The sequence below is a fragment of the Triticum aestivum genome, chromosome 6A (genome assembly GCF_018294505.1).
Source record: "Triticum aestivum cultivar Chinese Spring chromosome 6A, IWGSC CS RefSeq v2.1, whole genome shotgun sequence".
NCBI lineage: Eukaryota > Viridiplantae > Streptophyta > Magnoliopsida > Poales > Poaceae > Triticum > Triticum aestivum.
In genome coordinates this window covers 243,904,576-243,976,664 of record NC_057809.1, presented here as the reverse complement: position 1 = coordinate 243,976,664, position 72,089 = coordinate 243,904,576, and positions in this window count along the sequence as shown.

Sequence of the window (72,089 nt, the reverse complement as noted above, 5' to 3'; positions counted from 1 at the left end):
ATAAACTAAGCTACTGCACTCTAACATAACAACAAAGCACATGGAAGTGATCCACTCAAGATGCTTGACAAAAGATGAACACTGAGCTATGGCTAAATCACAAAATAGCAGGTTCAAAAAAGCATGGCAAAAGTGCAAAAGATATCAGGTTCACAGACTTAGTGAAAATAACATGTCAGGATTTAACATCAGGAAGCAATGTTTAGATTAAGATAAAAACATGCTACAGGAACATAAGATGGAAAAACAAGGCATGGCATGAAACTACTCAAAGCATCTAACAAAAGTCCCTTACTGACCATAAGCCAAAAGGGCACAGAAAACATGATGACACCCATGTAAACATAGCAAGTTTCGTTAACAGATTCAGACTCGGCAAAAAAACAGGACATGGCAAAAACAGAGTTACGTAGACATGATGACACCCATGCACTCACCACAAGGCATTGCATGACAAACTAAGCATACACCCAGCAAGAAGACATGATCATGAAGCCAAGCAAAGCAAGAACAAGTTCATAGCATGCATGGATCAACTACAACAACCTTGACAAAATTGATTAACACGTAACCAATTTTCCAGGAACATTTTATAACAAAAGTAGAGCAAGATTGAGTCATGCTAGGCTACTCTCTAATTGCAAACAAAGACATGGATGGATAGAACATAACAATATATCAAAATCATCCTTACTGAACATGCTCATAAAAGGCATGGATCACTCTTTAGCAACATGAATACATTGCATAAAAATAACACCAGGGAAATGACTTAGAAGAATTCTAAGTCACTGAAATCAGCAACATCATGAGAGCTACTCTGCATGCTTGTGCTAGTCACCACATTGATCACAAAAATACATGGCATACACCCCTGTAAAGATGGCATGGCATAGCCCAAAACACATGTAGGGCTCAAGTTCATAGGAGGCACACAATAATCATGGCAAAAATGACAAAAGCTCATAATTTGTTAAGAAACAGAAACTAACATTTTATAGCACTCTTGCAACAGCATTTTAGGCATCAAGATGGACTCAAACAAGCATTATGCAATGGAATGAAATGAAGAGGGCGAACAGATGAACGAATGGAGCTACATATAAGGAGATATGGAGCGATGAACATGGCTAAAAAATATGCAGAAAAATACTTGGGAACAAAATGGGGTCAACCCTATATATTTTTGGATCCAGATCTGGCACGGTTTTCGAGGTTCGTCAGCATGGACCCGCGGTGGCCGGAGCTAGGGGAGCTCGCCGGAGTAGAGGAAGCCGAGGCGGCGCCGGCAGTGGACGACGGCGACCAGAGAGGCGTGACGCGGCCGGAGTCGCAGGGACGGCACGCGAGCACCGACGGGCAGCTGCACAAGGAGGCAGGCGGCGGGCAGTGGGGCGGCGACCGGAGAGGAGCCGGCGAAGAGGCGGCGAGCGCCGGCGTGGACGGAGGGCGGCGGCGCGGGGAAGATCCGGCGGCGGCGGAGCGACGCTAGGGCGCAGGACGGTGCGTGAAGAGGCTCGGGCCTCGCGTGCCCGCGGCGGGCTCGCAGGCCTGCGGCGGTGGGCGGCGGGGGCACAGGTGGCGAAAGAGGATTGGTCTGGGCGGCGGTGCGGACACGTCCGACCGTCTCGGATGTGTCCGGCGGCGGCGGGGGAAGAATTCTAGGGTTTGGACCCGGGATTTTTGGAGGGGCATATATTTATAGGTAGAGGAAGCTAGGAGAGTCCAAATGAGATGCGGTTTTCGGCCATGCGATTGTTATCGCACGACCGAGAGGATGGAAGGGGTTTGGATGGGTTTTGGGCCACTTTGGAGGGGTGTTGGGCTGCAACACACACGAGGCCTTTATGATTCGTCGGTTAACCGTTGGAGTATCAAACGAACTCCAAATGGCACGAAACTTGACATGCGGTCTACCGGCGGTGAACCAAGGTCGCTTGGCAAATCTCGGTCTAATCCGAGAATGTTTAACACTCGCACACGAAAAGAAGCAAAAGGGGATGCCGGAGGACGTAGGAGTGCCGGAGTGCAAAACGGACAACGGGGAAAATGCTCGGATGCATGAGACGAACACGTATGCAAATGCGATGCACATGATGACATGATATGAGATGCATGACATGGACAAAATGCAAAAGCGAAGACAAAACCCAACCACGAGGGAATATCATAACTTAGTGCCGAAATTGGCAAGAGTTGGAATACAAATATGGCAAGTTACATACGGGGCATTACACCAACTGCATCATTACAGATAACGGTTCGCAGTTTACTAGCAACCTCTTCAAAACCTACTGTGTTAACCTTGGAACGCAGATCTGCTACGCTTCGGTGGCCCACCCCAGGCGTAACGGTCAGGCCGAGCGCGCTAACGCGGAGGTCCTGAGGGGCCTCAAGACCAGGACCTTCAAGAAGAAGTTAGAGGCCTGCGGCAGGGGCTGGCACGACGAGCTCCAGTCCGTGTTGTGGTCCATCCGAACCACCGCCACCAAGCCAGCGGTCGAGACTCCATTCTTCCTCGTCTACACGAATCTGAGCGTTCGACGAAACGTAGCAGGACGCCATCGCGAAGTCGCGTTGAGGGCAGCAAGGTACCAACAAGCATTGTGGCGATACCACTGCCGCAACATCCGCTCCAGGACGCTCAAGGTGGGCGACCTCGTCCAGAGATGGGTCCTCTCCAGGGAAGGGCTGCACAAGCTTTCGCCCATGTGGGAGGGCCCGTTCAGGATCTTCCATGTCTCCAGGCCGGGTGCAGCGCGCCTGGAGACGCAGGACAGGATACCCATCCAGAACGCCTGGAACATCTAGCACCTCCAGAAGTTCTATCCATGAAGCAAGGCCCAGAGTCTGAGAATAAAGGCCTAGAGCCTGTGAAGAAGGCCCGGTGCCTGTGAAGAATCGCCGCCCGTGAAACTCTCACGTAATAATGAGTGGGGCTATACACACCCGGAAGTCAAAGGAGCGCCGGCCTCAGGCCCTGGGGCTCCCTCCCACGCCTAGTGGACAGCACTTAGCTGCACGCTGGTGAGAAGACATGAAGACTAGATTAGGTGCCTGACGTGGCTTGTCATTTGCTTTCCGTAGTTGAATCGCTTTTCCTTAATCAAAGTTTGCCTTTGGTGTTCCTTGCCGATTTGATTCCCTCGCCTCTCACTGCATTTTTTCCGGCTTGAATTTGCTCGTGTTCTCTCTCTCGCATGCCTCACGAGGGGGTTAGGCAGGTGCACTCGTGGGCATCTTTTTCTCCTTTCTGCCTTCTCGCGAGCCACCCTCATTCAAGCCCAAAAGTTGGCACACCTCTCCTAGTCCGTGCCCCTCATGTACTGCGATACAAAACACCAGGTCAGGACCAGGATGAACGACAAATCTTTTAACGCACTCCCTAATGAGTTCTTCCCAGTTCTTGAGCGAATGGAAGCCACCAAGGCAAGACGGATGCGAGGAAATAAACGCTTCGCGAGGAAGAGGATGTCCTGAGTATACCAGGTTAAGCTATCTTTGCGCAAAATAACAACACAGCACGAGAACAACGCGCATACTGATATAACCAAGGAACCATAGTTCGATACACGCCCCTTGGGCCCATGCTGGTTTCATTCTTGATGCAGGAAAAGAGCAAAACAAAAGTAGCATTGCGGTGATCTATGAAGAAAGGCACCGAACACTACCCTGAGCCTAGCCAGATCCTTCCTCACGCTTCATGGAGGTGCGGCGACGAGACGACCCACTGCCACCTTCAAAACGGGCGCGGTGGCGCGACGAATGGTCATAGCCACCACTTCTGGAGCTGTTGCCAAAGGAAGAGCTGCCGTAGCTGGACGAGACACGACCGCCGTCGAGGGCGGGCTTGCCCTCGTCCTCATCGCGACTATCCCCAAGACCGAGTACCTCCTCACCGTTGTTCGCCTCGGGGCAGCACCCGGCGCAACGACCATCTTCCCCAAACACCCTCACATAAAGGGTCGATCCACCATCGTACCTGAAGTGGAGGGTGCACCGCCTGCCAAGGCCGGGCGCGCGGGCGAATGTCTGCGAGCCGCGGGCCCGGGCTATGTTGCCCGCGGCGGAAGTGTCGACCGCAACCCAAGAGGCCTAGCTGCAGCAGCCATCCTCCTGTAGCTAGAGTCCGCCTGGACCAGAGGTCGGCAGTTCGCCGGCGAAGAAACACGGAAGTTGGAGCCAGTTGCCGGCCGGGTTCTCCGACTAGACGACGAACTCTGGTGACACCTCCGCCATGTGGAAGCGCGGACGAGGAGGCCGCACCACCATGGCGTGCCTTACCTCATCAACTGGACCGCCATGGCTGGGATGACCCACTCCGCGTGTCGTGGCGCCGTCTCGACAATGGGCCACGACGGGGGTCACGGCATGCTTGCGCGGGCGGCCGCGGCCACGCTTGGGCGCCGGGGAGCTGGGTCCCTCGCGAGGGGCCTTCCCCTTCTCGGCGGCGGAGAACTTCCTTCATGGTGCCATGGGTGTCAAGGTGATGGATCAAGGAGGAAGGAGCAAGCAAGCAAGGAAGAGATGGGCAACGGGGGCTCCGCCCCTCCCCATTTATAGCAAGAGAAGGCCAACCGACGTCTCCCACGATCGCAGGTAATGACGGTTTTCCTTGCATGTCACAGGGACTTGACAAGTCATGTAGTTGCCGAGGCAGCATGGGGAAGCGGAGGCGCCCATGTCCAATCAACCACCACACGTCAACCGAGGACGCAGGCTTTGGGGGCCTGCAGTGCTCCGAACTTGACCCTTGGCTTTGCCGCGAACCCAAGCCCGAGCTCACCTTGGGCCCGGGGGCTACTGTTGGCGTTCTGGGAATGGGGGTCCCCAGACTTGCCTGCCTACGGCCCACGGCGTGGCTAAGCTAGCAGGCCGTACGGCCCATCTTCACCAACAAAGCATCCAAGACCCTCGTGAGGGTCCAAGCCTCGCGAGGCGGATGACGCAAGACCTCCTCTGGAATAGCCTAGCCAGGCAGGCTCACGACGGGCAGAGATACCAAGGCGGGGCAAACCTCACGAGGCTCTCGTGATGTGAGCCATGACGCACGACACCAGGTGGGCGCCAGCGCGTGCAGCGTCCTTGTTTCCTCTTTGGTGCTAAGGAGGCCAGCGTACGGAAGAGTACCGAGACATCAAACAAAGGTTGCCATAATGGTGCAACAAGACCAAGACCAGGAGGACAGCAAGACGGAGGTCATCGTGGAGCCCAAGACGGCGTCACCGCCAGAGCTTCTCGCAGGCGAAGACCACTTTTGTCAGGATAGCTTGTACTAGCTGTCCACCTTCAAATTTGCCCGCCATTGTTGGCTCCCATCCTGCTCGATATTTGGGATGAGGACCAGGGCCTATATAAGTAGAGCTAGCCACCATAGTAGAGGCATCTCATCTTAGTTTGATCCAACCCGATCGAGAGCCTACTCACAAGAACACCTCAACCTCAGGAGTCAGTTCTTCCCTTGTATTGTTCATCGTCTACCCTAGAGGCAATCGACCACCACCACACTAGAGTAGGGTATTACACCACAATGGTGGCCCGAACCAGTCTAAACCTCATGTCTTTCTGTGTTGCGAGTTCGTCGAGTTCGTCCGCAAGATCTTAGCGAGCTAGGGCGTAAATCGGTAGGAAGGAAAGACTTCGCGCGCACCCTAGTGTTCAAATCTTAAGGGTTTGCCGGAACCCCACATCCGACAATGCCGCCTACGACGAGCATGGGCACGAGTGTTTCCCCCCATGGCTCCAGCGAGGTGTCGCACTATCATCCTCAGGACGCCGCGCTGGGCCGAAGAACGTGGAGTGTGTGGCACTACGGCGAGGTGTTTGGGGTGACAGCCCCGGAAGCCTATGTGCCCCGCGTGATGGACCAGGAGTACATGCCGGAGGATGACCCTGGCTTGTTTCTGGGGCCAGGTTGGGAGGAGGAGGCATCAGGAGCTGAAGCCTTCCAAGAGCCGCCGGAGAGCCCCTCCAACCGCGCCGTCGACAATAGATACAAGGTACAGTTAATCCCTCAGGGGCAAGATTATGCTAACCATGAGTCACAGATGAACCAGGTCGCGGCGTTGAACGATGGTTCCGGCACGAAAATGCCCGCCCTGACAAGAGAGACCCGCTGGGGGCTGCGCCGAAGGGACAAGGAGCAAGGCCGATCCCCGAGTTGCGCGGAGCAAGGCAACGCCTGGAGGTAGGCCATCTGCCGGGGTGGCGACTACGACCTTTCCCTCAACAGAGGACCCGTGGTCGCCGAGCGCGCCGCTGGCGTCCCCTCTACCCTCGTTGGGCCGTCCCGGTTTCCGGTCGTCCCAGCGGTGGTAGGGGTGGCGTAAGGCGGGGCCCTCGCCTGGCGATATGAAGCAAGGCCGGTACCTGTGAAGAAGGCCCAGTGCCTGTGAAGATCATCGCCCGTGACACTCTCACGTAATAATGAGTGGGGCTGTACATGCCCCGGAGTCTCCGGAGAGCCACCCTCGGGCCTCGGGGGATCCCTCACATGCCTAGTGGCAGCACTTAGCTCCGCGCTGGTGAGAAGACGTTGAAGACTAGACTAGGCGCCAAACGCGGCCATTTGCTTTGGATCTCTTTTCTGTAACCCTGCCTTCTGGATTTGGATTTAAGTTGAAGTTGAATTTTCATTTGATGCGTGCGGGGGGGGGGGGGATGCCTTTTCTCATCCGAGTTACTTCTCGCAGTCTCGTTCTTGCCATATTTCGGAGTTCGCGCCAGACGCTCCCCCCTCGCAGGCCCCTCCCGAGCCGGGCTGGGCATAAAGCACACGAGCCACGCGCATATTGAGCCGTGGTTGTCGCTCGCTTACCACATGGCCCTCTCGGGCATGGCGACGAATTCCTCAGGAGCATCTCAGAAACCCGCAATCTCTCAGGTTGGTTTAGGGCTTGTCCAAGCTAAGGTAAACCGCAACAACAACCTTGCCCCGGCATGCGTAAGCTCATGAAGGCGCGTACTCAATTTACCACGAAAGGATAAAAGTTGTGATTGTTTACATGAGGGGCTCCCCCTCTCAAAATGCTCTTACAATCTTCTTGTGACACCCCAAAATTTTGGCCTTGTTTTATTAAATTAAAATTTTTGCCAGGAATTAAAACTTTGATTTTTTTTGGACTCCCTTTTGAATTGTTTTTTTTGAAACATTTCCTTTCTTATTATCATTGAGTTGTTCCCTAACGGGAAAACGTTTCAAATATGTTATTGGGCTTGTTTAACCTCTCAAGAAAAACTTTTCTTTTATCAGTATAACTAATTACCTAATTAATTTGCTTAATCTTTATTTTCTTGAAAAATGGTTTTCCAAGGTTATATGGCCATAATTGAACTATAACCATTTGATAAATTCACTTAAAATTCCAACCAAAAATTGGAGATGTCATGTGATGTTTTTAAATCACTTTTATACAAAAATATCTTTTATTCATGTAATATTTTGAGCTCTGCATCATTTTTTCTTCTCTGGTCCAGAGTGCAAATTTGCACTACAACCCATTAAAATATTTCTTTCTGGCCTCCACCAAAATTATGGGATGTTGGTAGTAGCATATGATTCAACTTTATGCAAAAACCTAGTGCTGTTCTGTGAAAATTTTGAGTGAATCAACCTCTTTTCCATTCTGGTCCAGCCTTGTGATTTCTACTGCAACCCTATTTATTTTTGCTCCAGTAACCTTGTGCCTTCTCCTACTTGTAGACAGCCCTACCAAACCCCTAAGTCCAGGAGCATGCACCCATTGGCATATTTTTGGTTCATGAAATAATGCCATTTATCTCCTGTCCAGAATTGTAGTTTTGCAAAACTTGCACTAACAAGTTTGTGCTTTTCACAAACTAACCTCACCACCCTCTTATTCATCTAAAGAGACCCCACTCTGGAAATTTTGGCCCCTCCAAGAAATGCCTAGGTGCCTGTGGCATTTTGTCAAACACCTTAAGTGCATGAACAACTTTGACATGAATTTCGTCATTACACTGTGAACTTGCACCTCTGATCAAACTAACATGTCCACTAGACTCCCAGTTACTCCTAACCTAGGTCTGCTAAGTGCCAGCCTCACCCAAGCCCTCTAGGCTGCCCTGGCATTTCGTCGAGCATGTCCCGGGCGTGCACTGGGCGCGCCCAGAGCGTGCGTTTGGCACGCACGTGCGCCCGAGTCGCCGCGTCCCACCCTGCACCCAATCCGGTCCGTGACCAACCGCAGCCAGCAAGCAGTGTCCCCTTCTGCACCCACCAGCCCCGCAGCTCTCGCCACGTCTCCGGCAGGCCAGCCGCTAGCCGCCACCGCCGCCCGACCGCTCCTGCGCTAGCCAACGCTGCCCAAGCCGCCAGCGCTTGCCACCTGCCTCCTGGAGCAGTGCGTGCTCATCCGCAAGCGTGTCCCCTAGCGCTCGTCGCCGCCATGACGCCCTGCCACTACAGGAAGGCGGTCCGCCGTCGTTCTTATCCGGCCGCCGCAAACCGACCTCGTCGCGCTATATAAGGAGGCCCCCGAACTCATTCAAGCACGCAGGCAACCTCAGGCCACCCCCATGGCACCCCCACAGCAAGCAATTGTCGGGGGAAAGCCGTCTTCCCCAACTCCGGCCGGTTCGGCCGCCGCCGCGTCCCAGCTCCATTCACCGCAACTAGAGCCCCTCCCGTCCGTCCAACGCCACCAAATGACTCCACTTCGACTTGCGGAGCCGCCCAGCTACTCAAACCCGACCGGGAGCCACCGTAGTTCAAACGCCCAAAACTCTCGAAGCCACCGGCCGCCGCGAAGCTCGCCGCCGGCGATTCCCTCCACCCCCAACGACCCTACAACCACCGGGAGGACCGCCTAGGAGTGGTGGATCCATCCCTGCATTCAGATGCCCGCGAAGAACCGCTGTTCGCCGGTGACGATCGCCGGATGTACCGCCTCCTCTCGGGGTAGAGGAAGAGGAGGGAGGTCGACTAGTCAAACCTGACTAGTGGGCCCCCTGGACCCACTGTCAGTGACTCCCCGCGCGGTCCATGGTGGATAAGTGGAGGCGTAAAACCCGTAGTACGTTTTCTCTGCCCGAAAGCGTAATCTAGTTTGAACCGTTTTCTTTTTCTGATTTTATTCAAACCAGATTTTGACCAAATCTTTGACTGGCTATAACTTTTTAATTATAACTCCAAATGAATTGATTCTTTTTCCTACATCTCTCAAATTCTGTCTAGTTTATTTTAAGATTTATTTGAAAATTTTCCAAACAACTTTTTTGTACTGTTTTTGAAATATGTGTTATTTGCATATTTTTGAAAATAGGATTTTGGAAGAGAAGAAAACTTTCAAAAGTTTTGGAGAGCACCTCACCCCTCCACAACTTGAAGGCAAGCATTCTGAACCCCGACATAATATTTTTGGTGTGTTAGTTGACTCGTTTATAACACCATCTCATTTCGGAGAAGTCATTATTTTATGTGGCGATGTGATCATTTGCATGAAGGCATATTAGTGATTTCCTTGCTGTTGGAAATGAATATACTTGTGATGGTAATCATCCTCATGTGCCTTGCATGTATGCCGGAAAGGAATCCGGGAAAGCCTCTGCCTTGTGTAGGAGTGAGCTTGTCGCCGGTCTCCATCGGGACGGTTATGTCCGGTATGGCATAGTAAGGTATAATGGGTGGTGATTTTGTCGGTTGAAATATATTTGATATACATGTCATGCAGGGAATTTATAAACCTCCTGAGTCGACTGTACACCGAGGCTTGTTCCAGTAACCCCCATACTTGCGTCGTACTACCACTCGTCCCTGCCGCAGGTAGGGTACGGTTCAGTAAGTCGTCAACCCCTTTCAAGCACACACCGTACAGAGAGGCCATGGTGGAAGATACCGGTTGTAGCCGGTAGGCAGGCCACCTGGTCCGGGGGCATGGGTGTTTCCGGTTGGGACCGAGAGGGGAGGCCACCCCTTACAGCGCGCGATATAAATTTGATCCCATGCTACGCGAGGTTGTAGCCTCCCCACTTAGAGTTTTGCTTAACAAGTGTCGTGGGTGATTCCAGACACCGATGAGTTAAGCTGGTGTGTGCAAGTTAGGCGTGTTTTCTACTAAAAGGCCATAGACGGAATTAGTCCCGATGGACTAAAGGAATCCGTTACTCGTGGGTAAAGAGTACACCCTCTGCAGAGATTAAACCTATTCGAATAGCCGTGTCCATGGTTAAGGATTACAGTCTGGGATGGGTCAAGTGTTGGTCTTAGTGTCGGTCTTTGGAGGAGATATTGTTAAACCAAACTTGGATACCGACTAGTTACTTGTGAGGACCATGATTATTATTTTGTGATGGACTAACCCGTTGCATTATCTGTATTATCGAGTATCCCTGGGACGGTTCTACCCCCTGGATATTCATTGTGATTATTTACTTTATAAGCCCTTTATGTGGTGTCGCTGAGACGCCCGACTGTGGCATTTCTCTTATAAGCCCTTTATGTGGTGTCGCTCAGATGCCCGACTGTGGCATTTCTCTTAAAGCCCTTTATGTGGTGTCGCTCAGACACCCGACTGTGGCATTTCTTTTAAAGCCCTTTATGTGGTGTCGCTGAGACGCCCGACTGTGGCATTTCTCTTATAAGCCCTTTATGTGGTGTCTCTCAGATGCCCGACTGTGGCATTTCTTTTAAAGCCCTTTATGTGGTGTCACTCAGACGCCCGACTGCGGCATTTTATTCCCACTCTATTACTGCATATTCATGTTGCATGAAAATAACCTGCTTGCATGCATAAAGGATGTTTTATTTATGACTGACGATGTGATCATGGAAATTTTTCAGTGCATCATTATCAATTATATTATACATGTGTTCTTAATGTTTGCGAGTACATTCAAAGTACTCACTGGCTTGTCCCTCGCTATTGTCTTGGCCAGATTTCTTACTTGGAAAGGAGCGCGGCGATGACAGCCTCGGGACCTAAGCAACGGTGATAGCAGCCTCGCGAAGATAGGATTTAACCTGGTCAGCTGTTCCTGTGGGAAATGGAGTCCCATAGACACTGATGACTCACAAACCGCTTCCGCCATTGACCACTAGAAACCGAATTGTTGTACTCACAGGACAGAATGGTCTTGTACTACATATTTTGTATTTTTGCTTGGAATTTCTGTATCAAGTTGGAGCCTCATCAGCTAACAGTAATCCTGGGGCTGATGAGCACGACGGTCTTTTTCTGGAAATTTATACCCGGAAAAACCGGTCGTGTCACTTCTGGGGCCACGCCCAAGTTTTTACAGGGTAAAAACAGGGAAAAGAGGAATCAACCGGATATGTCGCTCGCCGCGGCCCCATGTCATCTTCAGACGCGCCGCTGGAGTCGCTGTCACCATCGTTGGCATTGCCTCCACCTTCGTCGTGCACCTTCAGCTGCCCTAACTCTCCTTCATCAACATAACCTGGCGACATATTTTCAAGTTCATTTAGCTAGGAGCGCCCCTCGGGCTGCATCATTCCTAGGCCGCGTAGGTTCGTCCCCGTGGCATGTATCTCCTTTTATGTCTTTAGCTTACCTTGTTGGGAGCGACCCTCGGGCTGCATCATCCCCAAGCCGCTCGGGCCTGACCCAGTGGCATGTATCTTCCGTGCATTTACTTAAGCCCGCTACTCTCATGTCTGATCTACCTATGATTACTACATGCTCAATAGTCGCCTCCCATGGGGCCTCTTCACGCCGGCACGGCGCTGGTGCATGGGTCTGCCCCTACCACGTCGATAAACCTGAGCGATTGAGCTCTGGCTCGCGGCACGCCCCGCACACGTCACCTCACCAGGCCCTCAATGCCTTCACCCCCTCTTGGAGCAACCAGCGGTAGGCTGGCAACCATAATGGCATATCGTGTTCTTCCTTGTGAGCTCGCAGGAATCTCACGAGGGTAGCACCAGGCGGCACCGTGAGCTCCCACCTCTTCCAAGTAATCCGCTTGCATGTTAAAAGGGGGGCTGCTGAGCATCGCACCTCAGGAGCTCTTACTGGCTCTCCAGCCCTCACACCCTGGCCTTGACCATGGCACGCGACCTGGCATACCAGCGGCGGCTGAGGTCGCTCGAGGGCAGGGACCTAAGGACGTAGAGCACAAAGGAGAGCATAGGAAGGGGGAAGGCTCGTATGGGCCTGACCTAGCTACATTGCGGATGTTCGTGCACCGGTCTGGCGCATCACAAAGAATCGACCCCGGACCGCCAAGATAAGTCACGAGCTCAGTTGCGGCAACGTCACCTCCCTTTCTTATCTTACCATAGCTGCTTGAGCGCTAAAGGGGACCCTTGAGCATCGTGCCTCGGGAGCTCTTACTGGACATCAGGCCGCTCACCTCCTGGCCTTGACCAGGGCACGCGACCTGGCATAACAGTGACGGCTGAAGCTTACCTGGGATCGGGACCTGTCAGCGTAGAGCAACAAGCTGTCGCGAGATTAGAAAGGGAAGACCGAGCCTAAGAAGGACTTGCGCTCACAAGGCTTCCTTAATTGGGATAACATCAACAAAATACATTGCAAACTCTTTACATGCCCCACGGGGTACTTCTTGATTCATCACAAGGAAAAAAAGACGAGAACCTAGCAGAATCCTATCTAACCCCCCCCCCCCCCGCGGCCGACGCCATCATCAACAGTGGGCCGCGAGAGGCCGGTGCCAACCCCATCCAGATCAGCGACGGTGGCGGTCAGACATTGCGGCCCTGCTCTGAGCGCGGCGAGAGCTCGGGGGCACGTAACTGTTGTCGCTCGTCTCCGGAGTCTCATAGAGCTCGGGAGAATCGCTGGACTCCCAAGAGTAGCTGCTGCTGGAGCACCCGCGAGCGGGGCGCACCTCATCCTGGCGCTCCCCTTCGGGGCAACATTCGAAGCGGCGACCCTCCGCGTCGAAGACCTTGAAGAATAGCATGGAGGCGCTGTCGTACTCGAAGTGGATCGCGAGGGCGCCCTCCGCATGGAAAACCTGCGTGACCTCGCCCCAGCCGCAGGTCATGAAGATCTTGCCGGTGGAGACTGCTTCAACCTCTGCTCCGGTCGTGGGAGCGTCACAGTCAGCATGCTGCAACCAGAGCTCAAGAGGCCCCCTCGGTGGCATCACGTCGAATAAGAAGTGCAGGAAGCGGATCCAGGAGTTTGGGGGCATTGCCGCCCACAGAACGAGCTCACGTGAGGAGTCCGCGGCGTGGACTCTGGGAGCGACGGCACTTGTCGCCACGGCGCGTCGACCTTGTCCACAGTGCGCGCCCTGATGCTCATCGCTTCTTCCATCCGAGCCCTGGGATTAAGCGTACAAGGGCAGTGGATACCCAGGAGGAGGCCGCTCGCACCAAGGCCTCGTCACCACGTGCATCCCTACGGCGTCGCGGCGGTGGACCGACCCCTTCTTCGGCGGGAGCAGCGTTGGCACGTCAAGGGATCGGCGCCATTGAAGTTGCTGTTAGCAGTGGATCAGAGGAAGAAGACGCGGGCGGAATGGGAAGAAGTGGGGGACGGGGGCTCGGCCCCCTTCCTCATTTATAGCAGGCGAAGGCCAACCAGCACCCCCCATGATCACAAGTAATGGTGACTTTCCTTGCATGTCGCAGGGACTTGTCAAGTCCGGCAGTTGTCGAGGTAGGGTGGGGAAGCGGAGACGCCCGGGTCCAATCAACCGCAAAGAATCAACCGAGGCCGCAAGCTTTTGGGGCCCGTGGCGCTCCGCGCTTAACCCTTTGGTCTCGCCTCGAAGCCAAGCCCGAGCGCGCCATGGGCCCAGCGGCTACTATCGGCATTCTGAGAACGGGGGTCCCCAGACTTGCCTGCCTCCGGCCCGCGACATGGCTGGGCTAGCAGGTCTGTACGACCCATCTTTATCCACAAGGCATTCAAGACCCTCGTGATAACCCACAAGTATAGGGGATCGCAACAGTTTTCGAGGGTAGAGTATTCAACCCAAATTTATTGATTCGACACAAGGGGAGCCAAAGAATATTCTCAGGTATTAGCAACTGAGTTGTCAATTCAACCACACCTGGAAACTTAATATCTGCAGAAGAGTATTTAGTAGCAAAGTAATATGATAGTAGTGGTGACGGTAGCAAAAGGTAATGATAACAAAAGTAATGTTTTTGGTATTTTTGTAGTGATTGTAACAATAGCAACGGAAAAGTAAATAAGCGAAGAACAATATATGGAAAGCTCGTAGGCAATGGATCGGTGATAGAGAATTATGCCGGATGCAGTTCATCATGTAACAGTCATAACCTAGGGTGACACAGAACTAGCTCCAATTCATCAATGTAATGTAGGCATGTATTCCGAATATAGTCATACGTGCTTATGGAAAAGAACTTGCATGACATCTTTTGTCCTACCGTCCTGTGGCAGCGGGGTCCTAGCAGAAACTAAGGGATATTAAGGCCTCCTTTTCATAGAGTATCGGACCAAAGCATTAACACATAGTGAATACATGAACTCCTCAAACTACGGTCATCACCAGGAGTGGTCCCGATTATTGTCACTTCGGGGTCGCCTGATCATAACACATAATAGGTGACTATAGACTTGCAAGGTAGGATCAAGAACTCACATATATTCATGAAAACATAATAGGTTCAGATCTGAAATCATGGCACTCGGGCCCTAGTGACAAGCATTAAGCATAGCAAAGTCATAGCAACATCCATCTTAGAACATAATGGATACTAGGAACAAACCCTAACAAAACTAACTCGATTACATGACAAATCTCATCCAACCCATCACTGTCCAGCAAGCCTACGATGGAATTACTCATGCACGGTGGTGAGCATCATGAAATTGGTGATGGAGGATGGTTGATGATGACGACGGCGGCGGATTCCCCTCTCTGGAGCCCCGAACGGACTCCAGATCAGCCCTCCCGAGAGGTTTTAGGGCTTGGCGGCGGCTCCATATCATAAAATGCGATGAATCCTTCTCCCTGAAAGTGAATATATAGAGTTGGAGTTGAGGTCGGAGGAACTCCAGGGGGCCCACGAGGTAGGAGGGTATGCCCAGGGGGCAGGCGCGTGCCCCACCCTCGTGGCTAGGGTGTGGCCCCCCTGGTCTTGATCTTTTGCCAGGATTTCTTATTATTTCCAAAAATAGTCTCTATAAAGTTTCAGGTCATTCCAAGAACTTCTGTTTCTGCACATAAATAACACCATGGCTATTCTGCTGAAAACAGCATCAGTCCGGGTTAGTTCCATTCAAATCATGCAAGTTAGAGTCCAAAACAAGGGCAAAAGTGTTTGGAAAAGAAGATACGACGGAGACGTATCACCTTGCGAGGGGCCAAGCCCCGCGAGGTGGACGACGCAAGACCTCCTCAAGAGCGGCCTCGCTAGGCAGGCTCACGAGGAGCGAAGAGATCAAGGCAAGGAAAATCTCATGAGGTCCTCGTGACATGAGCCGTGACGACCGAGACCAGGCTGGCGCCAGCGCGCACAGTGTCCTTGCTTCCTCTTTGGTGCCAAGGAGGCAAGCGCAGGTGCGGAGTACTGAGGCATCAAGCAAAGGTTTCCATATTGGTGCAACAAGACTAAGAATAGAAGGATGGCAAGACGGAGGTCACCATGGAGCCCAGGATGGCGTCACCACCAGAGCTTTTGGTAGGCGAAGACCGCTTTTGTCAGGATAAGCTGTTCTAGCTGTCCCCTTTCAAATTGGCCGTTGTTGGCTCCCTTCCCGCTCAATATTTGCGAAGAAGACCAGGGCCTATATAAGTTTAACTAGCCACCACGGTAGAGAGGAGGAACCTCATCACAAATCGAGAGCGGATCCAAGATCATCTCACCCACACAAGTCTACCAAGCACAAGAACACCTCAACCTTAGGAGGCTGTTCTTCCCCTTGTACTGTTCATCATTCAGCCCAAGAGGCAATCCACCACCACCACACTAGAGTAGGGTATTACACCACAACAGTGGCCCAAACCAGTATAAATCTTGTGTCTTTCTGTGTTCTGAGTTCATCGAGTTCGTCCGCGAGATCTTAGCGAGCTAGGGCATGGATCGATAGGGAGAAATCCTTCATGCACACCCCAGTGTTCGAACCTCAAGGGTTTTGCCAGAACCAGTGATCCAACAATAAGTGGCCCTCATAATAGATTCATAAGGTAATTTAATTTTCTTCTATGATGGAAATTGGAATCTAATATTTCCTTCTTTCATATCAATAATTGCAACAATCGTTCTAAGGAAAGCTCTACCAAGAAAATAATAGCACAACTAGGATTGCAATCTATATCAAGAACAATGAAATCTACAGGCACATAATTCCTATTTACAACAATAAGAACATCATTAATCCTTCCCATAGGTTTCTTAATGGTGGAATCCGCAAGATGCAAATTTAAAGAACAATCATCAAATTCACGGTAACCTAGCACATCACACAAATTTTTGGGAATCGTGGAAACACTACCACCCAAATCACATAAAGCATAGCATTCATGATCTTCATTTTAAATTTTAATAGTAGTTTCCCACTCATCATAAAGTTTTCTAGGGATAGAAACTTCTAATTCAATTTTTTCTTTATAAGATTGCATTAAAGCATCAACGATATGTTTAGTGAAAGCTTTGTTTTGATCATAAGCATGAGGAGAATTTAGCATGGATTGCAACAAGGAAATACAATCTATCAAAGAGCAACTATCATAATTAAATTCCTTGAAATCCAAAATAGTGGGTTCATTGCAATGTAAAGTTTTGACCTCTTCAATCCCACTTTTACCAATTTTTGCATCAAGATATAAAAACTCCAAATCATTGGGACGCCTTCTAACTAAAGTGGACTCATCTCCAGTCCCATCTTTATCAAGATTCACATTGGCAAAAAAAGATTTAATAGGAGACACACCAATCACTTTTTAGATCTTCATCATTATTATCATGAAAACTAGAAGAACACGGTTTCACCCTAGCGGTTCTTTCTTAGCACGCACCCTAGCGGTTCTTTCTTTGCACTCATCAATGGAAATTCTCATGTATTTGAGAGACTCATTGATATCATGCTTAGGTGGAGAAGATCTAAGTTTCAAAGAATCAACATCAAGAGAAATTCTATCCACGTTCCTAGCCAACTCATCAATCTTAAGCAATTTTTGTTCATGCAAAGCATTGAAATTCTTTTGCAAATTCATAAATTCTTTAACACTACTATCAAAATCAGAGGGCATCTAATGACCCACAAGTATAGGGGATCTATCGTAGTCCTTTCGATAAGTAAGAGTGTCAAACCCAATGAGGAGCAGAAGGAAATGATAAGTGGTTTTTAGCAAGGTATTCTCTGCAAGTACTGAAATAAGTGGTAGCAGATAGTTTTGTCATCAGATAATTTGTAACGAGTAACAAGTAACAGAAGTAAATAAAGGGCAGCAAGGTGGCCCAATCCTTTTTGTAACAAAGGACAAGCCTGGACAAACTCGTATATAAGGAAAAGCGCTCCCGAGGACACATGGGAATATCGTCAAGCTAGTTTTCATCACATTCATATGATTCGCGTTCGGTACTTTGATAATTTGACATGTGGGTGGACCGGCTCTTGGGTGCTGTTCTTGCTTGAACAAGCATCCCACTTATGATTAACGTCTATTGCAAGCATCCGCAACTACAGCAAAAGCATTAAGGTAAATGAGGGAGTCCTGGATTAGGGGGGCTCCGGACAGCCGGACTATATCCTTTGGCCGGACTGTTGAACTATGAAGATACAAGATTGAAGACTTCGTCTCGTGTCCGGATGGGACTCTACTTGGCGTGGAAGGCAAGCTAGGCAATACGAATATGGATATCTCCTCCTTTGTAACCGACCTTGTGTAACCCTAACCCTCTTCGGTGTCTATATAAACCGAAGCGTTTTAGTCCGTAGGGCAACAATCACAACATACAATCATACCATAGGCTAGCTTCTAGGGTTTAGCCTCTCTGATCTCGTGGTAGATCTACTCTTGTACTACTCATATCATCAATATTAATCAAGCAGGACGTAGGGTTTTACCTCTATCAAGAGGGCCCGAACCTGGGTAAAACATCGTGTCCCATGCCTCCTATTACCATCCGGCCTAGACGCACAGTTCGGGATCCCCTACCCGAGATCCGCCGGTTTTGACACTGACATTGGTGCTTTCATTGAGAGTTCCTCTATGTCGTCACTGTTAGGCTTGATGGCTCCTACTATCATCGATAGCGATGCTGTCCAGGGTGAGACTTTTCTCCCCGGACAGATCTTCGTATTCGGCGGCTTTGCACATTCGCTTGGCCATCTGGAGCAGATTGAAAGCTACGCCCCTGGCCGTCAGGTCAGATTTGGAAGTTTGAACTACACGGCCGACATCCGTGGAGACTCGATCTTCGACGGATTCGAGCCACAGCCAGGTGCGCCGCACTGTCGCGATGGGTATGACCTAGCTCTGCCGCCGAACAGTACCCCAGATGCCGCGCCCACATCAGCTCCGACCCTTAGCTCGGAGCCAACTGCGCCAATCGAGGACAGGTGGTTAGACACCGCCTCAGGGGCTGCAGTCTCAACGGTGATTGAGCCAAACAGCAGCATAATCCTCTGCGCAGCCCGTGACTCCAAGGTGCCGGACTCTTTTTCTGACTCCGAACCGCCTGTGCCCTGCCAATCGAATCCAATTGGGCGCCGATCATGGAATTCACCACCGCGGATATCTTTCAGCACTCGCCCTTCGGCGACATTCTGAATTCACTAAGGTCTCTCTCTTTTTCAGGAGAGCCCTGGCCGGATTATGGCCAACAGGATTGGGATGCGGACGACGAAGAAATTCGACGCCCACCCACCACCCACTTAATAGCCACTGTCGATGACTCAACCGACATGCTCGACTTCGACTCTGATGACATTGACGGTATGGACGACGATGCGGGAGGCGAAGAGGAACCACCGCCCACAGGGCGCTTGACGTCCACCTCATCATATGACGTATACATGGTGGACACACCAAAAGAAGACGACGACGTGGAATGGAAGGATGCACCGAAGGCTTGTTCCCTCGAGAAGCAGTCAAAGCGGCAGCGCAAGCGCCACCCCAAATCCCGCCTCGGCAGAAATAATGATCATACAGACCCAGCGTTGGAGTAGGGCGAACCACTGCCGGACCACGGCAATACGGAGAATCAAACCGAACAAACCAATTATGTCAAAGATAATAGTCCGGACGACATAACGCCGGACAGGCACCCGAAGTTGCAGAATGCCCGTCAAAGTCTTGTTGCCACCGCGAGGAGTCTGAAAAAGCAGAAGCAAAGGCTCAAGGCTGCACAGGACACACTCCAAATCAGATGGAGTAAAGTACTCAACACAGCAGCGAAGTACGGCGACAATCGCCCCACCAAGAGCTACCCAAAGCAGAAGTTGCTACCTGAATTCGATGAGGAGGCCTCAGACCCCCCACAACCAAAAATCAAAACAACCACCTGGCCGGATAGATGACCTCACGACCAACATAGAGTGGCAAACAACGCCACTCACAAGCCAATACGCGATCCACGCGAGGGCTCGCACCAAAAGGACGGCGCAACCAGAACCATCTATGGACCACGCAAGCGCGCCCCAGCATATGATGTAACACAACAAACATCCGAACAACGTGGTACACCCAGATACAGGGGTGCTGCACACCCCCTATGTTTCACCGATGAGGTGCTGGACCATGAATTTCCAAAGGGATTCAAACCTGTAAACATAGAGGCATACGATGGAACAACAGACTCTGGGGTCTGGATTGAGGACTATATCCTCCACATCCATATGGCTCGAGGAGATAATCTCCACGCCATCAAGTACTTACCCTCAAGCTCAAAGGGCTAGCTCGTCACTGGCTTAAAAGCCTCCCCGAAAACTCCATTGGAAGCTGGGAAGAGCTCGAAGACGCTTTTCAGGCAAATTTTCAAGGGACTTATGTCCGACCTCCGGACGCGGATGATTTGAGTCATATAACTCAACAGCCCGGAGAGTCAGCCCGAAAGCTTTGGAACAGGTTTCTTACTAAAAAGAACCAAATTGTCGACTGTCCGGACGCCGAAGCCTTGGCAGCTTTTAAGCATAGCGTCCATGACGAATGGCTTGCCAGACACCTCGGCCAAGAAAAGCCGAGAACAATGGCAGCATTAACAAGCCTCATGACCTGCTTTTGCGCGGGTGAGGGCAGCTAGCTAGCCAGATGCAGCACCAGCGACCCCAGTACATCTGAAGTTAGAGATGGAAACGGGAAATCACGGTGCAACAGTAATAACAAACGCTGGAATAAAGAAGACAGCACGAAGAGCACGACAGTAAATGCCAGATTCAAAAGCTCTCGGCCAGGTCAGCAAAAGCCGCCCTCTAAAGGCGCCAGAGACGAACTGTCCAGCCTAAACAAAATTCTGGACCAAATTTGTCAGATCCATAGCACCCCTGGTAAACCAGCTAATCATACCCACAGAGAATGTTGGGTCTTCAAGCAGTCCGGCAAGCTCAACGCTGTACACAAGGGGGAGGATACACCAAGCGAAGACGAGGATGAGCCTCTCAAGCAAGACACTAGGGAACAAAAGAAATTTCCACCAGAAGTCAAAACGGTAAATGTGTTAAACATGATCAAGGGGAGAAACAAAATGGCACTCCCAGAAAAATACGCCCAAAGGCATACCACTGCGGAGTCCTGCCACTGGTCGTCTCAACCGATCACTTTCGACCATCGTGATTACTCAGCAAGTATCTGGCATGCAGCATAGGCTGCCCTGGTATTAGACCCAATAATTGATGGATACCACTTCACACGAGTCCTGATGGACGGTGACAGCAGTCTCAACCTGATATACCAGGATACAATCCGCGAAATGGGGATAGACCCAATGAAAATTTGCCATAGCAATACCACCTTTAAAGGAGTAACCCCAGGCCCAGGGGCTCATTGCATGGGCTTCCTGCTACTAAAGGCTATATTCGGCTTCCCCGATAACTTCCGTAGCAAACATTTAACCTTCCACATCGCTCCGTTCCAAAGTGGCTATCAAGCACTACTTGTACGCGAAGCTTTTGCTCGCTTTAATGCAATACCACATTACGCTTCCCTGACACTCAAGATGCCCAGACCACATGACATCATTACAGTGAACGGAAGTATTAAGCGATCTTTGCACACCGAAGAGAATGCGATGACCTTGGCAGCCGCACACTAAAAACGGCCTCACCAACTAAAGCATTTGATAGGTCCTCAAGACCACGGACGCGGTTAGACGAGTCCGGCGCTGCTATATGTAATTTGTACCGGATTGTTGGCCACACCCCTATTACAAATACAAGGGGCTCAACACGCGCAGACAAGTGGCAATTTCTACTCATTTTTAGTTATACATGGTTTCTTTAAAAACTATCTTTTTGCACGACAACTTTTTCACCGAAGTTCCTCTCATTTACAGATGATCATCGTGCTACACCCGTCCAGGATACGGCACAACGGAGACACAGGCGCAGACGTGCAACAGGGACCTGCTCCAAGGATTCTTTTTAGATTAAGACCCTGCGTAAACCTTTTTTACTGTCTCTTGTTGATACACATCCCTCGAATTCTCAATACAATTGAGAAGGATGCTGACGTCTTGGCATGTGGCCACGTCAGAATAATGCACGTACCTGGACACAAGGGGCTTCTTACAAAGGGCACTATTTAGGCCCGATTTATACCATAAAGACCGAATACCTTAGGGAGTGTTCGGCGTCGCGAGTTTGGCCTTATATGCATCAGCTCCGAATCATTGTCTTTTGTCAAATGTTGGGTTTGCACGGCTCCTGTGTTTTGGTGCCTTACGTTCCGCTTTATCGGCTAAGGCAGCACCAGGAGAACTACTGCGATTGTGCCCTGGTTCATCCGGACGAGCACCTCAGTAGAGAAAGCCGAAAACTGACTGTCATGATATAGCGTGAGACTAGTCAACCACTCGATGACCTATCGGAATGTTAGAATTCCTCCGCCTTAACGAAGGGCCATTTTCTGGCCAGGCATATACGCACCCCGAGATCACGAGAGTGCGGAGCCACCAGGGGCAATCTAGTAGCCCCACTGTCAAACTCCTATGGCTAAGTGAAAGTGTTAAAGCATTATAGTCCGGTTGCCTCGTTCGCTGCGCTATCACCTCCTTAATAGGACCAAGACATTGGGTTAAGTGTGAACATGCGTTTTTTGCGAGCACCTCCGCATTATATGCATGGGGGTTGAAGCTGACGACTGCAATCTTTTAGGTTATATACATATATACACAAACGGCCGCACAGGAGGCATCACATTGCTTTCCGGCAAAAGTATAAATACAGCCTTACTATATTTCATAAAAACATTGTGTTTACAATGGGAATACATGTCATTCAAACATAATATTCTTTGAGCATTGGGACTCTATCAAACGAGCACCCTCAAGAACCTCTTCAAAATAGTGCTCGGCAGCTACTGGGCCTATGGCCGAACCTTGCGCCGCAATAGTGGTAGCATCCATCTCCGCCCAGTATGCCTTGACACGGGCAAAGGCCATCCGCGAGCCTTCTATGCACGCCGACCTCTTCATCGCGTTGATGCGCGACACCGCACCAAGGAACTGCTGCACTAAGCTGAAATAGTTGTTCGGCTTCGGCTTCTTCGGCCACAAATGATCTACAACAGACCTCATGGTGAGTCCGGACAACCTATTAAGTTCGGCCCATTCGGCTAGCTGATCAGTCAAGGTAAGCGGACGCTCTGGAACATTGAATTGCGACCAGAATAGCTTGTCCACTTCACGATCCGATTGATCTTGGAAGTATTCGACCACATCGACATTGCTCACCGCCAAGTCCATATATGTGTCTGCCGAACTCCACAGCCGATCCAGAGGGACATACCGCGGATCTCCGAACTTCCTCCGCAGTAGAAAGGGCTTCCCAGCCGCAATATCCCCGGCTTCGCGTAGCTCCTCCTTCTTCGCCCTCATAGCAGAGCGACTGTCTTTGGTCGCCATAGTGGCCTTCTCAAGGTCCGTTGCCTTCACTCGGTTCTCTACTTCAAGGAACTGGCAACGGTCGGCAGTGCCTTTTAATTCTACGGCCATCTTGGCCATCTTTTCTTTGCTTTCGCAATGGGTAGCCTTCTCGGCTCTTAACTCTTCGGCCACCTTCAAAGCAGCCGCATTACTAACCCTCGCTTGTTCCTTGGCTCGGGCGAGTTCCGCCCAAAGGGTCTCCACGGTGGCAGCTCCGTCTACATTCACAACATATTAAAGATACTGGCATCATGCTGCTCTTATTGCGTGACATTCACCAGAAAACATTACTTACCCTATGATTCATCAAGCCGCTTATTAACAAGCTCGATGTCGGCGTCTGCCGCATCCAGTTGCCGTTTTAATTCGGCAAACTCACTAGTCCGGCTAGCCACCGGAGCTTCCACCACCTGCACATAAAGGCAGTTTGGTTATTGCCTGGGACTATGATCCTCTGTTCGCCGCCGTTCTCGACGACAACCAGAGTCTCAGGGGCTACTATCTACACATGGCACACCTAACATGTGCGGTACTATCACATATTATTTCACGTACCTCAAAGCCTGTTAGTAGACTCATAAAGGCTTCATGTAATCCTCTTTCGGCGGACAAAATTCTCTCCATCATTGTACCCATCAGTGTATGGTGCTCTTCTGAGATGACCGCTCACCCTAACAGCTCCCTCAGAACGTCCGACCGCATACCAGACGGTGCCGGACTCTTTTGTTTTCTCTCTTCGGGAGCCGGACGCCGAGGACTTCGGGAGTCTATGGGATTATCTTCTGGCCTCACCGGATCCGAAGAGGCCCTCCGTGAAGACACTTCGGGGTCACCCGCTTCTTGAGCGGATGAGTACGGGGGAGGCGTTTCGCTCTCCATGATCTCCGGAAGAAGATCCCCTAAAGACGAGCTCAGCTGAGAAGGGCTAAGACCCGAACTGCAAGATATATGAGGCGGTTATTTTCTCAAAAGAAAGATAGTATACCTTCACTATTAAAGTATTTTTTGGATCACTTACGACTCGTTGGAGGGCTGATCCCCCCGCGGACTTTGTGCGGCAAGAGCAACCCCTGAGGCAGGACCCTCTGTTGGAGACTTCTTCTTTCGTTTGGAGGCCTCGGCTTCCGGATCCTCGGAAGCAGTCCTCTTCCTCCCCCGGTTATCCTCCTTTAAGGAGATGCTCATTCCCTCGGTTGGAACTGGCAGCGATGGGGGCCCGCTTCCGCCCGCATTATTCCCCCTGTATCTTCCTTCGAGGGCTCCGGGCAAGGTGCGAGCTCGAGCATCTTTTCCAATGCTGGATTTTCCAAACCCTCAAGGAGGGGGGCCAAACACCGAATCATCTTCGGCTTTGTTAGCTAGTCCTGGTCAAAGAGCGATCTCTCAGAAATAACTTCATGATGAATAAAGGACAGTGTGTTCGGCTAGAGGATTTCTTACTTGTTTGGCGGCATGGTTACTGCTCAGGCCCACGTCCTCAGTAGTATCCGGACACTCTATTTGAGGTCCGAAGAATGACTTGTACACCTCCTCGTGCGTCAGGCCGAGGAAACTTTGAATGGCACGCGGTCCTTCTGGCTTGAACTCCCGCAAGCGAAGGGGCTGGCGTTTGCAAGGCCGGACTTGATGAACCAGCATAACTTGTATTACCACGACCAAATTAAAATCTCCCTCGAAGAGATCTCGAATGCGGCTTTGCAGTATGGGCACGTCCTTGGCCGGACCCAGCTCAGACCTCTGCTAATCCATGACATTAGTCGTGGTGGTGGAAGACGCCCACTTGGCACTTCTGGGAGCTGTGACGTAAAACCACTCCCGTTGCCATAATTCGGACACCTCTGGAAAGTAACCTTTCGGCCATGGAGCTCCTGCCATCTTGCCTATTGATGCACCTCCGCACGCTGCATGTTTCCCCTCAATCATCTTCGGCTTCACTTCAAAGGTCTTGAGCCACAGGCCGAAGTGAGGGGTAATGCGGAGGAAGGCCTCACACACGACAATAAATGTCGAGATGTGGAGAAAGGAGTCTGGAGCTAGATCGTGGAAATCTAGCCCATAAAAGAACATCAAACCTCTGACAAAGGGATCCAGAGTGAGTCCTTGGCCTTGGAGGAAGTGGGATATGAACACAACGTTCTCGTTGGGTTCGGGAGTAGGGACGACCTGCCCTCGAGCAGGAAGCCGATGCAAAACCTCGCCGGTCAGGTATCTGGCCTCCCTCAACTTCTTGATGTCCTCTTTCGTCACAAAGGAGGGCATCCATCGGCCGTGAAGGCTGGATCCGGACATGATTGAAGATCCGGAGCACCTAACCTGGGCTTTGGGTGTTGGAACTCGAGGTGGGGGAAGGGTTCGATTGAGCAAGAGAGGGAAAAAGCGAATACCTTGTCCCTTTATAAAGAGGGTGAATATCAAGCGTCCTCTTCGTAGCCGTTTGGGACTTTCCTATAATCTAGGAGTCCTAGACACGGTTGGGTTACCCACGACCGCATTAATGAGAATCCCGTAATTGGGGGAACATGATCTCGGCTTTGACAAGACGTGTGAAGAAACCGCCTCGCGTTATGTGTGGAGCTGGTTGAAGAAAAACGGTTCGAATAATCACCGGGCCATGACATAACGTCATGCTACCAAAACAAGCCAGCAAATTAGATCTGCGAAAATATTATTCTCTTTACGGTGGAATGTGGAACTTATTTTGCAGGGTCGGACACTATCCTCGTATTCAAATTCTTCTGTGAGGTATTCGGAGAAGGAACCCGCCTTGCAATGCCGAATATACTGCGCACCGGGCTCATTGTCATTGAAGCCTAGTTCAGGGGCTAATGAGGGAGTCCTGGATTAGGGGGTCTCCGGACAGCCGGACTATTGGACTATCAATATACAAGATTGAAGACTTCGTCTCGTGTCCGGATGGGACTCTACTTGGCATGGAAGGCAAGCTAGGCAGTACGAATATGGATATCTCCTCCTTTGTAACCGACCTTGTGTAACCCTAACCCTCTCTGGTGTCTATATAAACCGAAGGGTTTTAGTCCGTAGGACAACAATCACAACATACAATCATACCATAGGCTAGCTTCTAGGGTTTAGCCTCTCTGATCTCGTGGTAGATCTACTCTTGTACTGCTCATATCATCAATATTAATCAAGCAGGACATAGGGTTTTACCTCCATCAAGAGGGCCCGAACCTGGGTAAAACATCGTGTCCCCTGCCTCCTGTTACCATCCAGCCTAGACGCACAGTTCAGGACCCCCTACCCGAGATCCGCCGGTTTTGACACCGATAGTAAACCTAACCATAGCATGAAACATATGGATCCAAATTAGCCCCTTACGAAGCAACGCATAAACTAGGGTTTAAGCTTCTGTCACTCTAGCAACCCATCATCTACTTATTACTTCCCAATGCCTTCCTCTAGGCCCAAATAATGGTGAAGTGTTATGTAGTCGACGTTCACATAACACCACTAGAGGCTAGACAACATACATCTCATCAAAATATCGAACGAATACCAAATTCACATGACTACTAATAGCAAGACTTCTCCCTTGTCCTCAGGAACAAACGTAACTACTCACAAAGCATATTCATGTTCATAATCAGAGAGGTAATAAATATGCATAAAGGATCTGAACATACGATCTTCCACCAATTTAACTAACTAATATCAACTACAAGGAGTAATTAACACTACTAGCAACCTACTAGCACCAATCCCAGACTTGGAGACAAGAATTGGATACAAGAGATGAACTAGGGTTTTTAGATGAGATGGTGCTGATGAAGTTGCTGATGGAGATTGCCCTCTCCCGATGAGAGGAGTGTTGGTGATGACAATGGCGATGATTTCCCCCTCCGGGCGAGACGTTTCCCCGGCAGAACAGCTCTACTGGAGCCCTAGATTGGTTCTGCCTCGTGGAGGCGGAGTTTCGTCCCGAAAGGTTGCCTCTAGTTTTTTTCTCGGCGAAAGACTTCATATAGCAGAAGATGGTTATCGAAGAGCCACCAGGGGGCCCATGAGGTAGGGGGCGCTCCCTAGGGGGGCGCCCCCCACCCTCATGGACAGGGCGTGGGCCCCCTGGTCTTCATGTTTGGCGAGGATTTTTCATTATTTATTATAAGGTCTTCCGTGGAGTTTCAGGACTTTTGGAGTTGTGCGGAATAGGTCTCTAATATTTGCTCCTTTTCCAGCCCAAAATTCTAGCTGCCGACATTCTCCCTCCTTATGTAAACCTTGTAAAATAAGAGAGAATAGCCATAAGTATTGTGACATAATGTGAAATAACAACCCATAATGCAATAAACATCGATATAAAAGCATGATGCAAAATGGACGTATCAACTCCCCCAAGCTTAGACCTCGCTTTTCCTCCAGCGAAAGCCGATAACAATAAATATGTCCCCATGTTTAGAGGTAGAGGCGTCGATAAAAATAAAATATGGACATGCAGGCATCATGATTATTCTCATAACAACAACATATATAGATATTGTCATGTGATTACTTATGTTCAAGTGATGATCTATTCACAACGCAAAAGTATGAATCAGAAACCTTATTGAGAAGAAACAAACTATAACCTCAGTCATTGAAGCAATTGCAATTTATCATAACATCAGAAAGAGTCTATGTCAGAGCTAAAAAGCAAGTCCACATACTCAACTATCATCTAGTCCTTCATAACTGCTAACACTCACGCAATACTTGTGGTTACGGAGTTTTAATCAGACACAGAGAAAGATAGGGGCTTATAGTTTCGCCCCGCAACCTTTTACCTCGAGGGTAATGTCAACAATAATAACTCATGCCCCCTACATCCAATTAGATATATATATATATATATATACATATCAGGTTCTTTCCAACATGCTGGGCTTGCCAAAGGATAAAATGAAAAAGGAAAGGTGAAGATCACCATGACTCTTGCATAAGGTAGAAGATAATAATAAAAGATAGGCCCTTCGCAGAGGGAAGCAGAGGTTGCCATGCGCTTTTATGGTTGGTTGCACAAAATCTTAATGCAAAATATCATCACTTTATATTGCCCCTTGTGATATGAACCTTTATTATGCAGTCCGTTGCTTTTATTATTTCCACATCACAAGATCGTATAAAGCTTATTTCTCCCACACTAACCATACATATTTGGAGCAATTTTTATTGCTTTTCATCCATGACAACTTACTTGAAGGATCTTATTCAATCCATAGATAGATATGGTGGACTCTCATGGCAAAACTGGTTTAAGAGTATTTGGAAGCACAAGTAGTATCTCTACTTGGTGCTGAGAATTTGGCTAGCATGAGGGGGAAAGGCAAGCTCAACATGTTGGATGATCCATGACAACATAGTTTATCTCAGATATAAGAAAACATAACCCATTACATTGTCTTCCTTGTCCAACATCAAGTCTTTAGCATGTCATATTTTGATGAGTTCTCCCAATCATAAAAGATGTCAATAATAGTGTATTTATATGTGAAACCTCTCTTTCCTTATTACTTCCTATTTAATTGCAACGATGACCAAAGCTATGTCTGCCAACTCCCAACAGCGTTTAATCGTCACACTCTTTCTATGTGAAGTCATTACTATCAATAAGATCAATATGAAGTTTTGTTTCTTTTTATTCTTTTACTCTTTTCTTTTATTCACCCAAGATCATAGCAGGAAAATCAAGCCCTTGACTCAACACTAATCTTTATTATATAGCTCACAGACTCGATTACATAGGAAGATCATAAGGAAAAACTCAAAAGTAGATCATGCCATAAACTTTATTCTACTAGATCAAAATACTACTAATAGGATCGAACTAAGGAAAATGGTAAAGATAGGAGTTGTGATTGTGATACGATACCGGAGCACCTCCCCCAAGCTTGGCAGTTGCCAAGGGGAGTGCCCATTCCCATGTGATTATGTCTCCTTCTTTGTTGTTGGTGAAATATTCTTGGCGATGATTCCTCTCAGGATACGATTCTCCTCCTCGAGCTTGTTGACTTGCTGCTTGAGGTCCATTGTTTCCTTATGAAGCTTTCCTATGACGGCTAAAGCTCCTTGCACCCAAGGGTGTTTCATAGCCATGGGATAACAAGTGACACTACTCTTCATATTTTCATAAGAAAGAAATCTAACATTGGAAGGGATAACCGAGTTTGGAATAGCTGAGCTCTGTAGTTCCCCCTTCGTGAACCTAGCTCGGAAGCGAGAGGTGACTTCTTGATCCTCCATGGCATCTACCCTCGTTAAGTCAGCCTCCATCTCTTCCTCCGTTGCTGGCCCAAAGTGGTCAGGGTCACTGTTTGCCCTTGGTTCCGGTGCCGGATTAGATACCCGGCTCTCCCCGACTGACTCTTGAGAAGACATCTTGCTCCAATATGCAGCAGCAACAGCTCGAAACAAAAATAGAGGTTATTTGCGTGATACGGGAGTCGAAACCTTCGGGAGAATACATAATGAATTTTTACCGACCAAAATACATATCCTGCAAGAAAACGGAGTCCGAAAGGCACACGATGTGCTCACGAGGTAGGGGGGCGTGCACAGGGGGGTAGGGCGCGCCCTCCACCCTCGTGGGGCCCTCGTGTCCTTCCCGGACTGCTACTTAATTTTCTATTTTTCTAAATATTCCAAAACGGAGAAATATTGCCTTAAAAACTGTTTTGGAATCGGTTTACTTACCGCCCCACATACCTATTCCTTTTCGGAGTCTGAAACGTTCTGGAAAGTGTCCCTTATGTATTCCTCCGGGGTTACGGTTTCAATAATATTGCTTTCAACATTTATGGGATTACCTGAGATATAATGTTTGATTCTTTGACAGTTTACCACCTTCGGATTTGTGCCTTCGAAGTTGTTGATTTTTATGGCACCGGAATGATAGACCTCCTCGATAACATAGGGGCGTTCCCATTTAGAGAGAGGTTTTCCTGCAAAAAATCTTAAACGAGAGTTGTATAGCAATACATAATCACCTACATTAAATTCACGCTTTTGTATCCTTTTGTCATGCCATCTTTTAACCTTTTCTTTAAACGACTTGGCATTTTCATAAGCTTGGGTTCTCCATTCATCATGTGAGCTAATATCAAATAACCTCTTTTCACCGGCAAGTTTGAAATCATAGTTGAGCTCTTTAATAGCCCAATATGCCTTATGTTCTAGTTCGAGAGGTAAGTGACATGCTTTTCCATATACCATTTTATACGGAGACATACCCATAGGATTTTTATATGCAGTTCTATAGGCCCATAATGCATCATCAAGTTTCTTGGACCAATTCTTTCTAGACCTAGTGACAGTCTTTTGCAAAATTAATTTGAGTTCTCTATTACTCAATTCTACTTGACCACTAGACTGTGGGTGATACGGAGATGCAATTCTATGATTGACGTCATATTTAGCAAGCATTTTACGGAGAGCACCATGAATAAAATGTGAACCACCATCAGTCATTAAATATCTAGGGACTCCAAACCTTGGAAAAATAACTTCTTTAAGCATTTTAATAGAAGTGTTATGATCAGCACTACTAGTTGGATAGCTTCTACCCACTTAGTAACGTAATCAACAACAACTAAAATATGTGTATATCCATTAGAGGCAGGAAAAGGTCCCATATAATCAAAGCCCCAAACATCAAATGGTTCAATAACAAGTGAATAATTCATAGGCATTTCTTGACGTCTACTAATATTACCAATTATTTGACATTCATCACAAGATAGGACAAACTTACGGGCATCCTTGAAGAGAGTAGGCCAATAAGACCGGATTGCAATACCTTATGTGCAGTTCTATCTCCCGCGTGGTGTCCTCCATAAGTTTCGGAGTGGCACTTGTGTAGGATCTGTTCCTGTTCATGCTCAGGTACACAACACCTAATAACACCATCTACTCCTTCTTTATAAAGATGTGGGTCATCCCAAAAGTAATGTCTCAAATCATAGAAGAACTTTTTCTTTTGTTGGTATGTGAAGCTAGGTGGTATGAATTTAGCAACTATGTAATTAGCATAATCAACATACCAAGGAGTACTACGAGAAGTACTTATGACATTTAATTGTTCATCAGGAAAGCTATCATCAGTAGGTAGTGGGTCATCAAGAACATTCTCTAACCTAGATAAGTTGTCTGCAACTGGGTTCTCAGCTCCTCTTCTATCAACAATATGTAAATAAAATTCTTGTAGCAAGAGAACCCATCTAATAAGTCTAGGTTTAGCATCTTTATTCTCCATAAGATATTTAATAGCGGCATGATCAGTGTGGATAGTTACTTTAGAATCAACAATATAAGGTTTGAACTTATCACAAGCAAATACAACTGCTAAAATTTCTTTTTCAGTAGTAGCATAATTTCTTTGATCATTGTCTAGAGTCTTACTAGCATAATGGATAACATTTAATTTCTTATCAACTCTTTTCCCTAGAACAACACCTACAGTATAATCGCTAGCATCACACATAATTTCAAAGGGTAAATTCCAATCAGGTGGCTGAACAATAGGTGCACAGACTAATGCTTTCTTAAGTATTTCAAATGCTTCTACACAATCATCATCAAAGACAAATGGTATATCTTTTTGTAGTAAATTAGTCAGAGGCCGAGAAATTTCTGAGAAGCACTTAATGAACCTCCTATAAAATCTGGCGTGACCAAGGAAACTTCTTATACCTTTGATGTCCTTGGGACACGACATCTTTTCAATAGCATCAACCTTGGCTTTATCAACTTCAATACCTCTTTCAGAAACTTTATGCCCCAAGACAATACCCTCATTAACCATAAAGTGGCACTTTTCCCAATTCAAGACAAGATTAGTTTCTTCACATCTCTGCAAAACTCGAACAAGATTGCTCAAGCAATCATCAAAAGAAGATCCATAGACAGAAAAGTCGTCCATGAAAACCTCACAAATCTTTTCACAAAAGTCAGAGAATATAGGCATCATGCATCTTTGAAAGGTAGCAGGTGCATTACATAAACCAAAAGGCATACGTCTATAAGAAAAAGTACCAAAAGGGCATGTAAAAGTAGTCTTTGATTGATATTTAGCCGACATAGGTATTTGAGAGAAACCAAAATAACCATCTAGAAAGCAGTAATGTGTATGTTTGCATAATCTTTCTAGCATATGATCGATAAAAGGTAAGGGGTAATGATGTTTCTTAGTAGCCTTATTTAATTTGAGGAAACCAATTACCGTCCTATAACCTGTAATAATTCTTTGTGGAATCAATTCATCTTTATCATTAGGAACAACAGTAATACCTCCCTTCTTAGGGACACAATGAATTGGACTTACCCACTGACTACCAGCAACGGGATAAATTATACCTGCCTCCAGAAGCTTTAGTATTTCTTTTCTTACCACTTCTTTCATTTTAGGATTCAGACGTCGTTGAGGATCACGAACTGGTTTGGCATCTGCTTCCAAATTTATTTTATGTTGACATAGAGTGGGACTAATGCCCTTAAGATTATCAAGAGTATATCCAATAGCAGCATGGTGCTTCTTCAGAGTTTTCAATAATTATTCTTCTTCATGCTCTGAAAGGTTAGCACTAATAATAACAGGATATATCTTCTTTTCATCAAGATAAGCATATTTAAGATTATCAGGCAACGGTTTAAGCTCAAACATCACCCTTAGGTGGAGGAGGATCCCCTAGGATTTCAACAGGCAAATTGTGTTTTAGAATAGGTTCTTGTTTAAAGAATACTTCATCTATTTCCCTTCTTTCATTCATAAACATATCATTCTCATGGTCTAGCAAATATTGTTCTAAAGGATCACTAGGAGGTACGGCAATAGAGGCAAGACCAATAATTTCATCCTTACTAGGCAATTCTTCTTCATGGTGTTGTTTACTAAATTTAGAGAAATTAAATTCATGAGTCATATCATCCAAGCCAATAGTAACAACATTATTTTAGCAGTCTATCTTAGCATTGACAGTGTTCAAGAAGAGTCTACCAAATATAATGGGACAAAAGCTATCTTGTGGGGAACTAAGAACAAGAAAATCAGCAGGATATTTAGTTTTCCCGCATAAGACTTCAACTTCTCTAACAATTCCCACTGCTGAAATAGTATCTTTATTAGCAAGTTTAATTATGACATCAATATCTTCTAACTCAGCAGGTGCAATTTCATGCTTGATTTCTTTATACAAGTCATAAAGTATAACACTAGAACTAGCACCCATATCACACAAGCCATGATAACAATGTTCTCCTATTTTAACAGAAATAACAGGCACGCCTACCACAAGTCTATGTTTACCTTTAGCACAAGGTTTTCCAATTCTAGCAGTTTCACCGCAGAACTAAATAACATGCCCATCAATATTATCAGACAAGATATCTTTAACATAGCAATATTAGGTTCTACTTTAACTTGCTCAGGAGGTGTATATGTTTTAATATTGCCTTTATGAACGACAGTTGGAGCTTTAGCATGATCCTTTATCCTAACAGGGAAAGGTGGTTTCTCAACATAATAAGTAGGAACAATAGGATCATTATAAGTGACAATCTTTTCTTCAACTTTAATAGGTGCAGCTACTTTTACTTCTATGGGAGGATGATATTTAAACCACTTCTCCTTAGGGAGATCAACATAAGTAGCAAAAGATTCACAGAAAGAAGCTACTATCTCAGAATCAAGTCCATATTTAGTGCTAAACTTACGGGAAATACGGTATCCATAAAAGATTTAACACAATCAAACTTAGGTGTCATACCTGACTCCTTACCTTTGTTGAGATCCCAATCTTCAGATTTGTGTTTAATTCTATCCAATAAATCCCATCTAAATCCAATAGTCTTCATCATAAAAGAGCTAGCACAAGAAGTATCGAGCATGGTGCGATTATTTTCAAAAAGCCGAGCATAAATTTTTTGAAGAATTGTGTCTCTTTGGAGCTCATGATTGGGGCATGAATATAACACTGATTTAAGCCTCCCCCAAGCTTGAGCGATGCTTTCTCCTTCGCGAGGCCAAAAATTATATATATAATTGTGGTCACGATGAACAAGATGCATAGGGTAATACTTTTGATGAAATTCCAATTTCAATCTTCTATAGTTTCATGATCTCGTATCATCACATAGCCTATACCATGTCAATGCATCTCCCTTCAAAGATAAAGGGAAGACCTTCTTCTTAGAAACATCATCGGGTATACCTGCAAGCTTAAATAATCCACAAACTTCATCCACATATATTAGGTGTTCATTAGGATGCTTTGTTCCATCTCCTGTAAAAGGATTAGCTGGTAGTTTTTCTATCATACCGAAGGATACTCATAAGGAATTTCATTTTCAATAGGTTCAGTGGGTTGAGGAGCAACTCTTTTCTGTACTGGTCGGGGTGAAGATACCCCGAACAAGCCCCTCAGAGGGTTACTTTCCATAGTAACAAGTGAGAGTAAATTTCAGCACACTATATAAATTTTTCCTTACCAAATTCCACCTACCAAAGGCGCTGCACTCCCCAGCATAGGTGCCAGAAAAGATTCTTGATGACCCACAAGTATAGGGGATCTACCATAGTCCTTTCGATAAGTAAGAGTGTCGAACCCAACGAGGAGCAGAAGGAAATGATAAGCGGTTTTCAACAAGGTATTCTCTGCAAGTACTGAAATAAGTGGTAACAGATAGTTTTGTGATAAGATAATTTGTAACGATCAACAAGTAACAAAAGTAAATAAAGTGCAGAAAGGTGGCCCAATCCTTTTTTTAACAAACGACAAGCCTGGACAAACTCTTATATAAGGAAAAGTGCTCCCGAGGACACATGGGAATATCGTCAAGCTAGTTTTCATCACGTTCATATGATTCTCGTTCGGAACTTTGATAATTTGACATGTGGGTGGACCGGTGCTTGGGTGCTTTTATTGCTCGAACAAGCATCCCACTTATGATTAATCTCTATTGCAAGCATCCGCAACTACAACAAAAGTATTAAGGTAAACCTAACCATAGCATGAAACATATGGATCCAAATCAGCCCCTTATGAAGCAACGCATAAACTAGGGTTTAAGCTTCTTTCACTCTAGCAACCCATCATCTACTTATTACTTCCCAATGCCTTCCTCTAGGCCCAAATAATGGTGAAGTGTTATGTAGTCGACGTTCACATAACACCACTAGAGGCTAGACAACATACATCTCATCAAAATATCGAACGAATACCAAATTCACATGACTACTAATAGCAAGACTTCTCCCTTTTCCTCGGGAACAAACGTAACTACTCACAAAGCATATTCATGTTCATAATCATAGGGGTAATAATATGCATAAAGGATCTGAACATATGATCTTCCAACAATTTAACCAACTAGCATCAACTACAAGGAGTAATTAACACTACTAGCAACCTACTAGCACCAATCCCGGACTTGGAGACAACAATTGGATACAAGAGATGAACTAGGGTTTTGAGATGAGATGGTGCTGATGAATATGTTGATGGAGATTGCCCTCTCCCGATGAGAGGAGCGTTGGTGATGACAATGGCGATGATTTCCCCCCTTCGGGGAAGAAGTTTCCCGGCAGAACAGCTCTGCCGGAGCCCTAGATTGGTTCCGCCAAGGTTCCGCCTCGTGGCGGTGGAGTTTCATCCCGAAAGGTTGCCTCTGGTTTTTTTCTCGATGAAAGACTTCACATAGCAGAAGATGGTCATCGGAGAGCCACCAGGGGGCCCACGAGGTAGGGGGCGCGCCCTAGGGGGGGCGCCCCCACCCTCTTGGACAGGGTGTGGGCCCCCTGGTCTTCATCTTTGGCGAGAATGTTTCCTTATTTATTATAAGGTATACCATGGCGTTTCAGGACTTTTGGAGTTGTGCATAATAGGACTCTAATATTTGCTCCTTTTCCAGCCCAGAATTCCAATTGCCGGCATTCTCCCTCCTTATGTAAACCTTGTAAAATAAGAAAGAATAGCCATAAGTATTGTGACATAATGTGAAATAACAGCCCATAATGCAATAAATATCGATATAAAAGCATGATGCAAAATGGACGTATCAGCATCTTATTAAAATTTCCATAAGAGTTGTTGTAGGAATTACCATAATTATTAGAGGAATTACTAGGGAACGGCCTAGAATTAAAGTTTCCTCTATATGCATAGTTTCCTCTATATGCATTGTTACCAGAATTGTTCCTACCAAAAAAATTCACATCCACAGATTCATTACTATTCTCAATCAAATTAGACAAAGGCATATCATTAGGATCAGAAGAAAAACTCTTATTAGCAAACAATTTCATAAGTTCATCCATCTTTCCACTCAAGACATTAATCTCTTCTATCGCATGAACCATTTTACTAGTAGATCTTTCGATGTGCCATTGAGAACAATTAACCATAATATTATCTAGGAGTTTAGTAGCTTCTCCTAAAGTGATTTCCATAAAAGTGCCTCCCGCGGCCGAATCTAAAAGATTTCTAGAAGCAAAATTCAACCCAGCATAAATTTTTTGTATAGTCATCCATAAATTCAAACCATGTGTAGGAAAATTACGTATCATTAATTTCATCCTCTCCCAAGCTTGTGCAACATGATCATGATCAAGTTGCTTAAAATTCATAATATCGTTTCTAAGAGAGATGATCTTAGCGGGAGGAAAATACTTAGAGATAAAAGCATCTTTCCACTTATTCCATGAATCAATACTATTTTTAGGCAATGAAGAGAACCAAGTTTTAGCACGATCTCTAAGTGAAAACAGGAATAGATTAAATTTAACAATATCATTATCCACATCTTTCTTCTTTTGCATATCACATTAATCAACAAAGCTGTTTAGATGGGTAGCAGCATCTTCACTAGGAAGGCCAGCAAATTGATCTTTCATGACAAGATTCAGCAACGCGGTATTAATTTCACAAGATTCAGCATCGGTAAGAGGACCAATCGGAGTGCTAATAAAATCATTATTGTTGGTATTGTAAAAGTCACACAATTTAGTATTGTCTTAAGCCATCGTGATAAATAATCAATCCAACACACAAGCAAACAAGAGGCATGGAAAAAAAGGCAAACGGAAAAGAGGGCAAATAAAACGGCAAAGGTGAAGTGGGGGAGAGGAAAACGAGAGGCAAATGGAAAATAATGTAATGCGAGGGATAAGAGTTTGTGATGGGTACTTGGTATGTCTTGACGTGTGCGTAGATCTCCCCGGCAATAGCGCCAGAAATCCTTATTGCTACCTCTTGAGCATGTGTTGGTTTCCCTTGAAGAGGAAAGGTTGATGCAGCAAAGTAGCGCAAGTATTTCCCTCAATTTTTGGGAACCAAGGTATCAATCCAGTAGGAGACTACACGCAAGTCGCCTAGTACCTGCACAAACAAACAAGAACCTCACAACCAATGCAATAAAGGGGTTGTCAATCCCTTCACGGTCACTTACGAGAGTGAGATCTGATAGAGATAATAAGATAAATATTTCTGGTATTTTTTGATATAGATTGGAAAATAAATATTGCAAAATAAACGGCGACAAAAATGGCTAGTTGACGGGAAACTAATATGATGTAAAGTAGACCCGGGGGCCATAGGTTTCACTAGTGGCTTCTCTCAAGATAGCAAGTATTACGGTGGGTGAACAAATTACTGCCGAGCAATTGATAGAAAAGCGCAGAGTTACGATGATATCTAAGGAAATGATCATGAATATAGGCATCACGTCCGTGACAAGTAGACCAAAGCGATTCTGCATCTACTACTATTACTCCACACATCGACCGCTATCCAGCATGCATCTAGAGTATTAAGTTCATAAGAATGGAGTAATGCTTTAGGCAAGATGACATGATGTAGATGCATAAATTCAAGCAATATGATATAAACCCCATCTTTTTATCCTCGATGGCAACAATACAACACGTGCCTTGCTGCCCCTTCTGTCACTGGGAAAGGACACCGCAAGATTGAACCCAAAGCTAAGCACTTCTCCCATTGCGAGAAATATCAATCTAGTAGGCCAAACTAAACCGATAACTCGAAGAGACTTGCAAAGATATGAAATCATGCATATAAGAATTCAGAGAAGAATCAAATAATATTCATAGATAATCATGTCATAAACCCACAATTCATCGGATCTCAGAAAACACACCGCAAAAAGAGTTACATCGAATAGATCTCCAAGAAGATCGAGGAGAAATTTGTATTAAGATCCAAAGAGAGAGAAGAAGACATCTAGCTAATAACTATGGACCCGAAGGTCTATGGTAAACTACTCACACATCATCGGAGAGGCTATGGTGTTGATGTAGAAGCCCTCTGTGATCGAATCCCCCTCCGGTGGAGCGCTGGAAAAGGCCCAAAGATGGGATCTCACGGGTATAGAAGGTTACGGCGCTGGAAAAGGTGTTTCGTTGCTCCCTAGGAAGGTTTTAGGGTATAAGAGTATATATAGGCAAAAGAAATAGGTCAGTAGAGCTGCAAGGGGCCCACGAGGGTGGGGGCGCGCTGTCCTACCTCGTGGCCACCTCGCTGCTTCCTTGATGTCCACTCCAATTCTCCTGGATCACGTTTGTTCCAAAAAAATCCCCGCGAAGGTTTCATTCCGTTTGGATTCCGTTTGATATTCCTTTTCTGGGAAACACTGAAATAGGCAAAAAAATAGCAATTTGCACTAGGCTTTCGGTTAGTAGGTTAGTCCCAAAAATAACATAAAAGGTATATTAAAGCCCATTAAACATCCAAAATAGATAATATAATATCATGGAACAATCAAAAATTGTAGATACATTGGAGACGTATGAACATGGACGCCACTGGGGGCGTGGTTGGAGTAGGTGGCACCGTTACTGCCTCCCCCGCGGCCGACACAGGGGCCGGAGCTACCGGAGGAGAACAACATCAGCAGCGTCTCGACGATCAAGCTCTGTAAGGTACATGTGAGGGGGTCACTCTGTCCACGCCCCCTCCTCTATCCGACAAGCACAGCCGCAACAACGGCGCTCGGTCCGGGGCGAGCCATCGCCCTCCAGTTGACCCCGCCACAGGAGCGGCCGCGGCACATGCGCCTCCTCCTGGATGAGCCAACCAAGTTGCCGCGCTCAACGGAGCTGATGATCTTCGAGCGCCACTGCTGTGTGACCCCGCCATCCCGGTGGTAGTCCCACAGCAGTGTGTGCGCGGCAGCGGCGGCGCCGCCGCCACTAGCACCATCCGGAGCCAGGCGACGGTGCGGTTGACGTCATCGACATCCATGCCAAGCACGGCCATGGAGGCCATGGCGTGAGCTCAGCTATTGCTCAGATTCCCACCAGCGGTCGAGCAGATGGATGAGTGGCATGCCACCATCCAAAGCCTGCTTTGTTTTGCCGAAGGTGGAGGCCCATGACAAGCTTGCCCACTACAACCTCCCCAAGCAACAGCCACCGTCCGCCGATAGCCATACGAAGGGGGCCGTCCCCATGGTTCGGTCCCCACCACGGTAGCCGATGATGACGCAGCATAATGAAGACCCCAACAACGTCTCGATGGCCTCTTCTAACCCTCGAGCACATCCAGGCCCACGTCGAACCCCGGAAGACAGGCAGCGGGGAGACGCGCGCGTCGTCGTCGAGCGGCGCCGCAACTACCCCCGTTAGACCGACGGGTGTGACGGCCTCAACGTCGATGAGCCTATGATCGGTGTTGGCGGGTGCCTACCTTTTGAGGTTGGCTGCCCTGCCTTTACACAAGAGCTGCAGCAAGTCCGTTGGCCATCCGTTCATACATTTAAGCCGAAGATACCTGAGAAGTACAATGAGAGGCCGAACCCGACAGAGTTCCTGAGCATATACACCATCGTTGTTCAGGCTGCCGGGGGAAGAGATGAGAAGGTGTTCGCCAACTTCTTCCCTTTGGCACTCAAGCCCAATGTGAGGTCTTGGCTGATGCGCCTACCGGAGAACTCCATTTCATTATGGGTAGACATGTGCCACGAGTTCATCGATGGCTTCACCGGTGGCCACCAAAAGCCCGGTAGGCCCATCGACCTGCAGCTTCTCCGGCAGAAGGAAGGAGAAACCCTCCATAAATATTTGCAGAGATTCAGTAAGGTTCATAGAAAATTTCCAAATATCCATTCGGCAACTGTTATAGCCGCTTTCCAGTCCGACGTTTGCAACCGCCCCAATTGTTCCAAAATGAACGTGCGGTTGCCCAAGACTGTGAAAGAACTATATACGTTGGTGGACAAATGTGCCAAGATGGAAGAAGGAAGGAAGTTGCCCGGAGAGGAGGATTGCATTAATGTTGATTCCGAGGATGAGGATGAATCAACCAGTCAGAGGAAGGGCAGCAAGCGCAGTAACAAGCCAAGAGATAAGGCAGTGATGATTGTAGAAGGTTCGGGCACACCTAGTACCGGCAAGAAGGCCAAGGCTGTGGCCCCCGGCAAGGAAGCTACCACATGCACTACCTGCCGGGAGGCCGCTGCCATGGAAAAAGTTGGGAAAGGTGATGGGTCGTATTGCAAGATCCACCGGACCAAAGGCCACGACATTCAGGAGTGTTATCAGGTTGAGCAACTTATCAAGAGACAGAGGGCAGTGTATGATAAGCGTGATAAGGAGAAAGGTTAGAATGCTGTTGGCGGTCAGGGCCGAGGCGGTGAAGCAAATCGCCCCAGCAGACCCTTTTGGAACCAAGGAAAACCTGTCAGGGGCCAATAGAAGGAAATCTGTGATGATGTGAGTAATGAAGGGGATGAGGAGGAAACCAGCGAGCAGGAATTTCAGAAGGCCACTAACGCCCTATGCATTGATGTAGGTGCATCTTTGCACACATCTCATCGCCAGCTCAAGCAATGGGCACGAGAGGTCAATGCTGCGGAACCAGCGCTAGAGGCCCGGAAGCCGCTCAAGTGGTCCCGCAAGCTGATCATCTTCGATGAGGAGGATCACCCTTGCCGCACTACTGTGGTAGGGTGTTTGCCGTTGTTGGTCTCCCCAACAATTCGCAACCTCAGGGTCACGAAGATGTTAGTGGATGGCCGGGCCAGGTTGAATCTGATTTCCCCAACATTTATCAACAAGCTTCAAATAGGAGAAGAAGAGCTAGAGGCCACCAGCACGTTTCAAGGAGTTAATCCCGGCAGGAGTCATCCTAAGGGGAAGATTATGTTGTCGGTGACGTTTGGGGGCGAGCTGAACTTTCGAACTGAGAAGATTGTGTTTGATGTGGTTGATCTCCCCCTGCTGTACAATGGGATTCTTGGACGACCAGCCCTGCCAAGTTCATGGTAGCATCCCACTATGCTTACAACACCCTGAAGATGCCTGGGCCATTGGGAGTCCTCACTATCCAGTCAGATGAGAAGGATGCAATTATCTGTGTGGACAAGATGTATCGGGATGTAGTTGTAGTAGAAGAAGAAGCAACAGTACCCGCCAAGGAAAGCAAAGGAAAGAATAGGAATTATAGGGCCTCTATCACGACCCCGATTATAAGTCACACCGATCTAGCATGTAACACCTCATATCACTTTGCGGCCTCACGCACGGGTTTCCCACGGGTGTCGCATTATCATGGACCGGGACCGTTTGCGCCGTTTGGCTCACGTATATGATAGTATCGCAAGCATCCATATGACAGAGAACCTGGGCCGACATGACTAGTCGTGAACCCAAAGCGGCACTGACTTACGGGGACATGCATACATGAAACAACATCGACCATGTCGGTTAGCAGTGTGTGAATCCAGCTGTAGCAACTGGGCTAACAGGACTCTGGGAACCAGGGCTGTACAGGCTAGGCAGGACTCCGGATGTTACCGCGTGACATTTCCCCGAAGGGACAGACACAGGAACGATGTGAATCACATGCCGGCCAGTCTAACTGTTTTGAAGCAGTAGTGCTGGGCTAGCAGGACTACGGTAAAGCGGGCTGTAGCGGACTACCATGGCTCGGTGGAAGCACTAGACTACATTTCTCCATAAGAGAGGCTACCAAGGATAGACAACAAGGTTGTCGGATCCCACACATAGCAATACACGTTACACGTACGCATAACATGCAAGTATGTGTTGTACAACATGGCATCACAACATAACGCAAACTCATATAGATAAAGGCTCAGAAGAGCCACATAGCATTAAATACAAACGTGGGTCACATGACCCATCATTCAGAGCATACAAGCAACGGAAGCATTACATGTCTGAGTACAGACAACTACAAAAGGAAAAGGCTGAGAAGCCTGACTATCAAGAAGACCCTCCCAAGGGTACAAGATCGTAGCTGAGGTAACAAGCTACTCGTCGAAGTCCAAGTGGAACTACTAGTGAGAGAGATGTCTCATCTGCAAAACATAAATAAAGCAAACGTGAGTACAAAGGTACTCAGCAAGACTTACATCAGATCGTATCATACATGCATTTGTATCAAGAAGGTAATGTGGGGTTTAGTTGCAGCAAGCCAGCTTTGACTCAGTGGCTATCTTGTTCTACGACTACGAGAAACTTCTTTGAGGTGAGGCAACGCACACGAGTCCACTAATCACCACATCAATACACTACTATGGATTCATTCCCGTCTCTCTACGAGAAGGCCATCCATAGCATTCACACTTGTCTTGAGCATTTAAGAGTATCCACTTTAAGTTGTCTATGTACCACGTAAGCATCCAAGAAGTCCATAACCACGGACCAGCTATTCGAATAGATCATGAAAACCCTGCAGGGGTGTACTTCTTCACACACGCTCTCACCACTTATCGCCGTTTACACGACGTGTACTCGGCAACCTTCAAGCGGAAGCCAGCGAGGGTGTCGGCCATGACCTGACTAACCACACAAATCTCTCATCCAGGTTTATCGCCTATTCTGGTTGCATCGGCAAGGAGATCCGGTCGGGGTGTCGCTCACGGCCCCAAACGATGTGAGCAGGGTTCCCAAACCCACCATCCGGGTGCCACTTGGTACACCGTGCCATAGTGCCTAGTCTACCCCAAGCCCACCTGGCCGGGTGCCACTTGGTAGACTACTAACACAACCTACAAACACCAGAAACTATTTGCAACTCCTGGACAGAGATCAAGTCGGTTAATAAGTCGAGAGAGCTTGGAGCGCTCGGTGCCCAATGTGTGGTAGTAGCTAGTCATTGGACAACTTACACATAACTCAGTTCTTAGGGACGGTCCCAATGAGACAACCCACCATGTACTCCTACATGGCCTCTCACCGCTACCTTTACCAAATCGTGTTCACACACTTAACTCCCAACATCAGAACATAGCACTGCACTCCAATTCATTCCCAATGAATCAGACCTGACATACTCTAAGAAATAGCAGGCAATGCATGGTAGGAACACAATATGGCTCAATCAACTCCGACACATGCTAGTGGGTTTCAACTATTTACTGTGGCTACGACAGGTCATGCAGAGGAATGGGTTCAACTACCGCAGCATAAAGTAGTAGTTGAATCATTGTTGTCCTAATACAATAAACGAGAGCAGGAGCGAGAGGGTAGGATTGTATCGGAATGAACAAGGGGGTTTGCTTGCCTGATAGATCAACAGAGGGGCACTGCTTCTCAGACAGGTACTCTGGAACACTCTTCGGAGCAGGACCTATCGAGAAGGAACGATGTCGCCAATCAATACACAAGCAGATGCAACAATATGATGTATGAACATGGCACGAGTATGTGTTGTTGTTTGTGCTAATGAATCAAGCATTCTATTTGGAAGAGGTCCATTTGAACCAAAGGTTCAAATGCAACTCTAAATTAAGTCTCTTAAAATGCCATGAATGTGTTTTCACATATACAGCAGGTATAACTTGTTTTTTCATCCATGAAAATGGTACATAAGGATAGACTGAATTTTTCTGATAATTTTTCATATATAAGTTATTTCAATCTGAGCTACGGCTGAATTTCTATGAATTTTAGAAGTTTACATCATTTTCTGGATTTTCCTGATTTATTTTAATACCAGAAAATGAATAACTAAGTCAGCATTACAGAGGCATGACGTCAGTGGGTCAATCGTGGCTGACCAGGTCAAACCTGGCGTGTGGGGTCCACACGTCAGTGTCATGGTTAACTAACAGAGTCAATTAATTGTCAAACTAATCCTAAACTTAAAATTAGCATGGCCAGGCCCCACACGTCACTGATCCACATGGGTCAAAGTTGGGTCAATAGGGGGGCTTAGACCCGGTCAATCCCACTGGTGTTTAGCCGCTGGCGAGGCCGAACGCGGCAGAGGGGCTCGGGATCGTCGCTCCGGCGACCATTTGGGCGACGGAGACCACGGGCAAGGAGCCAGCGCTCGTCCACGTCATCTGGACTAAGTGGCAGAGGCAGGGATGGCCAGAGCTCGCCGGAGCAAAGCTCGGGGCGGCTACCGGAGTTCGGTGGCGTGAGGGCACAGCACTGCGGTGCACGGCAGGGGCTGCGGAGGGCCTCTACGGCCTCCTGGCGTCACCAGGAGCACCGTGACATGCTTGGTTTGGGCGGAAGCGGGCTAGAACAAGGCCGGTGACATGGATGGCGGTGAGGTGCTCGCGGGCGTGGTGGTTGAGCTAGCTAGACGGGGCAAACGAGCACGGGGAGGAGGGGAAACGAAGTAGAGCTCACGGCGGATCCAGCGGAGGCGTCAGCGAGCTCGGGGAAGCACTGGGTGGCCGGAGCGTCATCGGCGATCTCGGGCAGCCGGTGACGAAGACGATGGCGGCGCTCCAGGGCCTCCCGAGGCGCGTGGCTTGGCTTCGAGGACGAGAAAATGGCGCGGAGCTCTTGGGCACGTCAGAGGGGCGAGGCCGTGGCGGTGGGCGCGGTAATGGCGAACGGCGGCGACGGGCGCGTTCGGTCCGAGCAAAGGGAGAGATCCAGGGGAGTAGGGAGAGCGTGAGAGAGTGAGAGAGGTCCCGGGTGGCGCATGGCGACGTTCGGGACGGCCAGGGCATCGAGGGAGAGACCAGGCAGGCAGGTTGCGTGGCGCCCATGCGCACGGGCGGCGAGCGCGTGCCTCTCGTCCTCCTGGCGCCAGGAGGACGACGACTGGCACTGCCAGTCGGCAGGGCCGGCCTGTTGGGCCACTGGGCCAGGCCAGGCTACACAGGGACGTAAGTGCAGGTGGGTTTTCTTCCCTTTTGTTTCCTTTTCTATTTTTATGACATTTGTTTGATTTAAAAACAATAGCAAACTAATTTATCTACTTATGCCAATTTTTGTAGGATCTAGTGGTATTATTCCAGAGCTCTTCATCAACTAGCATAATTTTTGGACATATACAAAATATATAACATATAACATATATATATAAATATCCAATGCAAATAAGTATTGCATTAATTCCAAGTAGCAAAAATAAATATTTATGAGGTCCTAAAAATATTTGTTTGAATTTTACCTCTGACCAATATTTTCAGAGAGCAACATGAACATTTTCTTGGACCTTTTTGGAGCAATTTTTATCTGGGTTATTTCCACAAATGATCTCTGAGGGTTTCACAAATCCCCATTTCAAATGTAAATGAAATTTAAACATGATGCACACATGACCAACGAGTCTAGGTCATACTAGAACTAGGGATGTGACAACTCGCCCCCACTCAAAAGAATCTCGTCCCGAGATTCAGGAGTCGGCGGAAAGAAAGTGGGGTACTCAAGTCGAAGACGATCTTCTCGCTCCCAGGTAGCTTCTCTCTCGGAATGATGATACCACTGAACCTTCAGAAACTTGATGTTATGACGTCGAGTGACACGCTCTGCTTGATCCAGAATGCGAACAGGGTACTCTCGATATGTGAGGTTATCTTGGAGATCAACCGTTTCATGGTCCACTCCATGGATGGGATCCGAGAAGCAACACCTGAGTTGAGAGACGTGGAAGACATCATGAACTCAAGAAAGATGTGGGGTAGTTCCAACTGGTAGGCAACCTCTCCTCATTTAGCGAGAATGTGAAAAGGACCAATGTAACTGTCGGTGTACAAAAAGAGGGTACACTTTTTGTACCCCTATAACTGTGCACGGGCAGTCTGAGCCACAGGTACCACCACACCAAGCAAGGCAAGGGAGGTGAGCCAGGGTAAGACCGAAGCTCAAGAGAACTAGAACGACGCCAAGGCCAAGACCCCGAAGAGCAAAGGGGACGAAGCGGACTCCCCAGGCAAGATCCTTGCCGGGAGACAGTTTTAGCAACCCCGGCAAGACCCTTGCCGCGGCAACTCGCCCCACACCTACGGAGCAAATCACCCTTGAGTTCACTTCCCCCATGGGCAAGGATTCGGGAATCGTCCCCGTGGTGGCATGCAGATCTTTGTGAAGACATTCAAGATTAGATACACACTATAGAAGATGACAACCCTTGGCGGGATCCCAACCGAGGAAAACCACAAGGCCCCCAGCAAGCACCTTGCCGGGGATGACAGCAGGCGCCTCGGCAAAACCCTTGCCGGGCCCCGGCAAGGCCCTTGCCAAGGACATCCACAGGACCACCACCAGGCCCACACCGACTAAACCTCCACCGCCGTTCGCATGCAGCTGCCGACCCAACCAGTTGGGCAGGCACCTGCGTGGCAGCATGCAGATCTTCGTGAAGACCCACCATTGCACCACCTTAGCTGCCTGCCTACCTACATGGCATCTCAGGCGTCGCTGGCCAGGGCGCGTGTCGACACAAGAAGGAGCAGCGACGGACGAGAAAGGTTTCTCCCCCGTCCCCGATAAAGCAAGGACACCTAAGCAAGACGCGTTAAATGCACCTTGTCATGTAATGTGAGGGATAACCTCGCATCACTGTACCCTTTCCACCTCTTGTGTGCCACTGTGGCAACCCCTTTTTCTATAAAAGGAGGCCCGAGGCGACCAGAGGGAGGATTCGGCTTTTTGGAGCTCCTCACGCCCCACAGCTAGCTCAAGAACATAGATATACAATCCACCAAAGCAGGAGTAGGGTTTTACACATCCTCGCGGCCCAAACCTGGATAAACGAACCGTGTGCTATCTGTTTGATCCGCTCTTCTCACGACCCCGCACCCTGCTAACCACAGTAGGGATTCTTGTGATCCCATAGGTGTTGTTCCCACCGACAGTAACGAGGAGCCAACTTTCCCTTGATACCGAAACAATGGGTACCCTACAAAGGGGTAACTCGAAGGTAAGCTTTGTCGCCAACTTCATAAGCCACTTCCTTATGACGTCGGTCATACTAGCTCTTTTGATGAGATTGGGCTGTTTTCAAATTCTCACGAATGATGCAAACTTTCTCTTCTGCCTCCTGAATCATGTCCGGTCCAAAGAATTGTCTTTCACTGGTTTCTGACCAGTTCAAAGGTGTCCGACATCTTCGTCCATACAAAATCTCAAAAGGAGCTTTCTTGAGACTGGATTGGTAGCTATTGTTATAAGCAAACTCGGCGAAAGGAAGACACTTCTCCCAATCCATACCGAATGAGATAACGCAAGCTCTAAGCATGTCTTCGAGAATTTGGTTGACCCGTTCCACCTGACCACTTGACTGAGGGTGGAAAGCGGTACTGAAAGAAAGATGGGTGCCCATGGCAGCTTGGAAACTCTCCTAGAAATGAGAAGTACTAAGACTACCACGGCCTGAATTTATCTCTAGTGGAACACCATGAAGTGAAACTATTTGAGAAATATATAAGTCAGCGAGTTGACTAACCGCGATATTCTCTCGAACAGGTAGGAAGTGAACCACTTTGGAAAGACGATCAATGACTACGAAGATAGCATTATTCCCTCTCTTAGTCCTGGGAAAGCCGGTGATGAAGTCCATACCAACTTTATCCCATTTCCACTCAGGAATAGCTAAAGGCTGAAGGGTGCTAGCAGGCCTCTGATGTTCTGCCTTAACGCGACGACAAACGTCACATTTAGCAATGAACTTAGCGATTTCTCTCTTCATCCTGGTCCACCAGAACCTCTGGCATAGATCCTGATACATCTTAGTACTACCGGGATGAATCGTGAGAGGAGATTCATGAGCCTCCTTAAGGATCAGTTGTCAGAGTTGTTGTTCTTGGGAACCACCAAGCGGTTCTCAAAGAAAACAACACCTCGACATCCATAGAGAAATAACCAACAACACCATTATTAATGTTCCTCTTGATGCGGGAAATTCCCGTATCCTGCTTCTCAGCAGAGATGATCTGATCCACAAGGGTAGGTTTCACCACCAAGGTAGAAAGGAATCCATGGGAAGCAATGTGAAGGTTAAGCTTACATAATTCCTCATGAAGAAGTGGTTGGCCCTGCTGCAACATAAGATTGTTGCAATAGGACTTATGACTTAGCGCATTAGCCATGACATTGCCCTTGCCTGGGGTGTAGGTAATCCCTAAGTCATAATCTGAGATCAACTCCAACCAATGTCTTTGATAAGGTTTCAATCAGGTTGGGTGAAGATATACTTGAGACTCTGGTGATCGGTGTAAATCTCGCAATGTTTACCAAGAAGGTAATGTCGCCATGTCTTAAGTGCATAGACTACGGCTGCAAGCTCTAGATCATGTGTAGAATATTATCCTCATGTGGATGCAACTGTCGAGATGCATAGGCAAGCACATGATGATTCTGCATAAGAATGCAACCTAGTCCCTGTCATGAGGCATCACAATAGATAACAAAGTCCTTAGTGAAATCCGGTGGCACAAGTATGGGAGCAGAAGTCAGGCGTCTTTTCAGTTCCTGAAAACTGTGCTCACACTGTGGGGACCACTCAAACTTTTTATCCTTCTTGAGAAGTTCCGTGAGAGGTTTGGACACTTTAGAGAAGTTTGCAACAAAGCGTCGACAACAACTGGCTAGACCAAGGAAACTCCTAACTTGTTCAACTGTTTCAGGTGGAGTCCAATCAAGGACGGCCTGAACTCTCTCGGAATTGACCGCAATGCCCTTACCAGAGGTCAGGTGGCCTAGGTAGGTCACTTCGGGCAACCAAAATTCACAGTTGGAGAACTTGGCATAAAGGCGTTGCTCTCTGAGTTTTTCTAGCACAAGTCTAAGATGCTCGACATGGTCTTCCTCGTTCTTCGAGTAAATAAGAATATCATCGAGGTAAACCACGACGAACTTATCTAAGTACTCCATGAATATTGAGTTCATCAAGCGGGAGAATGTAGCTGGAGCGTTGGTTAGACCAAAGGACATGACAGTTTACTCGTAACGGCCATAACAAGTGACAAAAGCCATCTTAGGAATGTCCCCATTTCTGATCTTGATTTTGTGGTAGCCTAACCTCAAATCCATCTTGGAAAAGACTGAGGATCCAGTGAGCTGATCATACAGATCTTTGATCCTGGGGAGCGGATATTTATTCTTTATCGTGAAGAAATTAACGGGACGATAATCTACAACCATATGGTCCGTACCATCCTTCTTCTTGACGAAGAGGACGCGGCAAGCCCAAGGAGAATAACTAGGACGGATGAAATCCTTTTGCAAGGACTCATCAAGCTGTTTCTTATGCTCAGCTAGCTCTAAGGGTGCCATCTTGTAAGGTCTCCTAGAAATTGGGGCAGTTCCGGGGATAAGATCTATGACAAACTCTACCTCTTTGTCACGTGGAATACCTGGCAGTTCCTCAAGAAAGACATTCGGAAAGTCATGGACTACCGGGATATCCTCAAGGTCTGGAAGAGGGGTGGCATTAAGAGAATAGAGCTGACACTTTGCAACTCTAGTGGACACAGTGACTATCTTGCTAGATGGATGTGTAAGCTGAACAAACCTGGTGAAACAATCAATCTTGGCATAATGAGCTTTCATCCAATCCATACCCAAGATGATGTCAATATCTGTAGACTTGAGGGCTATAAGTGATGCAAGGAATACAAGTCTGTCAACAAGGATTTCATTACCATGCCTTACACTAGAAGTTTTCCATTTGTATCCAGGAGTTTGAATGACTAGTGGAGAGGGCATATCACAAAATGAAATGTTGTGCAAGCTAGCATAGCCTTCAGAAATGAAGGAGTGAGATGCTCCAGTATCGAACAGAACCGACGCTGGATGGCAGTTGACAAGGAGTGTACCAAGAACGACATCCGGGTCATCATGAGTGTCTTTAGCTGAGATGTGATGCACATGTCCACGCTTAGTGGAAGCTGACTTGACACTGATCATCTTGCGTGATGGCTTACCACGAAGAACAGACTCCTCGGGCTGGGGTGGAGCATAGTTGGCTTGGGAGCAGTCACGTGCATAGTGTCCTGGCTCTCCGCATGTGAAGCAAGTACCTGAAGTAGGTCGTGGACCCGCGTTTACAAGAGGTCTACCAATAGGCCTGGGTGGAGCATACAACTTAACTGGGGAGGTACCTCATAAGATGGCCTTGGCGAATAATCGGGTGGAAGAGCGGCGTTTGGAACCCAAATCTGGCGCTTTTGAGAACTAGAACCGGAGGAAGAACCCAAATCACGGGTGTGCTTACGAGACTCCTCGTAAGTGAGCTGGGCCTTCTCTACATTAATGGCCTTGTTCACAAGGGCCTAGAATGCATCACAGTGATGCAGGTGGAGATCACAACGCAACTTGGGGTTGAGACCCTTCCGGAACCTAGCCCGCTTCTTGGCGTCTGTGGACCCCTCTTCTGTAGCATAGCGGGCGAGGTTCTCAAACTCTGTGATGTAAGCATCAACAACCATCTTACTCTGGGTGAAACTATAGAACTCTACTCTCTTGTGGTCAATGAGAGCTTGAGGAATGTGATGCTCGCGAAAAGCCTCAGTGAAAACTTTCCAGGTAGGTATCTGGACAGCTGGAAGCATAGCCTCATAGTTCTACCACCAAAGACTAGCAGGACCTTCCAGGTGATACGCAGCATAGGTGACCTTGTCACTTTCAGTTACTTTCATAGAATGGAGCTTGTGAGTGATACTACGAAGCCAATCATCTGCATCGAGTGGATCAATGGAATGATGGAAGGTAGGTGGTGTCAGACCAATGAAATCATGGATGGTCGCTGACTCCTTGCACTGGGGTGCGGTGTTCTCCTTGATACGTGCTAGTAAGCGGTTGGTCTCACGCTTGTTCATCTCAACCTCTAACATGAACTTCGCCAACGAAGACTGGTCGGCAGGATCCTCATCCCTACCATCTCCGTGGTTCCGACTACGAGCAACAGAACTTCGGTTAGCTGACGACATCCTGAGTAACGAAACCAAGGACGGGGATCAACATCAACTATAGGATGGAGAATGTAGTACAAGGAAAATACTATCAATTGAACTTCTAGGACAATTCCAGCAGCATAACGGTAGTAAAATGCTCAAAATGAGACATCCTGCAAACGATGAGGTAGTACCATACTCATCATCATCACTCAAGGTTCTGTGATAGTACTACACAGACTACACCGGGAATACTCGAAAACGGGAATATGACTCTGATCAACCAATCCTAAGAGACTACAGAGTAGTAACTCGTGATCCTGATAGACGGAAGAGAAAGCCTAGTTCCTTAACCTTGTAGGAAAGATAGGATGACTCAGATCAGAAGGCATGAGGTATAAGAAGTAAAAAGAGCCTTACATTCCCTTACACAATCAATTCCCCTATATAACTAAAGAATTTCTAGACTCAACTTCGACCAGGTTGGCTTGGAAATCCTATAGGCACTCAAGCTCTGATACCAAAGCTGTCAGGACCCTAATTCTAAGTCACACCGATCTAGAATGTAACACTTCATATCACTTTGCGGCCTCACACACGGTATTCCCACGGGTGTCGCCTTACCATGGCCCGGGACTGTTTGCGCCTTTTGGCTCATGTATATGATAGTATCGCTAGCATCCATATGACAGAGAACCCGGGCCGACATGACTAGTCGTGAACCCAAAGTGGCACTAACTTACGGGGACAGGCATCTAGCATGAAACAACATCTAGCATGTCGGTCATCAGCGTTTGAATCCGTCTGTAGCAACTGGGCTAACAGGACTCCGGGAACCCAGGCTATAGCAGGCTAGGCAGGACTTCGGATGTCACCGCGTGACATTTCCCCGAAGGGACAGACACATGAACAATGTGAATCACATGCCGGCCAGTCTAAGTGTTCCGGAGCAGTAGTGCTGGGCTAGCAGGACTCCGGTAAAGCGGGCTGTAGCGAACTACCATGGCTCGGTGGAAGCACTAGACTACATTTCCCCATAAAAGAGGCTACCAAGGATAGACAACTAGGTTGTCGGATCCCACACATAGCAATACACGTTACAGGTACGCAAAACATGCAAGTATATGTTGTACAACATGGCATCACCACATAACACAAACTCATATAGATAAAGGCCCAGAAGAGCCACATAGCATTAAATACAAACATGGGTCACATGACCCATCATTCAGAGCATACAAGCAACAGAAGCATTACATGCCTGAGTACAGACAACTTCAAAAGGAAAAGGTTGAGAAGCTTGACTATCTATAAGACCCTCCCAAGGGTACAAGATCGTAGCTGAGGTAACAAGCTACTCATCGAAGTCCAAGCGGAACTACTAGTGAGACAGATGTCTCATCTGCAAAACATAAATAAAGCAAATGTGAGTACAAAGGTACTCAGCAAGACTTCTGTCGGGACCCCGATTCTAAGTCACACCGATCTAGCATGTAACACCCCATATCACTTTGTGGCCTCACGCACGGTATTCCCATGGGTGTCGCCTTACCATGGCCCGTGACCGTTTGCGCCTTTTGGCTCATGTATATGATAGTATCGCTAGTATCCATATGACAGATAACCCAGGACGACATGACTAGTCATGAATCCAAAGTGGCACTAACTTATGGGGACATGCATACATGAATCAACATCGAGCATGTCGGTCAGCAGCGTGCGAATCCGGGCTGTAGCACTGGGCTAACAGGACTCCGGGAACCGGGCTGTAGCAGGCTAGGCAGGACTTCAAATGTCACCGCGTGACATTTCCCCGAAGGGACAGACACAGGAACAAAGTGAATCACATGCCGGCCAGTCTAATTGTTCTAGAGCAGTAGTGCTGGGCTAGCAGGACTCCGGTGAACTGGGCTGTAGCAGACTACCATGGCTTAGTGGAAGCACTAGACTACATTTCCCCATAAGATAGGCTACCAAGGATAAACAACTAGGTTGTCGGATCCCACACATAGCAATACACGTTACAGGTACGCATAACATGCAAGTATGTGTTGTACAACATGGCATCACAACATAAGTCAAACTCATATAAATAAAGGCCCAGAAGAGCCACATAGCATTAAATACAAACATGGGTGACATGACCCATCATTGAGAGCATACAAGCAACGGAAGCATTACATGTCTGAGTACAGACAACTAAAAAAGGAAAAGGCTGAGAAGCCTCACTATCTACAAGTCCCTCCCAAGGGTACAAGATCATAGATGAGGTAACAAGCTACTCGTCAAAGTCCAAGCAGTACTACTAGTGAGACAGATGTCTCACCTGCAAAACATAAATAAAGAAAACATGAGTACAAAGGTACTCAGCAAGACTTACATCAGATCCTATCATACATGCATTTGTATCAAGAAGGTAATGTGGAGTTTAGTTGCAGCAAGCCATATTTGACTCAGTACGAGAAGGCCATCCATAGCACAAACACTTGCCTTGAGCATTTTAGAGTATCCACTTTAAGTTGTCTATCTACCACGTAAGCATCCAAGAAGTCCATAACCGAGGACACGGCTATTCGAATAGATCATGATAACCCTGCAGGGGTGTACTTCTTCACACACGCACTCACCACTTATCACCATGTACACGTCATGTATCTCGGCAACATTCAAGAGGAAACCTGGCGAGGGTGTCGGCCACAACCTGACTAACCACACAAGACTCTAGTCCAGGTTTGTCGCCTATTCGGGTTCCATCCGCAAGGAGATCCGGCCGGGGTTTCACTCACGGCCCCAAATGATGTGTATAGGATTCCCGAGGCCACCATCCGGGTGCCACTCAGTACACCGGGCCATGTGTGCCTAGTCTGTCCCAAGTCCACCCTACCGGGTGCCACTCAGTAGAAAAATAGCACTACCTACAAACAACAGAAACTATTTGCAACTCCTGGACAGAGATCAAGGCGGTTAATAAGTCGAGAGAGCTTGGAGCGCCCGGAGCCCAATGTGTGGTAGTAGCTAATCATTGGATAACTTACACAGAACTCAGTTCTTAAGGACGGTCCCAATGAGACAACCCACCATGTACTCCTACATGGCCTCTCACCGCTACCTTTACCAAATCGTGTTCACACGCTTAACTCTTAGCACCAGAACATATCGTAACACTCCAATTCATTCCCGATGAATCAGACCTGACATAACTCTAAGCAATAGCAGGCATGGCATGGTAGGAACACAACATGGCTCAATCAACTCCTACACATGCTAGTGGGTTTTAATTATTTACTGTGGCAATGACAGGCCATGCAGAGGAATGGGTTCAACTATCGCAGCATAAAGTAGCAGTTGAATCGTTGTTGTCCTAATGGAATAAATGATAGTAGGAGCAAGAGAGTAGGATTGTATCGAATGAACAAGGGGGTTTGCTTGCCTGGTAGATCAACAGGGGGGCACTGCTCCTCTGACAGGTACTCTGGACAGGTCTCCGGAGCAGGACCTATCGAGAAGGAACGGTGTCGGCAATCAAAACACAATCATATGCAACAATATGATGCATGAACATGGAATGAGTATGTGATGTTGTTTGAGTTAATGCAACTAGCATTCTTTTGGTTGAAGTCCATTTGAACCTTTATAAATGCCATTCATGTGTTTTCTCATATACATCATGTATAAGTTGGTTTGTCATGCCTGAAAATGGTACAGATGGATAGATTGCATTTTTCTGATAATTTTTTATATATAAATTCTTTCAATCTGAGCTACAGCTGAATTTCTATGAATTTTTGAAGTTTATATCAATTTCTGGATTTCCCTGATTTAATTTAAAACCAAAAAATGATATATTGCGTCAGCACAGCGTCATGCTTACGTCAACAGGTCAATGGCGCTGACCATGTCAAACCTGACGTCTGGGGTCCACACGTCAGTGACTCAGTTAGTTAACAGGGGGGTTTATTTAGTCTAATTAGGATTAGTGGGCACCGAGCCCACTTGTCAGCGACTAACTAGCTAACTAACGTAGGTTATTTAGTGTTAAACTAATACTAACTAAAATGTCAGGGGGGTGGCCCACGCGTCAGTGACATAAGGGGGAAGGTCAAACCCCGGTCAGCGGGGTCAAACCCGCCGGCGACTCGACGCCGGCGAGGCCAGACGTGGCGGAGGGCCTCGAATTTGGTCATCCGGTGACCAAATGGGCCGCGGAGACCATCTCCGACGAGCTGCTGCTCGCGCCCATCTAGTGGAGGTGACGTGAGGACGTGGGGTGGCCGGAGCTCGCTGGACCGAAGCTCGAGGCGGCGGCTGAAGCACGGCTCCGGGCGGGATGTGGCTGCAGGGCACGTCAGGGGCTACGGAGGGCGTCTGCGGCCTCCTGGCGTCACTAGGAGCATGGTGACGCGCGCGGGAGCGGCTGGCTCGGGCTCTGGCCACAATGGCCATGGCGCTCGCGGTTGCGACGGGTAGCAGGTCTACGACACGAAATCGAGCACGGGTAAGGAGGGGAAACGGAGGAGAGCTCACGGCGGTCTCGATGGCGTCAAGCGCGAGCTCGGGGGAGGCCTGGACGAGGTGAATCGATGGCGAGGACCTCCGGGTACCGAGGTCGAAGAAAATGTTGGGGACAATGTTGTGGTTCTTCTCCAGTTGCTTGGCTCGGCGTGGATGATGCGGAGCTCGGGGACTCATCGGCAGGGAGTGGACTGGCCGGTGGCCATAGCTACGGCGACCGGCGGCTCCGGTTGCGTGAGGTGGTCGCGTGGGTGAGAGCTGGGGAGGAGGAGAGTGAGCGAGTAAGAGGGGAAAAGATCTAGGGGGGTGCGTGGCGACGTCTGAGCGCGACGAGGAGGAGCCAGGCAGACAGCTACCAGCGTGGCGCGTCGCAGCGCCGTGCTCGGCCTTGCCTCTGCCACTAGGCAGAGGTTGAAGACTAAGATGCCCCTGGTGGGCTGGGTTGGTTAGTTGGGCTGCTAGGTATGTGTCGTGGTATTCTCACGGGGGGTTTGCGAGTCGACAGATGCCACAAGGGCTTAGTGTGAGGGTAAGACTACTGCTGATAGGACCGGGAGCGGGTATGCGAGTAGCACGCGCTAGTTTACCCAGGTTTGGGGCTCTCCGGAGAGATAACACCCCTACTCCTGCATGTCTGAGTGTATCTGATATATCTAGTACAGAGTGCTCCTGGAGCTATATCTGAGCTCAGTGCCATAGGCATCTGGCTTTGTATATGCCTATATGAGGCATGCTAGTGGCCGACCATGCTCATGGCCGTGAGCATGTGTGCTCATGTGGATGGATGGATGGATAGCTAGCTAGCTTGCTAGCTAGTTGCTTGTGTGTGTGTGCGTGAGAGTCCATCCCCTGGATGGATGGATGGATGCCCCTTTATATAGGAGAGGGTAGCTTAGGATGTAAGCTTGGTAGTGGGCATGGGTAAGGCATGGTGCATGTCATCCTTGTCCCCTGGGTCACTTCATAAATAGTGCCAGGGGACAAGTGACACTATAGATGATGGCTGAGATGACACGTGAATAGTGCTTGGGTACGATCGTCTCATCGGTGTCTTCTCAATGTTGCTTCGGGCTACAGTCGGCAGCCGGCTGGTCGTTGCAGTCAGCAGCCGGCAGCCGGCCGGGCAGAGCAGTCGGATGGGGAGTCGGCAGAAGTGGCCGGGCAGTCGTACTGAGGGGCTTTGCTAGCCCCGATGTCTTGAAATATCGTCTCACCGTCTTCGGGGTATTCGTGTCCAATTACTCCGACAGTAGCCCCCAAGCCTCCGGGCAACTTGGCAAAGTTGGGCGGAGGTTTTTTAGGCGAGTTTTCATGGAAATGATCATGAAAAAATACAAAGTTAGTCCATGTAGATATATCAAATGTTTGCTTTTAGCATTGCAAGTTTTATGCGGAGGGTGCCGACTCGATTTCGTCCGAGCCCCCTTTATCTTTTTCATGTTCCCTCCGCCTTTTGGCTTGTGCTCTCGCTCGTCGGACAGCCGCTCTGCGGTCTGTGGCTGAGAGTGGGCCGTGAAGCGGAGTGTACAGTACTCACAGTCTGGGAGCAGATTCAACCGAGTAGATACTTGTAAAGGAAAACGGCCGGGTCGCCCGAACCGTTTTTCTTCCCGGACATTTTTCGCGTGGGTGGCCTCCAGCGTTCACTCTTGATAGCCGGACAGCCGCTCTACGGTCTGTGGCTAAGAGTGGGCCTTTGGTACTGCGCAGGCTACTAAGCCGTCTGCGGGAACTAACGTCTCAGGCCAAGCAGCCAGCCCCCGGGCCAACTCTAGCTGGCGCCGGGGCTAACAGTGATGCAACTGTAATAAAATGCGGAGATGGCCCCTCGAGCATCGCTCGAGGTTATCCGTGCTTTCGCGGTGCAGAAATATGCGGGTGAGGAGCTCACATTGATTTTCGTGTAGCCGAGGCAGAGTTTGGCGAAGACAACCGACGCGGCTCGGCGCTCGCGGAGTGCGCCGGCGCACCCGCTGGGTGCAGCCTTTGAGCCCCTGGGTGCTTGAAGGGGGGTCCCGGCTGGTCAGGCTCGACCGGCCAGGCGGCGAGGCATCTTGCAACGCCCTTTTTCTTCTTTTTCTCTTCTGCCGACTGCTGGCAGCCGGACAAAACTCTTCTCTTGTCTGCAATCTTCGTGGGGGTGCGCCGGCGCACCCACTGGGTGTAGCCCCTGAGATTCAGGTTGACTGCTGAGCAGTCGGGCCGGATCTGCCGGCGACTACTTTGTCTTCTTCTTCGCGGGGGCGCGTCAGCGCACCCGCTGGGTGTAGCCCCCGAGATCTGGGCTGACTGATGAGCAGTCGTGCCAGATCTCTCGGCAACTACTTTGTCTTCTTCCTCACGGAGGCGCGTCAGCGCACCCGCCGGGTGTAGCCCCCAAGATCTGGGCCGACTGCTGAGCAGTCGGGCCGGATCTCCCGGCAACTACTTTGTCTTCTTTCTCCTTCTCTTTGTCCAGCTGCGGGCAGTCGGACGCATATTTCTTTTCCATCCGGCTTGGTAGTCGGACTTCTGGAAACAAGCAGCTGGCTCGCATCCTACCTCTCTCTCTTCTTCTTTTTTTGCAGCTGGACCCATATTCAGCCGACATCTCTTTTGGACGGGATGGGGAGCCGGCTCTTTTGACCTTTCAGTCAGACTCCCCCTCCCTTTCTTCTTTGTGTAGCCTGCAGAAGAGCCCTCTGGGAACAGCCGGCAGGCGCGAGGCGACGCGGGCGCGCTCGCAGGAGGGGCGGCGACGGCCGAGCCCAGGGAGGTGCTCGCGAAGGCCGGCCAGTGCAGGGGGCGGTTGGGAGCTAGCCCAGTCAGCCGAGGCGACGAGCCAGCAGCCGGATTTGGCAGCCGGACGGGTGCTGGGAGGAGGCGGACCCGATGCGCGAAGCCGGCCGCCGGCTGGAGCGACAAGCCGGCCGGAGTAGAGGCCGGACGCGGCTAGAGCACGGTGGAGCCGGTGAGAGGAGTACGGCAGGCGGAGCAGCACAGCAGGCGGGCGCGGGAGTCGACCCTGGTGGCCTGCTGAAGCGGAGCAGGCGGCCAGGCCGGCCTGGCGACCCGGCGGACACGGCGCAGGCGGCCGGGGGTGAGGCTTGGAGGTGGGGCCGAGGAAGTGTCTGCCGCAGGCGAAAGCAGAGCCAGCCGGCCAGGGGTGGCCCATGGAGGCGGGGGCGAGAGGCGCGCGGGACAGGAGACGGCCCGGAGTAGCGGCCGACTGGAGGCGGAGGCGCGGGGTGGAGATGGAGAGGAGCCGGCGGAGCGCGAGCCGGCTGGCGACGCCGGCGACCCGGAGCCGGCTGCAGGGCGGGCAGCGCATGGCCAGAACGCGCGCGGACGTCGGGGGCACTCAGGCGTGGCCGTATCATAGGACGACGGAGGGAGCACGGTGGAGCCGGTGCTGGAGCAGCCGGCGAGGGCGCGAGCCGGCCCGGTGCTGAGGTGGAGCAGGCGGCCGATGTATGACCAGCAGGAGGCCCGACGCGGGGCGGGGCCGGCGAGGGTGAAGGCGGAGCTGGTCGTGGGAGGCGCTCGGGGGAGGCCGGAACCACGGGCGGCGCGGGAGGAGGCCAGACCCGGCGAGCGAGCCGGCCAGCCGTCTTGTGGGAGGCCGGGTGGGCGAGGCGGCGGCCCGGTCACGCCGAGTTGGTGAGTGGGCGGAGCCGAAGCCGGCGTGGGCGAAGCCGGCGGGCGCGGCGGGAGGTGGCGCAGAAGCCGGCGACTCGGACGCTGGGAGCGGGACGAGTCCCGGAGCACAGACGGCGCGGGAAGCCGGGCCGGCCTGCAGGAGGCGGGAGGCCACGTAGCCACGGGGCCGGCTGAGACTGCACTCGGCGCGGGCCGCGTGCCGGTGGGCGGGCGCCAGGCGATGTGACCGGCGGGCGGAGCCAACGCACGCACAGTGCGGCGGCTCGGGAGATGAGCGGCGCACACGGCGTCCGCCGCAGCCGGCGGAGCCTGTGGGCACGTAGGGAGCCGGACGGCCGGGGCAGACAGCCTATGGGCGGCAGGCCAGGCGGATTCCGAACGCGCATGAAGCTGGACCGGGGCGAGGCAGCGGTTGGCCGAAGGGTCGTAACCACGGCCAACTCGGACAGTGCGGGGAAGACTGGCGAGACGCGGAGGCCGGACCCGGCGGGCCGTGAGCAGCCGGCGCAGGAGGCATAGTGGGCGATGGGTCGCGGCCGCAGCCGGCGTCTGGCGGGGACAGACGAGGCAATCCGGGGTCCGCCCGGGCGGAGCCACAGGCGCGCAGGGGAAGCTGGACCCGGATCCGGCGCTGCGGTAAGTGGCCATCCAGCAGAGAAGCGGGGCAGAGTGGAGGCCAGCGCAGGCACGGGCGGAGGCGCGTGAACGGAGCGGCGTGGCCGTGGCTGGGCATGCGCGTGGCAAAGCGGGACGCAGGCGAGCCAGCATCTCGGAAGCTCAGAGGAAACTTAGCATCTGACTAATGTATGGCTAGCATCTGAATGGTGTACGGATAGTGTTTGACCACGTTTGACTAGCATCTAGCTAGCTTGTATAGGCGAAATGTGGAGGAGCGACAACACGTTCCGGCCAGAGCAAGGCGCAACGAGGAGTGGAGCAGATGCGAGCGGCGCGCGAATGGCCACGGCCGACCGAAACGAAACCCCGTGCGCGGCGCGCGTGCGAACGGACGGTCGGCGTTGCGGTGGTGGTGAAGAAGGCAAGGCCAACAACGAGGACGCGGCGCCCCTCACGGCCATTCCAGGGGCATGTCGATGTCGAGCCCCCGACCGCTAACGGAGGGACGGCGTGACGCCATGGTGGTGAAGACGAAGAGGATGACGGCGAGGGCGCGCCGTCCCACGCGGTCGCTCCGGTGGCAGGTTGAAGTCGAGCCCCCAAGCTCTACCAGAGAGACGGCGCGACAGCCGCGGCGGAGATGACGAAGATGTTCCCGCCCGGACTGCGAAACCAGCAGCAGCGTGGTAGCAAAGTACCACCCCACGATGGGCGCCAACTGTCGTGGTATTCTCACGGGGGGCTTGCGAGTCGACAGATGCCACAAGGGCTTAGTGTGAGGGTAAGACTGCTGCTGATAGGATCGGGAGCGGGTATGCGAGTAGCATGCGCTAGTTTACCCAGGTTCGGGGCTCTCCGGAGAGATAACACCCCTACTCCTGCATGTCTGAGTGTATCTGATATATCTAGTACAGAGTGCTCCTGGAGCTGTATCTGAGCTCAGTGCCATAGGCATCTGGCTTTGTATATGCCTATATGAGGCATGCTAGTGGCCGGCCATGCTCATGGCCGTGAGCATGTGTGCTCATGTGGATGGATGTATGGATAGCTAGCTAGCTTGCTAGCTAGTTGCTTGTGTGTGTGTGCGTGAGAGTCCATCCCCTGGATGGATGGATGGATGCCCCTTTATATAGGAGAGGGTAGCTTAGGATGTAAGCTTGGTAGTGGGCATGGGTAAGGCATGGTGCATGTCATCCTTGTCCCCTGGGTCACTTCATAAATAGTGCCAGGGGACAAGTGACACTATACATGATGGCTGAGATGACACGTGAATAGTGCTCGGGTACGATCGTCTCATCGGTGTCTTGTCAATGTCGCTTCGGGCTGCAGTCGGCAGCCGGCCGAGCAGAGCAGTCGGATGGGGAGTTGGCAGAAGCGGCCGGGCAGTTTGACTGAGGGGCTTTGCTAGCCCCGATGTCTTGAAATATTGTCTCACCGTCTTCGGGGTATTCGTGTCCAATTACTCCGACAGTAAGGTCAGGTAAGCTTTTTCTCCACTTTTGTCTTTCTTTTCTATTTTCTGACATTTGTTTTGACTTAGTAATAATACTAAATCATTTTATTTTCTTAGGACAATTTTTGCAGGGACCTAAGGGGTTATTCCAAAGCCCCTCAGCAAAAATCAGAATTTTTGGACATAAATAAGATATATCACATGTATATATATCCAAGTCAAATAATTATTGCATTAATTCCAAATGCCCAAAATAAATACTTATGAGCTCCTGAAAATGTTGGTTTGATTTTTATCTCTGTACAATATTTTTTAGAGAGCAACATGAGTATTTTCTTGGAGCAATTTTTTTATTTAGGTTATTTCCAGAATGATTCTAAGGGTTTCACAAATCCCCATTTCAAATTTAAACGAAATTTCAACATGATGCAAACATGAAGGCTAGCCTAGGTCATACCAGAACTAGGGATGTGACAACTCGCCCCCACTCGAAAGAATCTCGTCAAGATATTCAGGGGACGGCAGAAAGAAAGTGGGGTACTCAAGTCGAAGACAACCTTCACGCTCCCAGGTAGCTTCTCTCTCGGAATGATGAGACCACTGAACCTTGAGAAACTTGATGTTATGACGTCGAGTGACACGCTCTGCTTGATCAAGAATGCAAACAGGGTATTCTCTATATGTGAGGTTATCTTGGAGATCAAGCGTTTCGTGGTCCACTCCGCGGATGGGATCCGAGAAGCAACGCCTGAGTTGAGAGACGTGGAAGACATCATGAACTCAAGAAAGATGTGGGGGTAGTTCCAACTGGTAGGCAAACTCTCCTCGTTTAGAGAGAATGCGAGAAGGACCAATGTAACGAGGAGCCAACTTGCTCTTGATACCGAAACGATGGGTACCCTTCAAAGGGGTAACCCGAAGGTAAGCTTTGTCGCCAACTTCATAAGCCACTTCCTTCTGACTACGGTCATACTGGCTCTTTTGACGAGATTGGGCTGTTTTCAAATTCTCATGAATGAAGCGAACTTGCTCTTCTGCCTCCTGGATCATATCCGGTCCAAAGAATTGTCTTTCACCGGTTTCTGACCAGTTCAAAGGTGTTCGACATCTTCGTCCATGCAGAACCTCAAAAGGAGCTTTCTTGAGGCTGGATTGGTAGCTATTGTGTCAGGACCCCGATTCCAAGTCACATCGATCTAGCCGGTAACACCTCATATCACTTTGCGGCCTCACGCACGGTATTCCCACGGGTGTCGCCTTACCATGGCCTGGGTCCGTCTGCGCCTTTTGGCTAACGTATATGATAATGTCGCTAGCATCCATATGACAAAGAACCCGGGCCGACATGGCTAGTCGTGAACCCAAAGCGGCACTAACCTATGGGGACAGGCACACATGAATCACATCGAGCATGTCGGTCAGCAGCGTGTGAATCCGGGTTGTAGCACTGGGCTAACAGGACTCCGGGAACCCGGGCTATAGCAGGCTAGGCAGGACTCCGGATGTCACCGCGTGTCATTTCCCCGAAGGGACAGACACAGGAACGAAGTGAAACACATGCCGGCCAGTCAAGTGATCTAAGCAGTAGTGCTGGGCTAGCAGGACTCCGGTGAACCGGGCTGTAGCGGACTACTATGGCTCAAGGAAGGACTAGACTACATTTCCCCATAAGAGAGGCTGCCAAGGATAAACAACTAGATTGTCGGATCCCACACATACCAAGCATTTCAATCATACACACAATATGCTCGATATGTGTAAATACAACATGGCATCACAACATAACTCTACGACTCAAAGTATTTATTCATTAGGCTCCGGGGAGCGAGATATTACAAACATGGGTCTTATGACCCAACATACAGAGCATACAAGCAACAAGCACCTGCGGAAGCTTAACATGTCTGAGTACAGACATCTACAAATGGAAAAGGGTGAGAAGCCTGACTATCTACCAGATCCTGCCGAGGGCACAAGATCGTAGCTGAGGTATCAAGCTAAACATCGAAGTCAACGCGAAATTACTAGCGAGACTGAAGTCTCTCTGCAAAACATAAATTAAGCAAACGTGAGTACAAATGTAGCCAGCAAGACTTACATCAGAACTATCTACATATGCATCAGTATCAGTAAAGGGGGTGGTGGAGTTTAACTGCAGCAAGCCAGCTTTGACTCAGTGGCTAACCTGAACTACGACTGCAAGCAAATCTTTTGAGGTGGCGCACACGAGTCCACATATTCGCCATTCAATACACCACCATGGATCCGCTCTCATCTCCCTACGAGAAGGCCATCCATAGAACTCACACTTATCTTGCGAGTGTTAGAGTATCCACTTTCACTTGTCTATGAACTGTTATAGGCAACCCAGAAGTCCATTACCGCGGACACGGCTATTCGAATAGATGATGTTAACCCTATAGGGGTGTACTTCTTCACACATGCTCTCACCACTTACCGTCGTTTACACGACATGTACTCGGCAACCTTCAAGCGGAAGACCAATGAGGGTGTCGGCCATGGCCTACCTAAACACTCAAGTCTCTAGTCCAGGTTTATCGCCTATCCAGGTTCCATCCGCAGGGAGTCCGGCTGAGGTTTCCACATACGGCCCCGAACGATGTGAACAGGGTTCCCGGGACACCAAACGGGCGCCCGGTACACCGTGCCATGGTGTATCTACCGCAACATATCCCACCCCTAGGTTCAGCGCTACGCACGGCCACCAACACATAATCTACAAAAACCAGAAACTATTTGCAACTCCTGGACGGAGGACAAGGGTGATCCAGAAGCCGAGAGGGTCCATAGGTTTCGGGCCCAATGCGTGGTAGTAACTGTTTCATGGATCACAAACACAGAACTCAGTTCCTGAGGACGGTTTCAATGAGACAACCCACCATGTACTCCTACATGGCTTCTCACCGCTACCTTTACCAAATCGTGTTCACACACTTAGCTCACACACTGTAGGACATGTTTACACACCTCCGATTCATCCCCGACGAATCAGACCTTACACAACTCTATGCAATAGCAGGCATGACAAACAAGAATGTATGATTAGAAGCATCAGGGCTCAAACAACTCCTACTCATAGTAGTGGGTTTTATCTATTTACTGTGGCAATGACAGGTCATGCAGAGGATAAGGGGCTCAACTACCGCAACAAGTAACAGTTGAATCGTTGTTATCCTAATGCAGTAAAAGAGAGGAGGAGTGAGAGAGTGGGATTTTATCGGAATGAACAAAGGGGTTTTGCTTGCCTGGCACTTCTGAAGATAACATTGAGTCTTCATCAGTGTCAACGATCACAGCGTCGGAGCATCGTCTACCGAGAGGGGACAAACATCGGCAACTAAGAAAGAACTCAATCAACACATGACAATATGCAACAATATGATGCATGTTATGACATGGCAATATGAATGTGTTTTGAGCTAATGCAACTAGCAACATGTTAAATGGAGTTGGTTTGAACCCTAGGTTCAAATTCAAACTTCATATGTGAAATTCAAATGCCATTTAATTGATTTGACCTGATCAGCAGGTATAAGTTGATCTAACATGCATGAAAGAGGCACAGATGGATTCCTTGAATTTTTTTGATAATTTTTCATATATAATTTATTTCATTTGGAGCTACGGTTGATTTTCTATGATTTTTGGAAGTTTTGGACATTTTCTGAATTAAATAAATCATTTCTAATTTATTTAAAATCCAGAAAGCATTACTGCGTCAGCCTGACGTCAGAATGATGTCATCAGGTCAACTGTGGCTGGCCAGGTCAAACCTAACCAGTGGGGCCTACTGGTCAGTGACACAGTGTTGGCTCGAGTCAATGACAGGTGGGACCGGTCAAAGGCCACGTCAGCAAAGTCAACCTGACGTGTGGGCCCGGTGGTTTAGTCTAAGTTAAATAGGGAATAAATCCTGGGTTTCATTAGCGTGTGGGGCCCATCCGTCAGTGGCACAGTGATTAGCTAATGGCGTCATTAGTGTTAACTAAGTGTGCCACGTCGGAGTCACCGGAGTTTAGCCGGCGGCGACCAAAACCGTGGCGGCAACTCGCCGGAGTTGCTCGGGTTTCGCGTACAGGCCGCGGTTTGAGCCGCGGTTGGTCTCTACGGGTAGCTGGCATTGCAGCGCGTTGCCTGGTGGCAGTAGCTGGGCCTGGGGTGGCTGGAGTCGACGGCGGCATCAAGTCGAGCGGCGGCCGGAGTTCGGGCACCTGCCGGTTTGGCGTTGTGGTGCATGGGAGGAGGAGCCGGTGGGTGAAACGTGCTCCTCGGGGTGCACTGAGTGCAGTGACGCGCTCGGTTTGGACGGAGGCGTACCAAAACGAGGACGGCGACAAGTCCGGCGTCGGTGAGGTCTCGGTCTCGACGGAAACGAGGGCTACGATGAGCTACTGGGCATGGGAGTAGGGGGATCGATAGAGGAGCTCACCGCGAGTTCAGAGGTGGCCTCGGCGAGATCGGGGAGGGGCTGGTGGTGACGAGAGGTCGCCGGCAGTCTCGATGGCCGAACGAAGAGGGCGGTGGCGGTGGCGGTGTTGCAGCGCGTCTGGGGCCTCGTGGCTCATCGAGGAGGTAGAGAACGAAGTGGCGGAGCCTCTGGGCGCGTCGGTGAGGCGTGGGGTGGCCGGTGGCCACGGCGGTGCGCGTCGGCGGCGACGGCTACGCTCGGCGGTTGTGCGTAAGAGAAAAGGAGGAGGGGGATGAGCGAGGGAGAGTGCGAGGGGGTTCCAGGGGCGTGCGTGGCGGCATTGGAGATGTCCAGGGCGACGAGGCGACAGCCAGGCAGGCAGCTGCCGGCATGGCACGCTGCGGCGCCGTGGCTGTCTTCTCCTCTGCCTTCTGGCAGGAGGAAGAAGACGCCCCTGCCCTCGGTGGGCTGGGCCAGTTGGCTGGGCTGCCAGCTGGGCCGGCCAGGTGGTCTGCAGGTGAGGTTACTCTCTCTCTTAATTTAGTTTCTGTTTTCTATTTTTTTTCTTTTCTGTTTTGAATTAGTAAAAATACTAATTCATTTTGTAAAATCCTGAAAATAATTGTGGGCACTTTTGAAACTATTTCCAATAGCCCTCAAATGTTTTCAAGATTATTTGGACATTTAAAATAGTTAATTGAATTTAAATGTCCTAATTCAAATATTTATGTTTTAATTCAAAAATCCTTAATAGCCTCCAAAAATATGAAACAATTTTTGGCAGAGGGTTTAGCCAGGACCAAAGATGGTGGACATTTATGAAGGGCATTTTGGGTTCATTGAAAAGTTTTAAGTTTGAACCTAGTTAATTCCTTTAATGCTAGGGTTTAGGCAATCCCCATTTCAAATTTTAATGGAATTTAATCATGATGCAAGATGATGATGCAAAGACAAGCAATGGCTGAACTGGGGCTGTGACAGCTCACCCCTACTAAACAAGAATCTCGTCCCGAGATTCAAGACGTGAGGTAATAGGTCAAAGGGGAACACAAACTAACACAATCTTCATGATCCAATTAGGCTTCTCGAAGATGTTGGTTCATTGCTTCAAATTGATCTTGACGTCTTTGCTTTCGAGATCTTCATTCAACTCGATGACACCGAAAAGAGATTCTACAAGAAACGATCTCCTAGAAGATCGAGCAACTCACGATCAACTCACGTGATGAGACATAGTAACATCTCTCGAGTTGAGACAGAGAACACATCGAGAGGGATGGAAGAACAAGCGACGGGGTTTGATTGGGTGGGCACCAATTCCACGCTTAGAAAGATGGTGGATGTTGTCAAGGTGGAGAGGAAATAATTGCCATGATCCCATAACGGGGCACCTCAGGGAAGGTGACTCAAAAAACTAATCCCTTATGTGGCAAAAAGAATTACTTTTGATACAAAGATCATTGAAAATTCTTTATACCAGCCTAAGGCAATCACAACGATCCTTTGAAAGAGCTCGAAGAAATGGCATACTCAGACTAGGATGGACGATTTGGACTACCTTGTTGAAGACAATGCAATTTGCTTATCACCGGATATGGAGGGACCCAAAGTAGAATGGCACAATGACGGTGCAAGCTGGGAACAAAATGCAAATGCTGGGAATTTTCCAACCATCATACCTGCCTGAGATTCAGATCTGGTTGGTAACAGGGTATTACAGATAGCATGTCCGGAAAAGGAAAGTTTGCAACACAAAGCAACGAGATGGCGTTGCGAGATTCTCGGGAGATGAACTTGGTAGCAAGCTCCAAAACATGAACAGGTTCTGCTCCAAGCATGTGAACACATTGTCCGAGACAAGCGTGACCACGTGGTAGTCTTATAATAAAATACTACCAAGTTCAGGTTGGGAACCATCATTGAGGATAACAAAGTCATTACGCCAGTCCATGGATTAGATCCCAAGCATAGACTTCTCTTCCTTGAACAAATCAATCAGTGGCTTGGTGTGCTAGGAACACATACAGAATGGAGGCGGCCAACCTATCAAACCATAGAGTACTTCGCACATATGCGTGACTAATTTGGGCTGATTCCAAGGGAAACAAAACAAACCTTTCTCAAATTCACAGCGGCAACTTACATCAGATGCACATGAATTAGAGGAAGTCACATCTTTCAACCGGACATATGCTTCATGATCGGGACTTGAGGGCAATGCTTATAAAGTTTCCAACACTAGGTTGATGTTCAGTCATGAATCATGGGGGAGACAAAATGTTGTTGACGGGCTCAACAACAACTCATCAGAATTTCCATATCACTGGACTTCCACCATCATGTGAACACGGTGCTAACATTGGTCAGACCAAAGATGTAATGGTGTATGCTCGAGGGATCAACCATGAGTAAGACAACACTTCAAACATTGTTGGTTCTGATTTGACTTGACGATAACCCATACTCAAGTCAAAGTTTTGACAAGACAATAGATCCAACAACTGATCACGAGGAACAATTGGTGAAGATACCATCTTTCTTCAACACACACACAACACAAAAATATCCCTTCAGGAAGAACCAAATTCGGCAAAGCCTTTTATCTTCCAACTCTCCAAGTTGTTGTTCAGCTTAACGAACTAGCTCAGGGGTATCCAACACAGATTCTTGGAGAATGGGTGGTTGGAGGAAAACCAACATGATCACGAACTCAACATAGTGGTCAAGTGACAACCAGGTAATACTTCTGAGAAGATAATCGGAACATCACGAACCACTGATATGATGCTAAGCTCGAGATCAATCTTGCTTTTCAGGTCAAGACGATATGACCGATAGAGCAAGGGTTTGGCAAAATCCTAACTCGTTGATCGAAAAGTGCACCAGGAAATAAGGATGAGGTAGCACAATCTATCTTAGAATGATGATTCAATAACCAACACGCTAAGAATGAGAATATTGTCCATTAACTACCAAGCAATGGAGTTGCTAGGAGTATTGATTTCACGCATCACGACTCACTTGCCGACATTCCGGTTACAATAACACGAGAACCGAGGAATGAACAATGATGGCAAGAAGTATCACTGCGTCAAGAATTCATAAGAGAAGGTGCAATTCTCATGACACTCTTGACATAAAGATGGTAACGCTCCAAGGTAGAGCGGAGCAAAAGCTGGATTGTCATTTTGATCCACGGAATACAATTGCTTTGACCCAATCCTTCAAGTGGACAGGGTACTGGAGTTTGTTTCTCCTCGTCATTCCGAATAGAATGGCTTGACGGACCACAAGAATAATAGGCATCGGCAGCGAATGCACGCATACTCTTGAGTATCAAATGATAGACAAAGGTCAGAATACAACTAAAGAGAGACGGTTCAAAAGAACATATATCTTTCTGAGTTGTGGATGCATAGATTAGTATGTCGAATGAGTTCAACATATTTCTTCTGGATAACCCATGCAGAAAGGTAGGGTTGGCAGAGTCACAACATAGAATGGAGAACTCATCAGAAGCACTCTGTCGTGACCTTTTGGTTCAAAAGAACTCCTACCAAGAATGGCTCATGATAATTGGAAGAAGGATGTACCACGAACCTCGAGGAGTATCGCAAAGGTTACTAATATCCTAAGGGAACTAGAAAATACTAACAACACGAAGTAGGGTGAATCTCGGGTTCAAAAACCCAGGAGTAGAATACCTACTACTAATTGGCATCACGGGATGCTTTCGAGAATGGTGGCCAGAATCATCACACCGGAACACAAAACATGGCTAGATTACTAGGAGACTCCCTAAAACGCCTAGGGTCATAATAATAGCTCCAACATCTGTTGAGGCAATAGAGTACCTCAACTCACCGGTAGTGTGATTAATCTGGCCCAAATGGACAGCAGGAACAGGAGGAAGGGGTTTGCAAATGCATCAGACTACTTAGAAACCTGGGATGACTCGGACAACATAACGGCTATAAATGCTCAAAAAGATTGGAGACATGCTACAAAAATGGTGGCATAGCCACTCAGAATCACAATATCAAGGTTCCGAGACCAATTATGAACACACGGAAGTACTGGAAACTGAACTGCGACATGAATCCAACAATCCTAGGCAACTACGGTTTAGTAACAAGTCATCCTGATAGATAGATGAGAAGGCCTAGTTTCTTAACACACGTAGAATGAGAAGAGAATGACTCAGATCAGAGGGCATAAGGTAAAGGAGTAAAAAGAGCCTTACGTTCATTCCACAATCAATTCCCCTACATAACTAAAGCATTTCTAGACACAACTTCGACCGGTATGGCTTGGTAAACCTACAGGCAGTCAGGCTCTGATACCAAAGCTGTCAGGACCCCGATTTCAAGTCACATCGATCTAGCTGGTGACACCTCATATCACTTTGCGGCCTCACGCACGGTATTCCGATGGGTGTCGCCTTACCATGGCCCGGGTCCGTTTGCGCCTTTTGGCTCACGTATATGATAATGTCGCTAGCATCCATATGACAGAGAACCCGGGCCGACATGGCTAGTCGTGAACCCAAAGCGGCACTAACCTATGGGGACAGGCATACATGAATCACATCGAGCATGTCGGTCAGCAGCGTGTGAATCCGGGTTGTAGCACTGGGCTAACAGGACTCTAGGAACCCGGGCTGTAGCAGGCTAAGCAGGACTCCGGATGTCACCACGTGACATTTCCCCAAAGGGACAGACATAGGAACGAAGTGAAACACATGCCGGCCAGTCAAGTGATCTGAGCAATAGTGCTGGGCTAGCAGGACTCCGGTGAACCGGGCTGTAGCGGACTACTATGGCTCAAGGAAGCACTAGACTACATTTCCCCATAAGAGAGGCTGCCAAGGATAAACAACTAGATTGTCGGATCCCACACATACCAAGCATTTCAATCATACACACAATATGCTCTATATGTGTAAATACAACATGGCATCACAACATAACTCTATGACTCAAAGTATTTATTCATTAGGCTCTGAGGAGCGAGATATTACAAACATGGGTCTTATGACCCAACATACAGAGCATACAAGCAACAAGCACATGCGGAAGCTTAACATGTCTGAGTACAGACATTACAAATGGAAAAGGCTGAGAAGCCTGACTATCTACCAGATCCTGCCGAGGGCACAAGATCGTAGCTGAGGTATCAAGCTAAACGTCGAAGTCCACGCGAAATTACTAGCGAGACTAAAGTCTCTCTGCAAAACATAAATTAAGCAAACGTGAGTACAAATGTACCCAGCAAGACTTACATCAGAACTATCTACATATGCATCAGTATCAGTAAAGGGGGTGGTGGAGTTTAACTGCAGCAAGCCAGCTTTGACTCAGTGGCTAACCTGAACTACGACTGCAAGCAAATCTTTTGAGGTGGCGCACACGAGTCCACATATTCGCCATTCAATACACCACCATGGATCCGCTCTCATCTCCCTACGAGAAGGCCATCCATAGAACTCACACTTATCTTGCGAGTGTTAGAGTATCCACTTTCACTTGTCTATGAACTGTTATAGGCAACCCAGAAGTCCATTACCGCGGACACGGCTATTCGAATAGATGATGTTAACCCTATAGGGGTGTACTTCTTCACACATGCTCTCACCACTTACCGCCGTTTACACGACATGTACTCGGCAACCTTCAAGCGGAAGACCAATGAGGGTGTCGGCCATGGCCTACCTAAACACTCAAGTCTCTAGTCCAGGTTTATCGCCTATCCAGGTTCCATCCGCAGGGAGTCCGGCTGAGGTTTCCACATACGGCCCCGAACGATGTGAACAGGGTTCCCGGGACACCAAACGGGCGCCCGGTACACCGTGCCATGGTGTATCTACCGCAACATATCCCACCCCTAGGTTCAGCGCTACGCACGGCCACCAACACATAATCTACAAAAACCAGAAACTATTTGCAACTCCTGGACGGAGGACAAGGGTGATCAGAAGCCGAGAGGGTCCATAGGTTTCGGGCCCAATGCGTGGTAGTAACTGTTTCATGGATCACAAACACAGAACTCAGTTCCTGAGGACGGTTTCAATGAGACAACCCACCATGTACTCCTACATGGCTTCTCACCGCTACCTTTACCAAATCGTGTTCACACACTTAGCTCACACACTGTAGGACATGTTTACACACCTCCGATTCATCCCCGACGAATCAGACCTTACACAACTCTATGCAATAGCAGGCATGACAAACAAGAATGAATGATTAGAAGCATCAGGGCTCAAACAACTCCTACTCATAGTAGTGGGTTTATCTATTTACTGTGGCAATGACAGG